General features: G+C 43.1%; 1 protein-coding gene and 1 pseudogene across 1 annotated transcript; one reads left to right on the forward strand and one right to left on the reverse strand.

Annotated features, from left to right (window-relative positions):
- Positions 1-26990: 26990 nt before the first annotated feature.
- On the forward strand, positions 26991-29059 carry LOC133885640 (cytochrome P450 94C1-like). The gene has a single exon (XM_062325374.1). It carries the CDS (start codon positions 27104-27106, stop codon positions 28676-28678), a length of 1575 nt encoding a protein of 524 aa, XP_062181358.1. The 5' UTR covers positions 26991-27103; the 3' UTR covers positions 28679-29059.
- Positions 29060-61117: 32058 nt separating this feature from the next.
- On the reverse strand, positions 61118-61242 carry LOC133885965 (small nucleolar RNA Z247; annotated as a pseudogene).
- Positions 61243-72089: the final 10847 nt, after the last annotated feature.

Consider the following 72089-nt stretch of genomic DNA (forward strand, 5'->3'; position numbering starts at 1 on the left):
CCTCGGATTTTGCTCGAGGTTCAGTGTTACCTGAACGCTAACTCTTCTATCCTCCAGTTGGACTTGTCCATCTGCCTGGACATGAACCTGTACATGGCGCAGCACAAGGTCTTGCAATTCTCAAAACCATGCTTGGCAGTTCCTCTTTCTGCACTCACGTCTCCGTTGATTCTCATTGAGAGCATATGGGGCAGGGTATCCTGTAGGTGAAGCGGGATGACGTGCTGATCGAGTAGGAGCCACATGCCTAGGGACCTCATGACTGGAAGGAGCCGTCTCGTAGTGGGGCCTCTGATCACGCCCAAAAGACCTTCTTGTATACTCCTAATGCCGTGATTCTGGGTCCCATCTAATAGGTAGCCACATTTGGCATGGCCGGTAGGATGAAGATGGAGGGCCTCTTGGCTGAGGAGTCTCAGTGTGCCTGTCTTGCTGTTCATGATGATTTGTAGGGTGGGGATTGCCCCTAGTTTGCGAAGTTTTGTTGCAGTAGCCCAGTGAAGCTGTCTCTCGAGACCATTCATTTGGTCTTTAAGCTATTGCAGCTCATTTGAGCGAGGCGTCGGCACTTCACTTGGAAGCACGACAAACTGGTTTGTGTCCTTCATAGAAGACGGGTCGGACGTCACACTGACGTGAAAGTAAGGCACCCAGTGCTAAGAACCAGCAAGACTAGGGGTTAGATCCTATGCCTCCTTCCAAGGCGTTGAGATAGAAACTCTTCCACTATAGCTTCCCAAGCAGGGATCCTAGCTTGAGATGCATGGTAAGTCCATGCACGGGGAATGGCCTCACTTGAAGCCACTTCTTCTTCTGTGTTGCAAACTGGAGTGAAACGGGAGGTGATCCGCTGTCAGAGCCTCTGGACTTTGACTATCTTTCGCCGGTAGTTCTAGCGTGCATGTACTCTTCCATCTGAATGGGCAAGGGCGATGCTGTGACGCAAGTTTTCACAAACTATGTCCAAGGCCACGACTAGCTCAGCCTCTATCTTCTCACTGAGGGAGAACCCTTCAACAAAGCATTGGCCTCGGCAATGACGTCGTGGCACTCCTCCTTGACCTGTGAGAAGGCTCTTTTCTGAGGCTTGTTCATTGTAGGAGATTGAGGTGGCTCATTCGTCATCTTGGAATAAATCTCACCCTCGTGCCGGAAGACGACCACGAGCGGGAGTGTCCCGAACTGCAGGATCGTGGGAATCGAGTCGCGGGCAGGGATGAATCTACCTGCACCCACAACGTCTTTTGGTCAGTATGTTCCCAACAATTTCTTTTGCAAGCAGCACTTGTAGACTCGGAAGACCATCTTGACGACTAGTGCAGCACAGCAAAGATGAGAGGAGAATCATGTCCCATTGGGCGTGCCAATCTGGTTCAAGCATCCAAAACGTGTAGTTGTGTTCGAATTGTTGTATGTAACGTTGAATGTATTTAATCGCGGGCGTGCCAGTATACAAGGGAAACAGGAGACAACATGTAATTGAAATACGTAACTTTGTTCATTCATTATCGAAGTCATAGAGTACAGTTTCATAGATTACATTTTGCTCTCACACACATATGCACACGCTATCTGACCGAGTCTTCGAGCGATCGTCTGTCCTGGTTCCTGTGGCCTCGTGAAGCATTCTATTAATTACACTCGTCTCCCAGGCTACCTCCGATTAAGCTGCACTGATAGTCATCATATGGATGTCATCTCCGAGTCTGCAAGGCTATAGTCACACACATCAAAACAGAGCAAAGTAAGCGTTAGCAATAAAGCAAAAACAGGATAACAGTCTAGCATAAGCTTTATAGACTATTTATGTATCCCGGGTCATCATCGGCTAAATATCCTCAACATAGTGTGTACAATCGCTCATCATCAGCCACGACCTCAAGCGATATAAAATGGGAGTGAATTGTTGGGGGGCATGATGTCTCGTATAGCTACAACTGGCTTTACTCGGGAGCCTAGCGATCGGCTTAGCCACGCCAACCCTCCCTCGACCTCAGCCCTAGCATCATAGGTCTCGGTAACATCTCATAAGTGACATATCCGAGGCAACATATCTGAGACAACATATATTTGTCATCAACCCACAGGGGATAATAGGCTCACAGCCATCAACATAAGCAACATGATCTCAGGGCCTCAACATTGTCATCAGCCACAATGAGTTACTGTTAGGTAACCGACAAAACCTTTATTCTCTCATTTGGGCATTAAGCCATCAACCTAACACTCAACTCATCAGAAGGGGTGTTCATCAGTATGATCATCATCTCAATAGGCATTCCAATCTCCATAAATCACAAGAAACAAAACACACCCATGACAGAAGGGGCGCAGCCTCATTCAAAAGCCAGACTCCAGCCACCATCGACAAATATCACAGGGCCATTAGCTTGAATAAAATGACATCGGCATCAGGCAAGGAGATTGATGCCAAGTCATCTGTACCATCATTAACAGATGCACCATCTGGTCTCAAGAACCCTTTCCACCATCAGCAGGAATACCAATCTCAGGATGGCCAAACAAGTAACAAAAGGCATCGGCCTTAGGGCTGTATTAGACGATAGCAGAACAACCAAGCCAGGACCAACAACAGGGAATAGTAGCAGTACTCAGAACCCAGGGCAGCACCCAGATGAGTACATACACTGGCCAGCCATCAAACGACCATGGTAACACATGCATAACCAAATCAATGGCAACAGATACTGAACAACAGCGAGACAACACAATGTCAGCCCCAACATGATGGCAGCACACACACCGACTAGCTTGAGGGCGGCAGCGTGCATGCACACGCATACGGCCAAGTAATAGAGCTGCGGTAGAGCGCCATGGCTCACACACACGCACATGGCACTTGGTCGAAGCGCAAGCGCAGACTTCACGCGAGGGAGAAGCAAAAAAACATCAACACGGTGGTGGAGAAGCAATACACACCACGCCACACCGACTAACACGGCGGCGGCGACGCACGCTAGCACGACGGTAGTGCACGCACACCAACACGGTGGTGGGACACACCTTTAGGAAGAGAAAGCACACATGACGCCAGCAAACACATCAGTGGCGGACAGCTCGCACACACGTGCGGATAAAGATCAGATGAAGGCACCAAACTCAACAGCGAAAACGCTGGAATACCCATGCTTCTGCAGCGGTGACACAAGACACGCCGACCAGAACCTGTATGCTTCCACGGCATCAGCACAAAACATTCTGGCCAGAACCTATATGACATCGTCACAAAACACGCTGGCCGGAACCTGTACGGCATCGGCACAAAACACGCTAGCCGGGACCTATATGACATCAGCACAAAGCATGCTGGCTGGAACCTGTACGACATCGGCACAAAACATGCCGGCCAGAATCTATACAGCATCAACACCAAATACGCTGGTCGGAATACCTATCTCTCACATGGTCAAGGTGCAAGCGTCGGCCGGCATCCACCTGCGAACCTCATGGCCACGCCACGAAGGCCGGCCGGAGCAAACAAGAACTTGTGCACCTCGGTGGCCCACCTATCTCCACGGCCACGACACGAAGGCCGGCTAGAACCCTGTAGTAGATATGGAAGGGGGGGACTAGTGCCCACGGCATCCCTGGTGAGCCAGAAGGCCCGCAGCATCGCCGGCAGCCAACCTGTAGCAAAGAAGAAGGAGATGAAGAGGTGGTCACAACAAGAACCCACCACATCACGCATCACCGACGATGGCCATTGGCGGCGGGGAGAGAACTTATGCAGCGAGGATTTGTCTCTCGATGGATCTCTCTCCTCTCTCTTCTCTCCTCTCTCTCTAGCCTTTCTCCATTTCTCTCTTTCTCTCTAGCTCTCGGATCCAGCCTTCTCCACCGCAGGCACCCGTCCTCGACCTTTATAGTAGCAGCTAGGGCTCCCCCGTGGTGAAATCGAATCGGGTGGTTTGGATTTTGGAGGGGGAAAGGATAAGATCGATGGGAGATAAGGATGGACGTGCATGGCGGTGGCCCACAGGCCTGAGGAGAGGGGAAAGGGTGCGCGCGCGGCTCGGCATGGGCACGAGCGCGACCGAGCCAGCGCGCTCGATCGGCTCCAACCAAGGGAGCAGGGAGAGAGCGAGGGAGGAGCAGGCTGGCTCGGCTGGTGGCACGGCTCGGGAGCACGGGCGAGCGAGGCGCGAGAGAGGCAGCGGCGTGTGCGAGGGAGAGAGGTGGGCGGAGAAGAAGAATAGGTGTGGGGGCGCCCTAGGGCAGATGCGACCGGGTAGGGTGATAAGGAGGCCAGGGCTGGGTCGGGCCGACTTGGTGGAGAACGGAGGAGGGGGAAAGGCCGGAGCTGCCCCTCCTTCTTTTTTCTCTTTTTTTCTTCTTTTTTTTATATATACGGGAAATTACGCAACTATACGTCAAAATACCGTTGTACACCAAAATTATTTAGGTATTTGAATCTATCATTTTTTCCCCTAGCTTCAATAAAATTATCAAATTGAAGTTTAAATCTTATCAAACACATGCTTATATGTTTTTGGAATAAAAGTTGACAAGTCTAAGTACATTGAATGCATCACAACAAGTGGAGCAACTTGACTGCTAAGGACAAAATATTCCTGTCAGCAGCTGTGACTTAACTGTGATTCGGTCACTGCTCGAATAATTACAGCCTTATACAGCTCGTCGTGGGCCTGCTGTAGTGATTCTCAAGTTTCTCCATCGTCTAATATATATATGCATGGAATGTACATTGCGAGGAAAAGAAAAGAGTAGGAACTCAGAACTTGGCCAACAATAATGCACCAATGCTAAGAACAGAATGTATTCAGGCAACAACAACTCTTTATCTTTGCTTTTTTAGAGAGAATGGTATATACATAATCAGGAAAAATATGTCAATCAAGAATTTCACAAAAGGGTAAAACTCCAGGTTTCAACTCAATCTGTTGGTCCTTCGAAAGACCTTGATTTTCTTTGATGCTGTAATTCTGAGTGTTTGTCTTTATGGGCTCAAGAATAATAATTTGAGTATGTGCTAATTAATTAGTGTAAGAGATTCTGATAGTATATAAAAAGTTAACCACAGATCAACGGTGCGGAACCTATAATGAGTGTCGAGAAAACCAGAAGTTTAAGGACCAAAATTCACAATGCCAAATTAAGCATAAACCAACGATGTACTAACAGGAGTGAAGTCCTATGGCCAGCCGCCGCACGCCCGACCGCCACGTCGCCCATGCGTCCGCACCACTAGTCGACAGGGGCCAAAGGGGTGAAGCTGCCTGACCGTAGCGTGTGCATGCCCGCTGCCGCTCTTAGTGGACCAGCGCCCGCCACCACCGATCGACAGAGCCTAGAGGGTGAGAGGGACGAGGGTTACACTCGATTGTAATGGGCTGATTTGGACTTGGACTTGGTGAAAGTCTTATCGATTGTAATAGGGTTGGATGTGCTACATAGTTGTAGTTTTATGAGCTAAAATCCAAAGTAGTCTTAGTCCTATCTGAACTACCTTTGAATCTGATCATACCTTAGAGATACATATTAAACTGCATCAAGCAGTAACCTCTATGCTACCATAGTCATTTGTATTTGACAATTTCATTGAACTACTGAACCACATACGTAAGAAGGCCCTAATAGTTTTACCCATCTGGGGACAAGTTCAGGACCCACGCCATGTGGGAGAACATAGCAGTATGACACTGCCTCGCCATGTAAGTATGTCTTAAGCTGAAAAGGATCCAAACGTAGCTGAACAGAAGCTCCTCCTCAATTTCCTATAGTGTGCGACACAGTAGTCCGTGACAAATATTAGCCTGTCCAATGCACAAGAGACTGCTGATCTTCAGCATCTACCTTGACGTATCTGTGCTAGTCGAGTCGATCTTGACACTGCAATTTAGCCCGAAAACTGTTCTTTTTTACTAACTTCTTGCCAACCAACGCTACACCCGTTGCTACTGTACGTGTCCAACTGTCCATAGCCTCTTTTGCATTGAGTGGTATATCTACCATGACTAGGTGGCTAGAGCTCTTATATCTGATTGGCCGTTCTTGTGCTGTGGCAATAACGAACTGGTGGGTCGTTAGCCGTAGGGGCCAGGAAAAACCGCATCTTTTGTGTTCCCGCCAGCAGACAGGGACGGAGGAGCCAGCACATCACGGTGCACGATCCCATCCGTCGACGAGCCGGGTCGCGTCATGATGGCAATGTTTGATATCACAATGATGGATGACTTGTCGCGATTGACGAGTGCTGGAAGTTCATCCACCCACCTGATTGTTATCCGTCGTCTTTGCTTCTCTCCCGGGAGTGATTGAGAGCTGAGAAATGCAACACATCTACCATGATATTTCCTTCTGTTTTACATGTCCCTTTTTTTTTTTTTTTGCCCGGTCCATTGCGTGTATCTTGTGTCATGCTCACTGGTGCAATTAGATGTCGCAGCAGATAAGATGTTCCCTCATCGCTCAAACTCCTACCGAAGTGCGGCACTTATTTTAGTCTGGTTTCTGTAGATACGTGCATGGGGCGTACTGCAAACACAGACAGAAAGAAACGACACTAGATATTCTCCATTCAGAAGGTATTTCGATGGAGCATTCACCAGTCAACGTCTCCTAATTATCGGTCATACAGAAATCTTGGAACAGGTTTGGCTTTTGAAAAATTGAAAGGTCCTGACTCGAGACGTACTACTACTATCAGGATGGCTACATAATATGCCTACTAAGGAGACATAAATCCCAATCGGTACAGGGAAAGGCCCTGAAAGGCTGAAACTGATGAGCAGATATTTCACTCATGTTGAGAGGCTGCAATCATCTACCCATAGTTTTCAGTAGTACGAGTTTAGGGACAAGTGTCTGAGAAAATGCAGAATAAGAGAGAGCGATCTAGATCCTACGCCATATCAAACACACTGACGCACAATCATAGTGTCCGTAGGCCCCTGCTGGTGGAGCCCGGAAATGTTTGTGCTCATCGCCGGGAGTAATGATTGGATCGTATGATAATTCAGCAAAAAAAGAAATAAAGTTGCACAAAAACACGCCTAAACTCGTGATTTTGCAAGATGAAACTGATATGTTCTACGCAGAAGCTGGTCCGTTCACTGTTGCAACTCCTCACAACAAAAGACTAATCTGCAATCACCTCCAGTTAAAATGGGCAAAAATTCAAAATTAAACAATATATGTGATCGTATTTATCGAAATAGATAATATATCATCGTATTTACAATTTTAGCGTTCGTATTCGACACTTCATTTACCGAAAATTAATTTTCGGTACATCGTACCCTGAAAATGCTATATTCGGCATACGGTGTACCGAATATAGCACTATAGCACCGTATTCGACACACGGTGTACCGAAAATAGGCTATAGTGAAATATTCAGCCCACTATGTACCGAATATATATGAACAGTGTCGCATATAAACAGTAACATCAGCGTGTTTGAATTTCGTTTTCCCTTTTCTTCAAAACGGTAGTCTTCTGTTACTCTAAAAATTTTAAATTTTTTTTTACGTGTTCCATAATCCATGTGCAACCTATTTTAATTGGATTCACCAAAAAATTCTTTGTATATTTTAAACTAAAATTCTTAAAATAGGCTACTTTTATAACTTATAACCTCAAATAAATTTTCAAAAATCTAAAAAAAATTCACTAATATTCTTCTTATGTGATGGATTAATTTCTTGAATTATCTCGAGTCAAAATGGCATGGTGTTTGCGCACATATATACACAAACTTTCCGAACTTTACCGTGTGTATACACAAACTTTCTCTCTGCAACATTTACGTTTTTCTTTGGACTGGTCGCGACAAAACACCATGGGAGAAGAGCGGTGCCCAGGCTCCGTTCCCCGCTCGACACGTCGGCATCCCGCTCGATATCCCACACGTGCCGCGGATTTTCCCTTTCCGATCACACATCCTTATCCGCACAGTACCGCGACACTGTCCAACTGGCGCTCGCAGCACCGAGCCTAGCCAAATCCGCCTCCCCGCACAGCGCCGCGCACCGAATTAATGGCCCCGTCTGCCCCTATCCGCCCGTGAAGCCCCCCCCCCCCCTGCGAAAAGCCGATTCCGCACGTTGCGCGCCCCCTGGGCACCGGGCGGGTGGACGAACCCAGTCAGCATCCCACCCCCCGGGGGTTATTAGTGCGGCGGGCGATTGAAGCGTCGCCCGCCCGCGCGGCACGGGCACGGACACGGGCCGTGGGGCAGGCGCTGTCACGGGGGGGGGGGGGGGGGGGGACCGGCGCCGCGTCGTACCCCCGCGCGTCGGGCCTTTTTCGTGCGGGTGGTGTCGTGTCCGTGCTCGGCGCGTACGTGCTTGCCTGTCGAACGGTGAACTTCACTGGCGGTACTGCGCGCGGTCGGCTCAACAGGAAGCTTCCCGTCGCATAGGAGTCCGTTCAGAACACGTGATTTTTATATGTAGACTGGAAATTTCCTGTCGATATTAGGGGCGGAGTAGGATTTTTTCATGGGCCATGCACTCCCTCTGTTCATTCGACCACGGAATTAATATATAAGTAAAAAAATTCTAAAAGCACATTACAAATGTATTAAAAAATCTAGTAATATTATAAATTCAATAAATAAATTCAAATTGTGCAAAAAATATAATATAAATTGTTGAAATATGAAACAAAGTCTTATATAAATAGGAGATTAAAATACTACTCTAAATTCTTCAATTTGCATTTTCTTATGGCTATGAAAGTCTTAATTATATTATCATCATTTACTTTGGAGAAAATATCCAATTCAATAAACGTGATTAAGCCATATAACGGTTCATAGTTTGTCACAAATCACACAATCTAGTTTCTAAAATTTTGCTAATTAAGTATCGTATGAGTAATCTAAATAATAAAGAAAAACAATAACATCGATACATATAAATAAATATTGAAAAAACTAATAAGATCGATCAATCTCAACAATAACAACTGGTACGTTATTGTGCAATGCATATGCTCTAACTACTTAGCTAGTGTCGCAACAGCTTCGCTTCCCTCTCTTTCTTCTCTTTTCCTAGACTAGAATTTTTCTAGACACGGATCACAACTAAAGGTCCTCATGTGGCTAACGCTATCAGTAAAAATACTTATTAATCTCTCACCTAGACTACCATCTAAATCTGTCCGGGTCGATATTACGAGTTGTCTGTAGGGCGAATCATGTTCCATAAAAGTCTTTGCAGCCCCTATCACTTGAAGTTTGCTTAGTATTCCCTGTCCCTCCCTCTTATCATCTTTCTTAATCTACTTTACTAATTCATTATAACAGCTAGGCAGAATAGATCTAAACATTAAGAAATCTGAGATATGTATCATATTTGAAGAACGACGGTTGCCGTTCGACAACGGTTGGTCAAGCACAGTTAGAGTAGTCCTATTCTACCGGCTGACTTTGTAATCCCGCCACACACCTGCTAGCTTCTAGGCAGTTCGTTAGTGAGTTTTTTGCTCAGTTGAGCTCTTGTACTTTATAAATACCAGTCTATACAATGAATACAAGTGTTAGTTTTTTTAGATAAAAGAAACAAATTCCGGCTTTTTTCAAAATTATGGAACCAAAGGATAGTGATTAAGAAGCATTAAAAACATAGCCTATAATTATATGGCCATCCATTCTTGATGAAGACTTGCATTGCTACCACCTCCAAACAACGACAAACCTTTAGGATATCCTCCCTTTCTGATTTCTTTTATAGCAGCCTCCAGAAGTGCAACCAAAATATACCCCTAAAAATTCCCTGCATCATAGTCATAGTAGTTTGTTTTATTAAATATAATGTCATTACGGTATAGCCATATGGAACAAAATATGGTAGCCACGCCTACAAGGAGCGATATATTATTAGCTACCCTTGATGTGAGCCAATCTCTCGTAATGCAGCATATGCTTCTAGATTTCTTTATTCCCAAGGCAATAGTGATTATATGCTAAATGGACCTAGCAAAGTGACACTAAAAAACAGATATTGAATGCTTTCGTTTTGATTACAAAAGCAATATTTGAGGCTACCTTTCTAATTTCTTTTGACTAAGTTGTCCTTGATCAAAATAACATCTCTACATAAGTACCACAAGAAAACCTTGATCTTGAGTGGAAGCTTAAGCTTTCATAGACCCTTTGCTATGGCAGAAATGGGTAGAGGTATCATTTGATTGTACATAGAATGAACTAAAAATAATACATTCTCATGCAACCCTAATTTAAAGGTATCTCATCCGATGTATAGTTGGACATGTAACAATTTGGACACTATATTATACTAATCAATTAATTTATTCCCAGTAATAGGTCTATGTAAAGAGATGTTTAGTGGTAAGTAACACATGACTTCCGCCACTATGGTTTGCTTTCTTCTAACTATATTATACAATGACAGAAACTGTTCACTCAAAGGGATATCTCTTAACCAGATATCATTTCAGAATCTAGTCTGGCATACATTCTTACCTGAAAAGTCCCTCATCTAAGTAACTCATGTTTCACTTTCATTAGGTCAGACCAAAAGTGAGAATCTCCTGGTTTGCCTTCTCCCTGAGTGATAGATTTACTGCCTAGGTATTTATTTCTGAACATTTGTTGTCAAACCCCATCCTCATTAAACAGCCTAAAAAGCTACTTACTGAGGAGGCAAATATTCAAGACCAAGAGATTAGTAATACCTAATCCGCCCCGGTCTTTCAGTTGGCAGACGATGTCCCATCGAGCAAGGCTATATTTCTTATTAAGGTTATCTCCTTGCCAAAAAATCTAGACCGAAGATAATCCAGTCTTTTAAACACACCCGGGGGATTTGAAAGAAAGACATTATGAAAACGAGGAGACAACTTAATACTGAGTTTAGAAGTACTAATCGACCTCCAACAGATACAAGTTTCCCCTTCCAAATGCTCAGTTTCTTTTCAAACTTTTCTTTGACCCCTTTCCAATCATTATTCCTTAGCTTCTTGTGAATTATCGGAATGCCAAGATATCTGAAAGACAAAGAATCAATATCACATCCAAATAATTGCATGTACTGGTCTTCACATTGTGTTAGCAATCCTGTAGCAAGAGATTCCACTTTTATAAAAGTTAATCTTAAGCTCATATAGTTGTTCAAACACACATAGAAAGAGCTACATATTTCTTGCTTACTCGATATTATGATCCACGGAAATGATGGTATCATCTGCATATTACAGAATACTAGATAAGTCATCATCAATCAGGTGTGGAACCACTCTAGTGATTTACCTATTCTTTTTGCTCTTGAAATTAATACTGTAAGTATATCTACTACAATATTGAAAATAATAGGCGATAAGGGATCTCCTTGTCTCAAACCTTTTTGTGTTTGAAAATAAGGTCTAACTTCATCATTAACCTTAAATCCTATATAGTCCCTAGACACAAAGCTTTGGATCCAGCCACATAATTGTGCTGAAAAATCTTTCACTCTCAAAGCCTGTTAGAGAAAGGGCCATTTAACCTTGTCATAAGCTTTCATGTATGGTCTCATGGAGTATTATAACTTCTTCCATTATGTTTTAGACATGAATACAGTTTGAGAGGGACTAATGATTTTTTTAGCCACCATACTAATTTGATTAGTGGCAACTTTAGTGAAATTTTTAAAACTGATATTAAGGAGGTATATCGGGCGATATTCTTAAATCTTCATCGCATTACTCTTTTTAGGAATCAACATTGAAGTTCAGGCTGAAAATAGATAATTTCCCTTGGTGGAAGTCCTTGAATAAAGCCATGAGATCATCTTTGATTGTTTCCCAGAAAGCTTGGTAAAATTCTGCAGGGAAACCATCTGGGTCTGGAGATTTATTATACTTCATTTGGAAAATTGCTCTTTTAACCTCATCCACTCCAAACAGATTGGTAAGGATCTCATTTTTGCTTTCACTCACTTAAGGGGTATCGTTTATTATTGATTCATTCATAGCTCAATCTCTACATGATATCAATTACCATCGATCCTTGCCGATTTCGCTACATCCCCGATGGCGTCCTCACCTTCATCATCCTCTTCCCCTATTCCTTCTTCCAATAACCCAGTTCCTCCCCAACCTGCCATTCCCAATGTCATCTCCTCTGCATTCCTACAACTCATCAACATCAAAACCCATGTTCCTGTCACCCTCGACATGGCCGAATTCAACTTCTCCCAGTGGAACACTTTCTACTCCCTTGTCTTCGCAAGTTCATGATTTTTTACCATGTGCAAACGGGGAAGTAGCTCAATGGCAAAGCTCAGTGGTAGAGTCGAGCCCACCAGGGTTCGATCCCCCGACGTGGCATCCTTTGTTGGTCTCCAATAAAGATCCCAGGTAAAAGAGGGTCTGTGTATAAAAAAAGGATTTTTGACCATGTTGATGGCTCTGTCGATGCTTGTTTGAAAATTGACGATGTTGTATGGACTAAGATTGATTGTTGCATCGTGTCCTGGCTGTATTCCACGGGCGCTCTCCCGAGACCATGAATATGATCCTCCTCTCCAATCCAATGACTGCGCGTTCAATGAGTGGTCGGTGATCACCGGCATCTTCCTCGACAATTGTATGCAACGTGACTCAACAAGAATTCCATAGCTTGTACCAGGGCTCCATGACCAGCACTGACTATTGCGGCCAGCTCAAGCAGCTCGCTGACATCCTTCGGGGCGACAGCTCACCGGTTACAGATCAAGCACTCATCATCAACACTCTCCGTGGTCTCAACTCAAAATTAGCCCATGCCATCTTCACCATCTCTGCCCAGGTGTCTCCTGTGTCCTTCCTGCGCGCGCGTTCTTGTCTCCTGCAAGAAGAAATGCGCATTGCTCACATGGCCAAGATGGAGGCCTCAACTGCGCTTCTTGTCGCTTCTTCCTTCCTCCACGGCGTCCACAACGTCCGACAACAACACACGACAGAAGAAGAAACAGAAGAACGAGGTCCGTAACCGTCCCTCCACCAACTCCAGCGGCGCGCCCCAGCCACCTGCCACACCGGCCTCCTCATCATGACTAAAGGTCTTCCGTGCAAAGCTTTTGACAAAGTTCAAGACCAGTTTGTGCCTTCAGGATTCTGATGCACCGACTGCACGGGTGGGGAAGGGGGGATGAAGAACGACTGTTGCCGTAGAGTAGTCCTATTCTACCGGCTGACTTTTTAATCCCGCCGCACACCTATAGCTTTTAGGCAGTTGGTTAGTGAGTTTGTTGCTAGGTTGAGCTCATGTACTTGTATAAATACCAGTCCATACAATGAATACAAGTCTGAGTTGATCGCTTAATCTCTAAAATATTTCTAGGTGACTTAGCAGCAAGCAAAAGAAAATAATCATCATTGGGGTGGTTGTTATTTTTTAGATAATTTGGCTATGCCGTAATGGTCTTTGATAAGAAAACAACTTCTTTTATTCATGCATTTTTTAAGAGTATTTATTGGCTAAGATTTTAAAGATTGATGCAGTAGTACATCGAGAGAGAAAACATAAGCATGACGTGCTAAGCTTTAAAGATGTAACCATGAAGGTTTTTTTTAAGAATGGATGATGGTTTAGTACTGGAATATGTGATCGATGATTGAAATTTATATGGTTTTGTATGTTTTTATTTCTTTTCAACATTTAGCTATGAGTTGATATAGTGTAATAAGGAATAAGTGTTGCATGCATAACGCGGTGCAAAAGATCGGAACTTTTTCTATTGTCTAAATTTTTTTTCTTAATCTACATTTCTCGATGCATCTAATTAAACTTTTAGGACTTTGACTACTATAAAAAATAGGATCTCACATAGAACTAATGCTATTTAGATCTGCCATCAAAGTCACTCCCGTATTAGAGAAAAGATTTTTCTAACATGTAAGGGCCTGTTTAGAAAGGTGGTTTTGGATCTAAAATTACTAGAGCAATCCTGGTCTTCCGAACTTGCCCCTAATTAAGGAAAACATCGAATGTACAGTATCTCTTAAGGACCATAAAAAGCAGGTAAAGGATAATGAAACAATTTTCAACAAGTTTTTTTCCACAAATACAAACAAAGGCACCACCATTGTGCATATGGATGTCCGAATCATACATTATAGCAAAACATGATTAGGTGGCATATTGTGCGTAACTTTTCGAAAGATGATCGTTAAGAACCTGTCTCACGTGCTTACATTGACATCGACATGCATATATACATACATACTTACATACATACATATATACATATACATATGTATGTATGCATGCATACGTGTATATACATACATTTAGGGTGTAGAATATTATTATATATCTTTCTTCCATCCGACCGAACCCACCTCCCGGTCTTGTGCCCGACCGAACCTACCTCCCGCAACTCTGCCTAACCGCGCCTCCCACCCCCGCGCGACCCTGCTCTAGCCTCATGCCTGACTACGCATGCCTAGCCACGCCTGCCTCCTGTCTCCCCTCGTCCAGAACTCGCTCACTCCCTCCTACCGGCGACTGGCTGCACCGGCTCCGCGCACCATGGCTGACGAAGCTCCGACTGTGCTGGCTGCACCTAGGCCGCTGACGCGATGGGATGAGGCATGGAATCGAATGCCCAGGTGGAGGGCAACCCATTTTTGGGGTTGGGTGGCCCAAATATGGACGGAAGCCAAGCTACCGGCGGCGGAGCACAATAGCGTGGAGAAAAGGTTGGAGAGGATGCACCAACAGGAAGACGATGGGCATGGTGGCTTGACTCAGATCTACTGAACTCGGAAAGGAGTACTACCGAATGCTGAAGGGTGAACTACCGAAAACGAGTAAACTATTAAAGGCTAAAAAAAGATGAACTACAGGATTAAATGAGTGGATGTTTTTGCTATAACTCGGAAGCTACTGACATGTTTTTAATATGAATTATTGGAAGCTACAAAATCATACTAAGTGTTGAAATTTGCTACGTCTCTAAACTTGCTATAAGCTGGAGTTACTGAAACATAATACTTAGAATTACCGACAACCACTGGCATTATTTTATATGACTTGGATTGCTACTGGATCATGAAATCATAATTTTATATCATGAAGACATAGTTGTTTCGGCAGCTTTTTGTGCACTCTCTTAGGGAGTAGGGACCACCTTGTTGACCATTGTCTTGACTAGATGGTTAATGCAGAGATGGAATGATTTACTGAAATAACTATGTCTAAAAATTTGTTATCACTATATGTACTACTGAAAGGAGTAACCTAGGATTTACCGTGCCGCATCAGTAGTCCTCTGAGCTACTGACACTCCTTATTAATAGTTGACTCATCTTACATCATCATCATCAGTAGTTTCACCGAGCTACCGATGCATCCTCATCAGTAGTTGTGTCTCATCGCATCATCGTCATAGTTTCGCTGAGCTACTAAGGCATCCGCATCGGTAGTTGCCTCCTCCACCCATCGTCGTCAGTAGTTCACTGAGCTACTGATGCATTCTCATCGAGATACTGAACATCTACTAAACACATAGAAGATGGCTCAGTTGGGTAATGAACATCTACTGAACACGAAGAAGATAATTCAGTTGGCTATTAAACTCCTGACAGTTAGTGAACATCTCAGTTGGGTAATGAACCACTGAACAACTGTCAGTGACCATCTATCGATCAACTATTAGTCAACTGTTGAACTATCTATCGATCAACTGCTGAACACCTATTGAGCTCTTAAAGGATGAACTGTTGAACAACTACTGAGCTCCGAAAAGGATAAACTACTGAAAGAAAACGTAGACTGCTAAAGGAAAGAAGGAATACTGAAGCATGATTTAAATGATAACAAAGGAACACTGGTGAAATCCTAAAGGAATACTGAAGGAAAAAGAAATAGTGAAGTAGTACCAAAGGAAAGAAGGAATACAGAAGAAAAGAATAAATATTGAAGAAGAAAAAAAGAAATTTTAAAGGAAAGATACTGAAGGAAAGAAGAAAAGGTAGAGAAATCCAGTAGTTATAGGTTAGTCAGTAGTTAGATATCTAGTAGTTTCAGTAATTCTAAGTTAATAAATAGTCTGGTATATAGTAGTTTAATTCAGTAGTTCTAAGTTAGTCAATAGTTTTCAGTGTCCAGTAATTTCAGTAGTTCTTGTTTGATTAGTAATCCTCACGAATTCAGCAGTTTCGCTAATAGACCAACTGCACCACCAATTACAGCACGTGGCCAACGTCCAAGCTACAGTCTAGATCATCAACTCGCATGCATGCATGCAAGAGCTCAACTACTTGCTTGCTTCCATGCAAAAAAACAGCCATGCATCATGCCCACGTGCAGCCTGCCTGCAAGAGCTCAGCTTGCTGGCTTCTGCCATGCAAAAAGCAGCCATGCATGCGTGCACGTGGGATAGGCTCAGGCGGTTGGGTGGCCGGTGCGCGTCCATATGTGGCACGACGTGGCTGGGTGGGGGAGTGCGCACGGCTAGGCTGACCCGAGGTGTAAAATAGTATTTTACACTTTAAGTGTATATCAATAGTAGATATAGAATAGTATATATATATTCTGAAGATAACTCGAGAATAATCATGGCAGTAGAGGTAAGCGTTAATACAACTTAAGAGTCCCTGCGGTACATGATTTTAGACAGCTAGTACAAGTGTATAACTGCACTGATTAGTAGTGACTAATCATGTTATTGTTGGTTTGTGGAGACCAACTAAGCAGAAACATATAAGCACATGCAGTAGTTAGGAAAAAAAAATGAATCAAACGAACTAATAAGACCGCTACCTAGCAGCACAATAATCTATTATCTATTATCTTAGTATTTGGCCAATAAAATAAGCTTCCTTCTTTTATTCTCAAGATCTAAAAATTACCATGTTAATCAAAAAATGAAATAAAATGTCCCAATACATATTTACAAGTTATCCAGAAAAAAAAATATAAACATGTTTATCTATTATCCATCTCAGTCATTATTCTATCTACTATTATAGACAGTGTTCTAAACAAATACAACTCATTCCAAGTATTTAGAACTGGCGAGCATGCCAATGATACAACAAGGCTACGAGCAAGGCATCGCGTGTCGACCTCGCTGACGAGAATAAATTGTACGAGAGCTCAACCTTCACTGCTAGAAAAATAATTTATATAGATGATTTGAAAATCTCATCCGTGGAATTTTTTTTATATAAATCAGATTTATATAGACGGTTCGTGATTGGAGTTATATGTACTATGAAAATATCATAGATGGCTCGCAAGCAGATCTGTCTATGAACTTGGTACAATATAGATGGTTCTCATTTCGAGCCGTATGTACTATAAGAATATCATAAGCGATTATAGACCTAGAACTGTCTGTACATTCATTTATATAATACTGAATTTATATATTACTGAATGTATTAAAAAATCATATACAAATCATTCAACAAAATCATACATAGATCATACAAACTCCATTCACAACAGATCATACATAGACCATACACACAACGGATCAAACATCTTCATTCAATGTCACAAAGTCATACACATATCATGAAAGTCATTATGAAACTCACTAAGTCATAAATAGAAGTAAATGGCAATATTGTTGATTTCGATTACTAAGTCATAAACAAATGCTCACAACATTTGCAGCATTTATCGCCTCATATGGAAGCTTCATAGCGCACTTGACCTCCAGATTTGTCATTTTCATTCACAGCAAAGTAAAACATTCTTCATTCTCGAGTCAACCTCGTACCTGACAATATATAAACCAACAAATTAGTTTTAGCATACTGAATTAAAAGCATGGCCTCCACGACGTATTTTTCGACATACGACCTATGGGTCGAGGAATCTAATTCTCGGATTCTTTCTTCTAGCTTCTTAAATCATATATCTACACATAAGAGTAATGTAGATGAATGAACATATCAATGAGTTAGGTGGTTCATTAAGCATATACCACAATTAATAACACTTACAGTGTCCAGCATCTCATTAGGCTGACATCCCAGCATGTCACGACAGTAGAGGAGGAATAAATCCTCGAAGGTCACGAGGAAGGTTCCAGCTCGTTGTAGAAAATGTTGCCGCTGGTACTTGACGCTGAAACAAGGATAAAGATGTTTCTCTTCATAGGACCTCTTCATGTGTAGGTCATGCAGAATCATACTTGCCCAACCCAATTGCTCTAACACTTTCTTGCTCAGTAACGGCTAGCCTGCCACATAGGTGTTTGACAGAGGTTCTTCGACCTCCTTGCTCTTGTCCAAGTATTTGCTGGCTCTGCGAGCCGATCTGGCAAATTGTTGGCCAGATTTGCTAGACAATTTTTGTTACTCATGTAGTGTAGAAGGAATTTGACCTTTGATGGAGCATGATGAGAAGTCGCTACCATCACGTACTGGAGATGGCGACCGTCGAGACTATGGAGGCGGTGGAGGGACAACTAATGTTATGAACTTCTTCAGCCACTGGATGAAGGAGTGGACGACCTCTCCAATTTTCCAGCGCCATCCTCTAGGGGAATAGGAAATGGGAGGGACGCGCAATTCCCATATATCATGTCCATTGACACCCTAGTGTAACCAGGCTGTAGCAGGACTCCGTGAATCATCTATTCTCCACCACATGGGAACGTCAAGCCCATGCCAACCTCAATGATATTATCAGAGCCAATAGTGATGGATAGTAAGAGCTTGCACTTGGTGGTCGCCTCTATGTCATCGACGGGGTATCTCTCACTAAGGACCTCTTTTGGAATGTCATCAAAGAGGCGGTCACCTTCAAATTTGCCGATAGGGAAGTCATGTTGATCGAGCATATTATCTGGAGCGCTAAGTTGCGTAGATGCGTAGCTACTCCAGTGCCGAGCCAGTGGAGATTCAAGTGTAGTGGCTACATCCTACTGCCTGATAGCTCGTATTCGCTCTTTGACCCATTGTTCCATCCTTTCTTCAAGCATATCTATCTTTTCTTTCATCCTTTCTTTGACCTTAGCGACAATCTCCATTCTCATCCGTTCACGCTCAGCTAATTTGTGCTCATCTTTGTTTCTCCTTTGGCTCCTATATGAATCGGCGTCGTTAGGGAATCCCAACTTCCATAAAATGATAACACATGTGCCACGCATTCGACCTAGGTGCTCTTTGTTTCCCAGAGCCGAGGTTATTATGTCTTTTTCCCGAGATGGTTGGAACAATTTTTGAGTGGATTCTTCTGAAAATTGCAGGATCCTTTGAGCCACTTGCTCAGTTTCTAGTTTTCTGAAGGTGACAGAACCATTGACCGAGCATATGGTCCTTCCTCGAAACAAGTCCCAGGGCCGCCTCTCTGGGATCTAGGAAAATGGTGTGGAGCAGTTCTCCTGAGCTACCTTCTCATCCTTCTTGTCCCAGTCCAACTCTTTGCGCGCGTACCCACCGGTGTCGAGCCTGTGGGGGTGCGTGTTATATGCCCGGAGCCCCTTATTAGCTTGACTTTGCTGCTAAAATTTCTCAGAGTGGCACTTCACCATATAATCTTTCCATTGATCTGTCAAGTACCCATAAGCAATATTATTAGGATTAAGATCCTACTTCACATATGTATTATACAGCTCGCTCTTGAAGGTCTTCAATGCATTGCCTATCTTGGCTATTGTCTGTCTTTCCATGGCCTCCAAGAAGCATCCTTCAGGGAAGCCAAATTGGGCTTTAATTGTTTTCCACAAAAAGTTTTTGTCGCTCTGTGACATAGCCTTCCAGTTTGGGTAAGTTATCCTGACCCTTGTCCTTCCAAGTGAGGCACATGCTCTACGGAATGCTGCCTGAGCTTGCTGAGTCTTTTTTGGCACACCTTCCTCATTGACGTGAGTTATGGTGTAGTGACTCACGGATATTTGGTTTTTGCCTTAGCCACCTCGCTTTCGCTTCTGTGCCTGAGTTTATGAAAGTGCATCTAGGCCCCCTATATGAGTTTTGGATAATTGATGACAAATGATTAAGGGACTAATAAGTTTAATGAGGTTTTAGACATGTATTAGTCCATTTGAAGAAGTAAAATGACATTGACGTCCCTCAAAAAGAAAAGAGAAGCGGCATATAGTTCTCAATAGATTTAAATTTATTTTATTTTTTAATTTAAGTATAGGTGCACCGTACTATCAAGAGGGATGCGTTTAGATTGACTTGAAGTTGTCTTCGTGCTTAAATAACTCTTTTAGACCAAAGATGAGAGACACATATCACCCCACAAACATCAGATGTTTTAAAATGTTGTTGAGACCCGGAGTCTCCAGGTTGGCCCGGATACTCCGGGTGACCGGAGTCTCTGGACAATGCTCTGGCAAGGGGTTATCGGTCTATGGTTGGAGTTCAACCCGGAGTCTCCGGACCATGCTCCGGCACGGGGTTCTCGGTCTGTGGTTGGAATTCAACCTGGAGTCTCTGGGTTGGCCTGGATACTCCAGGTGACTGGAGTCTCCGGATGATACTCCGACAAAGAGTCTCGGTTAGAGCCTAAAAGTTTCACCCAGAGTCTCCGGGTTGACCCGGATACTCTGGGTTTTGTGTTCATCCGGACCCTCTAGGTTGGGTTACGGATAGACTCGTGGTTGTGCGATAAGTGCCAACCCGGAATCTCCGGGTTGACCCGGATACTCCGGGTCAGTACAAAATGCACTGTAATAGCTAGTTTTTGGAGGCTGAGTTTAAATACCCCCTCACCCATCATTCATTAGCTGCTGAACCAACTTGAGACAAAAGCATTCAAAGCTACTTTAAAGCCCTCCCACTCCTCTAGTGCATTAAATCTTGCAAGGATTTGAGAGTTGGGATTGAAAAGGTGAGATTGAGTGCTAGTGATCAAAATTCCATTGTTTGAGCACTTGAGGTCTTCATCAAGCCGTAAACTCATGTTCTTTACTCTTGGAGCTTGAAGCTCCTATACGGTTCACCCGGTGAGTACATAAGCTCGTGGAGTGCCTCAGGAAGTTTGTGAAGGTGATCGTCGCCTTCGCAAGGAAAGAGGAAAGTTGAGTAAGCCCCGAGCTCGATCTTCATGGTTGCTCAGTGAGGATAAGGGTTGAGAGAGACCAGGATTTTTGTGAGCACATCAACAGAGACATCAAATCGTTTGATCCGAACTTCGAGAAACAAATTGGTGTCTCATTTGATTTCCTTCTTGCTCTAATTGTTTTTTGGGCGATTTCCTCCAATCTATGTGTTTGTGTGTTTCTAGCTATAGGTGATCTTTTGAAAAGCCTTCGTACATCCTTAGAAACCTGTGGTAACACATGACATCAAATAGATTTACTTAGAATTTTATAGCCTTCGATTTCCTGTTTCATCCGGACTATCCGGGCAGAATCCAGAACCTCCGGACCCGGAGTATCCAGGTTGACTCGGATTATCCGAAAAGTTTAATCCGCTGCAAAGATTTAAATTTCAAGAAACGCCTATTAACCCCCCTCTAGGCGACATCTCGTACATTCAATTGGTATCAGAGCCTAACCTCCTTCAAGGCTTCACCGCTTGGAGGATTAGAAGATGTCGGTATCCGGGGAAAAGAGTCTAAAAGGTACGAGAAGTCTGAAGGATGACATTTCGACATCGGGCAACGGTAAAGGGAAGGGAGTAGCAATTGAGTTCAATTATTACAAATTAAATGCATCTAATTCTTATCTATCCGTGCCATCTGAGCGTGCATCGTATTTTGATGGTACACACTATACTGCTTGGAGACACAAAATAAAATTATATTTAATTTTTCTTCATCCAAGTTTTTGGAAGATTGTTTGCACAAGTTGTGATTTGCCGAATGAAGATAAGGAGCTCACTCCCGAACAAGAGCAAAGTATCTACCGCAATGCACAAGCTGCAAGTATATTGCTTGGCGTCTTGAGTCCTGAGGATTCAATAAGGTGGATGGGCTTGAATAGGCCAAAACAATATGGGACACACTCCAAGTCGCACATAAAGGTACCACAAGCGCGAGAGAGTCCAAGATAGAGTTGTTTGAGGGAAAATTGGGAAGATTTGTGATGGATGATGATGAAACCCCTCAAGCAATGTATGATCACATGATGGTGTTGGTGAACAAAATTAGAGGGCTTGGAAGTGAAGAGCTAGATAATCACAAGGTGGTGAGAAGATTGTTAAGAGCTTTTGCACCAAGAAACCGCACCTCGGTGACTTTTATCCGAGAAAGAAGATATTACAAGAGGCTCACACCAAGCGATGTGCTCGGAAGAATCCTTGCTGATGAGCTCATGGAGGAGGAAGCAAATGAAGTCAAGAATCTTGTCAAGCAAAGCTCCACCTTCAAGAAAAAAAAAGTAGCATTCAAGGCAAGCAAGAGCAAGCAAGTTGAAGAATCAAGCTTGAGTGAAGATGAGAGCTCGGAAGATGAAGAAATGACCTTCTTTGTGTGAAAGTTCAAGAAATTCATGATGAAGGGTGGCTATAGCAAGTACAAGAGAGATATACCCAAAAGAAGAACATCCATGAGAACTTGTTATGAGTGTGACGAAGTTGATCACTTCATCGCTGAGTGCCCTAACAAGAAGAAGAGAAAGGACAAGGAAGAAAAGAAGAACAAGTATTTCAAGAAGGACAAGTACAAGACTCACAAGAAAAAATACTCGGGTTAAGACCATATTGGCGAAGAGTGGGATTCTGACTCTGACTCCGACTCTGATGATGAAGGAGTCTCCACCATCACTATTCGCTCCTCTACACTGACAAAGTTATTTTTTTATGACATGAGCAACGGCAATACTCCCAAGTGTCTCATGGCTAAAGGATGCAAGGTAAAATCACAATTCAAGCTCCTAAATAGTGATAGTGGTTGTGAAAGCATACTTAAAGGTCTTAGTAAAAATACCATATCTAAAATGAAAGAACTAATGAAAACAATAGAGAGTCAAGAGGATATTCTTGAGAAGCAAGAGGACTTGCTCATCCTTGAAAAGGAGAGAAACCTTGACCTTGAGGAGCTCCTTGCTGAAGAGAGGGAGAAGGTTGAGGAGTTGACCAAGCAATTAAGCTTAGCCAATGAATCCACTGCTGATCTTGAGAGTAGGAATGTTACACTTCAAGAGAATTTTAAATATGTGAATGAATCTCATAAAAATTTTGAAGTGCAATTTGATGCTCTTAAGAAAAGCACTCTCACCTCTAATGATGCAACCTTACTCTCTAGTGGTTCCACTAGTAATGGTTGCTCTTGTTGTTACAATATTGATATAAATGCTTGTGCTACTAATGTTCAATCTTTGCAAGCATTAAAAAAATGAGAGGCTAAACGTCTTAGTTAAGTATGGGTGCATCAAGTCATATAAATCTATAGATACACTATACAACACCATTGAGGCCAAGGATAACAAGCAAAAGAGAGGTCTTAGTTTTGACATGCATACAAGCAAGTCAAATGAGCTTGTGATGATAAATGGCAATGAGTGTCTTAACTTTGTCAAGAAAAGTGGAAAATCACATGCTCACACAACACAAGTCAAGCAACCTAAAGGCCATGCACCTCAAGCAACCTTTTATGCATCTTATATTTTGAAGAGGAACCATCGTCATTTCCTTATATGTTGGTGCCCGCATAAAGGATCGAGTTGTCAAAAGGAGTGTGTGAGTGACCGAAAGTGCTTGTGACTAATGTGAAAGGACTAAAAAAATTTATGTACCTAAAACAAAAGCTTAACTTATTTTGTAGGTATATTCTTCTGGTGGATCAAGTTAGGTGCTCGATAATAGATGTACCAATCAAATGACCGGAGAGAAGAGCATGTTTTCCTCATTTGAAGAAAATGGAGGACAACATTAAAATATTGTCTTTGGAGATGATGGAAGATGAGAGTTAATCAATCTACGTAAAATTGCTATTTCTAATGATCATTCTATCTCAAATGTATTGTTAGTTAAATCTCTTAGCTATAATTTACTGTATGTATCACAACTTTATGAAATATGCTATAATTGTCTCTTTACTAATGATGGTGTGATCGTCTCTAGAAGGGAAGACTTCTCAATAGCTTTCACTGGTCAGTTGAAGAGTAAACTTTATTTCGTTGATTTTTCAACAGATGAAGTAAGGTCAAAGACTTGCTTGATTGCTAAGTCTAGCATGGGTTGGCTATGACACCACCGACTAGCCCATGTTGAAATGAGGAACTAGCACAGCTTGTTGTGGGAGCAAAAATCCTAAAGTTGGATGTTACATGGCTATTAGAATTGGGAAAACCTTTGGCCAAACCAAATATAGAATGAAATCTTACAACTCAAATGCGCTGATTACATTTGTGGTACTTGGAGCAGCTTAGGCAGGGTTTTGAGGCACTCCCCGTAAGATATAGAGATGAATATTTTCACAACAAAGACGATTACTTCTGGGTGAAATTTGAGTGCTTGTATTAAATGTACAAGAAAGATGCCCTCAATGTAGCCATAGTTAGAGCGTGGTCTCTGTAAATGACTTATGTATATAATTCATGTTATATGATTTTGTACCTTCAAATCGGTTGACTAACTTCTCTATTTCATAGAATGGAAATCCACGCATGCAAATAAGAATTAGATAATAAAGTAGAATTCATCAACTCTAGGCTTACCAACGAGGAACTTGTAAGGGAGAGTCCCGAATTCACCGAGAACTACTTATTGAAGTGTCTGCTTCATTACCACCACAAGACATGCGTACTCTTACCCTACAACTTTGAGTACATATTTATGTGTAAGAGTATTCTCCTTTTATGGGTAACTCAATTCTAGTACTAATTTGGTATAGTGGTATATTCCTACAATTTTCATTATATTCTCCTTTTATCCACCCAAACTTGAGCAAGATCATTGTTTTGGACTCACAAAAGAGAGATAAGAAGACTTACCAAGATCCCATTAACATGATAAATAGGTAAACTCAATCATTTAATCTTTTCATCGGTTGCATCTAAGTTTAATTGTATTCATATTCACGTACGGGACGTACACAAGATACTACGAAAAGAGTATTGTCTACCGTCTATACAGGAAGCAGTATGATGTAAAAACCGACTTTCTCGTACATGAAGAATATTCGTGTCTTGCATTTCCTACTAATTAAAAAGGTTCCATTTATTCCACAAACAAATCCTTTTCTCTTGAAGTGTATGAGGCAGCCACCACCTGACAACAGTCTCTACGAGTTTTATATTCTTACTTTCATGCACGCATTAAGCAGAGACGGATACACTGTCATGTTTAATGATGCTAAGGTATGAAATTACATATCGATGTCTTCTTTTTAATTTCTATACATGCTCAAGGACTAATTCTTTCGATTATTCAAACGCAGTACTTCAAACAACGCACAAGTGTGATACTCTCTGGAAAAATACATGCCATTCAAAAATAGATCTAGGTTCTTCATTGAACATGTTATCAACCTAAACGGCGAGTTTCATGAACTGATTGTGCCATCGACGCGTAATAGACTTTCAGATGACACCATACCTTCTAGTACAGAGTATGCGATAAGGAGGAAGTCTACCAAATGGCTTGACAATGTATATAACGTTGAGCCAGATTAAGTAGATTTATTTACATATTAATGAAAGACACGAATTACTCTGTATTAATGAATAACATGAATTACTATGAGTTTATCAAGGTGTCATTATTATTAATTTACATTAAATATGTCTCATCGTATGCATGTATTGAGAGGGAGAGAGAGAGACGGAGAGAGGAGAGGACAAAGGCGAGAGAGAAGAGAGGATAGAGAGGAGAGAGAGACGGAGGAGAGAGAGGAAAGGCGTAACATTGTTGGCTTAAGGATTCAGCCATCAGTGATTTCACAGCTATCACTGCAGGCTGAAACCACTAGCCGATAGTGGTACCAGGGCATCACTACCGGCTCAAATTTTGAGTCGGTAGTGATAACTCTTTTCACTGCCGGTTCTTTAGACCGACACCTGATTATCATTGTTTCTTACTTATTGTTAGTTCTAAAGTTGATAGTGGATGGGATTTTTATGGCAGTGTTTGTCTAAGAGAATATTGAAGTAACCGTATCTGTCTATAGCACACGGGACCCATTGAAAAATATTAGTGCGCCTAAACTGTGGCTGTGAAATGCAGGATTCCTAACTTGGTCCAGCTTGTCTAAGAAAACGCCGGCAAAGTCTGGCTTCCCAGCAAAGATACTACATCCGAATAGGCCCTAAAGCCTTAAGCTCTAGGTTTAACTTGAAAATCTGCATACCATTCTTGCCTTAGAGTTTGCAAAATCCAATTTATATAAACTTTACTTGTAAGGATGAGTCATTATATAGTGAAACCGTGACCTGATTCAAGGAAAAAATAATCTATTTCTTAGGTGCCTACAGTTTTGAATCTTCACAGTCGACAACGTGGATCCTTGTTTCTTCCTCCTCCCTCCCCAAGGTATTCTTCTTCTCTGAATGGATAGTCGCAGTCGATCCGTTTGCTCCCTCGCCTCACCTACCTCCTCCCTCTCTGGCTCGTCACCAGATATGCACCCACAGCCCTCTACCGTACTAACTCGACGGTACCGGACCATCCATATGCCTCCTAAACAACCGTCCAACCATTAATCCATCGCTTTCTATCGTTGTCTCCCCCCTCCCCCACACACCATTGGTGGTGTCTTCGCTGCCTCATCGCCCCGCCCACCATCACCCTTAGCTAGTATGCTGTCAGGGCATCTGTCTAAGCCCGAGGAGCACATGTTGTGATCCAAAGCTCTTTGTTGGCCGAAGACTAGGTGAAAGAGGTGGCATCGACCGCATAACGCAAAAATAAATACACGCTTTGCTTAATCCCCTTCTCTACCGTCATGGCAACAAATTCGTTTGCAAGAACGTCATTTAGCAAACGGAGAACCAGAACATGCGTAAGGGCGAAAGTAAGAGGGAATGTGCATAAAGCTTAGCAGGCAAGGGTCAAAACCAACCATAAAATAGCGGTACAAATCCTGGCACGTACTGTTGTCTGTTGTACTGCACACATCTCTTCGTACAAATTTTAATAGTTTTAAAATGTTCGATATTCAGTATAAAACGGCGCGCTCTGAGAGTGCCACAGCACAAGGCGCGCACATACTCACACCACACCCACGTCAAGCGAAGTTCAGACGCAGGCGAGGCGAAGAAGAACACGGCTGTTCTTCGTCATGGGCGCGGATGCAACAACGTTACACGTCGCGGTCCACGCCCTTGCGAGCTCCCTGCAGCCGCAGGTGGCCGCCGTGCTCTTCGCCTCGGCCGCGTGCACAGTGGCCCTGGCGTTCCTCCTGACCATGCTGCGGCTGCGGCCGCCGTGGTGGTGCGCATGCGCGGTGTGCGAGGCGTACGTGACGGCGTCGTGGGCGGGCGAGTTCGACAACCTCTGCGACTGGTATGCGCACCTCCTGCGCCGCGCGCCCGGGCGGACCGTGCACGTGCACGTGCTCGGCAACGTGCTCACCGCCAACCCGCCCACCGTCGACCACATGCTGCGCGGCCGCTTCGACAACTACCCCAAGGGCGCCCCCTTCTCCGCCATCCTCGCCGACTTCCTCGGCCGCGGGATATTCAACGTTGACGGCGACGCCTGGATGTTCCAGCGCAAGCTCGCCGCGGCTGAGCTCGCGTCCCCGGCGCTGCGCTGCTTCGCGGCCAGCGTCGTGGCCTCCGAGCTGCGGTGCCGCCTCCTTCCTCTGCTTCACTCTGCATCCAGCGGCGGCAACAGCGAGAAGCTGCTTGACCTTCAGAACGTGTTTCGCCGCTTTGCTTTCGACTGCATATGCAGGATCTCGTTCGGCCTCGACCCCGGCTGCCTCGAGCTCTCGATGCCGATGTCAACGTTCGCGGACGCGTTCGACACGGCCTCGATGCTCTCCGCACGCCGCGCGACGGCGCCTATGCATCTGTTCTGGAAGCTGAAGCGGTTACTCAACGTCAGGGAGGAGCGGGAGCTCCGCGACGCGATCCGCCTCGTCGACAAGCTTGCCGCGGAGGTCATCCGGCAGCGCCGAAAGCTCGGCAGCGCCGCCTCGGGCGATGACCTTCTATCACGCTTCATGGGCTCCATCGACGACGACAAGTACCTCCGCGACATCGTCGTGAGCTTCGTGCTAGCTGGCCGTGACACCGTCGCCTCAGCTCTCACCGCCTTCTTCCTGCTGCTGTCGGACCACCCCGAGGTGGTCAGCGCAATCCGAGACGAAGTCTCCCGTGTCATCGGAGACAGAGACGACCACCACACGGCTGCCAACTCCGAAAAGCTCAATCACATGCACTACGTGCACGCGGCGCTGTACGAGTGCATGCGGCTGTTCCCGCCGGTGCAGTTCGATTCCAAGTTCGCCGCCGGCGACGACACGCTCCCGGACGGCACGTTTGTCGCCAGGGGCACCCGTGTGACCTACCACGCGTACGCCATGGGCCGCATGGAGTCCGTCTGGGGCCCCGACTGCGCCGAGTTCCTGCCGGAGCGCTGGCTCCGCGACGGCCGGTTCGTGCCGGAGTGCCCGTACCGGTACCCAGTCTTCCAAGGCGGCGTGCGCGTCTGCGTCGGCAAGGAGCTCGCCATCATGGAGATGAAGGCGGCCATCGTCGCCGTCGTGCAGAGCTTCGACATCGAGGCGGTCGGCCGGAGCTCGCGCCGGCCCAAGTTCGCGCCAGGCCTTACCGCCACGTTCGCTGGAGGCGTGCCCGTCAGAGTGCGCCGGCGAGCGCGTGTCAGCGCGCACCGCCCACCAAGTTAACTCAATCGATTGCCGCTTCACCACGGCACGCGCGATTTATTCGTTCTCCTCTGCTTTGAAACAGAACATACACATGCAAGTCGCCGTGATCTACTCATGGTTATGGCCACTCCGTTTGGCGAGTGCGCTGGGTACTTCGCGTCCACTGGAGATTCCACTGATGGTTCATTGCTGGGCGGATTAGTCTAATGCCTGATGGCATTTCTCTTCTGCTCAAACATGGATAAAGGGGGCAGCCACCACAAAAGTCGACTCTGCATGTCAGCATGTGTGTTATTTCCAACTTCAAAGCAGAATGCGAACCTCCGATGCTATTCCTGAAAAGAAAAATTGCAGATTCGGAGTTCAGAATACAAAGCTAGATGTTCTTCCTTGTGACTCTTTTTCATGTGGGCTGTATCAATTACTGCAAGGTGGTCGGGCATTTAACTCCAAAATATTTAGGGCTCCTTATAAACGCAGGGTTGTCAAAATAGGTGAAAAGTAAAAACATATGATTAGAATGCCTTACATTCTTGAATCTTATGGAACTGAAAAACATAGTAAAACCATAGCAATGATTGTTTGGATGGAGCTCACGAAAAACATAGAACTCAGAAGAGATAGACACAAATAATCAATGCTATGGTTTCATAGGAATTTTTATGGAACAAGCCATTCCATATAAATTTGATAAGTTCATCCTTTTGTTCCAAAAGACTCTTATAGGAAAATCCCTAAGGATTAGAATCCTCCAAAATTCCTATAAAAACCCTACAGTCCAAAGGAGCCCTTGGCCTCTTCCATTCCATTGAAATCTAACTATAGTACACCCTCCATCCAAAAATACAAGACATTTTATTTTGAAAAGATCGAACTTTGTATGTTTTAACCAATAATTTGTTAAATTATAAGTATGTTTGGTATATAAAAATTACACAACCAGATTCTTATTTCAAAATGGTTTCACACTATAATAGTTTTGTAGCTACAAATGATATATTTTGTGAGAAAATAATGATCAAAGTCTAATTTTGAAGACCGGATCCAAATAAAGCATGCCTTGTATTCTTGGATGGAGGGTGTATACAATACTTGTGTGCGTGATTGACTAATCTTTAGCATGGCATTGCACGCATGTCAACAAAATATGAGTGGAGAAGGAAGTCTCTCTTAAGACATGTACATTGCAAGTTCTCAAAAAGAAAATGTGGAAGTATCACGTATCCTTTTGTCAAAGAAATGGATCAGGACTTGAACCCAAGATCGCAACTAAAACAACATTACACGTATGCATAATAACCCTTTCCAAATGGGAGAATGCAACCTCGAGAGATAGCATCGAGTATTAACATGGAAATGAGTTGCATTCTTTAGATTGACTTGTAAGTTTTATAGGCGCACTAGAATAGCAATGATGAAGCATAAGACGTCTTCCATGTTGATCCTAAAAATGGACTTCTAACTTACAGTTAGCACTGGCATAGTTCGCTGGCTCCAACCCCTGGCCCCCATCTCTTGGTCACATTACCAAGCTTGTTTGCTCCTACCGCATGACATTTCAACTTATGAAAAATCAATCTTTTGATTGACCCATCTCAACTTCCATTGGCTCGGTATTTCAATCTCTTTATTGAAAAAGTGAAAACATTTGACCAAAATCGGGAACTTTATTTTTCTTTTTTTATTTGAAAAAAAAACTTTTCAATTTAAAATGTGAATTTCGTCTTATGTAAGGAAGAGATGTAATCATGGGTCGGAGAAGGGTTGCAGATCCAGGGATTACAACGAGGATGAGGAGGGAGGAGATGGGGGAGTGGGGCATGTGGTGATTTGAATATGAAAAGAAGATGATGGGAATCGAAGAAAGGAGTGGAAAGACGAAGAGAGATGCTCAAAAGATCCCTCCAGGAGAATGACAATGGATTATGCACCTATTGCTACTGTCTGCAATAAGCACTTGCAGACTAAGAATATGTGACCCCAGAGGCATAATTGATGGTCAATATAAGATGAATGATCGATTAATTAAGTAAAAGGAGCAAGACGCATGAACCGGTCTTTTCCCTGAAAAAAAAGATGCATGATTCAGATCCAAACAATGCACATGTGCTCGGGCTTCGTGGGGGCTGCCACTGTTGGACCATACCTTTCAAGCACCACGTACCAGAGCAGTATTCTTATTCAGAAACTCTATGCCAACTAATAGATGCATGCTACGTGTGGCCACCATGTGATCCAATTGTTGGTGAATCGTTCATCCCTCACAGTTCGTTTTCATATGGGTGCGGTGGGGAGCACGTTTTCTTTGGCAGGGATAGCCACGAAGAGATAAATATCTATCTATCTATTATTTAAGATAAAAAAGAAGCCACCATATTCGTTCTTAAGATCACAAAATTACCACGTTAATTTAAAAAAAAAATCTAGACCACTCATTATTATAAACATCTACCGGTCAATATTAAACCAAAACGTTCATATCAAATACGATTAATAAATAGCTAAATTCGGAATTAACAATTGTAAAAATTTAGCAGTTTGATTTTCATATGGTTTGGGAAGCAAAATATCTAAATAAAAAGTCTAAATAAAATAAAATCAACAATAATTATAATTAGCGTTAGAATAGAAAAAAGAATGATCCATATCAAATATAGTCTTAGAAAAAATATCTAAATAAATAGTCTATGTAAAAAACAATTAATCAAATGTTATCATGATAAAATATTATAGCGAGGCTAGTCACTCTATTAGTGTGGGCCACCTTGCTATTAGTGTTAAAATGAGCCTTAATGTTCACTCTCAAAGTCACAAAATTAACGTATTAATTGGTGGAAGAAGAGAAAGATCTATGTCGTTGATTGTCGTGGGCCCTTATTATAGCGGTAGAGATTAGATGTAACGTATTTGGAATTCATGTATATTACGGAACATTGATTTGATATAGATAGATACATATAATAATAATAATATAATACAACTCTAAAATAGGACAGTTTGCGTCTAAAAATAGAAGAAGAAGAAATCAACATCATTGACCATTTTGTGTCGATATGATCTCCATGGAAGGTTGCATATTCAAGAGGCCATGACGAGTAGACAATGGACGCTAACCTGGCATTGGTCGTGACAAAGTGGACGTGATAAGCTATCATCTAGGCCTTTGGCAAGAAGGACCACATCATCACTGAGAGCAAAGTTTGTGATATGGTGACGCGACAACAGCATGGTAATAGGGCTTCACGGTGAAAGCCATAGGAGGCTCTTGTTCCTCAATCTTCAGAGAATATGGTGCCCACTCTTCTTTGATCTGTCTGAGGGCCGAGTGGCAGCCTCAACCTGAGCGGAAGTGCGATGTGTCTGGAAACTCAGGATCGGGCCATCGGTCGCCATGTACTTGCCAACACAAAGCTCCAAACACGAGTTGCACGTCTCCTCTCGCCATGTGCTGCATCCATCGGGCTCGTGCCAATGGTTGCTGAGCAAGCCCAATCTGCCCACCCACAGCTTTATGCGTACTCATCTGACCAAAATACAACAATCCCCACTACGCATGGGTGCTGACACGTCTGCGACACCGGCGAGGATGTGAGTGGGCCATGAAGGGAGATGATGTGAGGAGAGGGAGCGAGAGACGGAGACAGCCAAAGTCACCTGCGAGCTCAGCCCATGGCGGCACTACGTACGGATCAGCGTTGGTGATATGCTATTGTACCACACCGAGATAGGGGGAGACATAGAGGGAGACATCGTGGTGTCCCTCACTGGCCTCCAAGAACTTAGATGAACCAACCCTGATGACGAAAGAACACTAGAACCACGGAGTATGATGTGTCATGATGCCATGTTGGAACTGATCGATTTGTAAGAGAGGTAAATGGTTGGGCGCACTCAGAGATGGCAACACTCTCTTGGTATGTATGATATCAGCATCCTCGAGGTGGTGGTTCTTGAGGCGGCTTGATGTGGTATGCTCGCAACTACGTGCGCATAGGTAGTGGCATGCTCTGATGCAATGCTTGCTGATGGCTTGTGTCGAAGATTCATTCCCAACAATGTGCCCATAAAGAACATGGTTAGGGATTACTTTTGTTGATCATGGATCGAGTAAGAAATAAGAGACACGATGTAGACAGGTTTGGGGCCCCGGTTGGAGTAATACCCTACGTCTTATATGGACACTGATGCAGATGTATTGTCTTGAGTACAAACAATGGAGCTAGACCTATTACAAGAAGTAGATCGGATCTAAACTAAACAAGAGATGAAGTTGTCGAGTATCTCCTTTGATCTTGGTGCTTGAGCTAAGATGTGTATGTCTTGAGTTATTATCCTCTTCCGTTGGGGGTCTAGTCTCTGCCTTATATAGGGCTGATGTATCGCCTCCTATCTAGCCATAATAGATAAGAAATTCTTCATCTTGTTCGCAAAACAAAGCAGATAGATCCGGCCAAGATACTAGTCGTGCTCGACTTGGGTAACCAATCGACCTTCCTAGTATACACCTTCTAGATTTCTAGGTGTATTAGGTACCGTAGATTCGGTTCCACAATATCTGGAGTTGTTAAGTATGCGCGTGGTGTACCCTGTTTGTATATGGTGTATTCCTTATGAGTATATACCCCATAGTTAGATATTTGACAGTAGCTCTCTAACTCTGCTCAAGAGGAAAGGTTTCCACAAGTGCCCACTCGAGTACTGCCGTGTCTAAGCCTGGTCGAGTAAGGTGGATCGGGCTTACAGTCGAAAGAATCAAGCAAAAACAGATCTTGTTCGGGGTATCAAGTGGAAACGCAATTGGGTCGAGCGTCCTATTGTTAACCGCACTCAAGACTTGAAAAAAGGACTAAACTCAACTAATCGATACCAGATTTTGAGTAGAGTTAAAAAAAAAACCTTCAAAATTTGAACCGTTGTGTATAGGAGCATTTAATGCACGCAGACGGGTGTGCAGAGATTCGCCCAACACCATCATCCCACCTTTCATGTTGATCGAGGAGCCACAAAGACTGGAGTGGTTACAAAAGAGACATTTAGCTCGAACTATTTACCCGTACAATCATGAACTATAGCAATCTTTCCTCACTCTCGGCATCAGCATTCTCGCACAAGCCTCCATCTTTCTCCGCCTAAGCCCGCACCACTACAAAGAAAACTTAGATCCATGGATCCCAACTCCCTTGTAAAGACCACTGCTCCTACATTGTCGGAGAAAAACTCAAACGCAAAGACCGCAAACACCTCACCCGAGCAGCTGGACAAGATGACGCTCTTGACTAAAGCCTGGACGATTTGTCAATGCAAGAATCAAGGCTAAAGGAGCTAGAAGCTGAAGGAATAGTTCCTCCTCAAGCAAAGTGGTTTAACCGGGTGGCACGTGGCCAAAGACTTCATTAGTCGGAGATAGAGTCCTTTGAAAGTGCAGGATCACTTTGCTTGGGAGTATTCGGGAGACAAGGATAGCTATAAGGAATGACTTCTATTATCGCAGTTAAGCTCTTTCGAATGACTTTTTCTATCTTTTATAGCTCCGTCTCCTCCAGATATTGCTTATCAATTGGGCAAACTCTTCTCTGAAGAAGCACAAGAATGCTTTGTACAACCCTACTCCCTCGCGAACCCTCGACCAGAGGTGGGGATTCCATCAAGTAAGAAATTAGCACTGATAATTGCTTACCCATCCTGATTTGACTTTTTGATTCTAGGTCCTAGTCTTTCATCAAGAGCACATCCTTACGAATGAGGTCCTCGATCTTGATGGAACTTCCTCTTCTAACGTCGGTGACAAGGGGAAAACACTAGATGATCAAGGGGCTGAAGAGTCTCTTCGATCCAAGAGACTGTTCCCACTATATGATCTGGTGCCTCTCAAGCGCACATAGAGAAGAAGCCAACTGGTACTGACATCGAGTTGTTAGGTGATTATTTAGTCACTACTCTGGCTATCGAGCACTTGCACACTAACACTTGATCTGTATGGGTGTAATTTCTACAAGAGACAGTCGCAGCCACTCCTCGATCACCTCCTCGAGTAACCGACATGTATGATGACTCGATAAGAAAGGTAACCTTTATCGAGTTGCCCCCCTCACATTGGTCATTCTACTGAGCATTGGCTCGGTGAGTCCAGAATGATGATGAATTGTTATGGGTTGATTTTCTGCAAGTGATGACAGCTTTGGCTTCATCAAACCCCCAAACCATACCTTCAGCACAACCAATCGAAACTGCCGTATGATGCATAGGAAAGTAATAATTAAGAGGAAAAAGTTGAGTGTTTTTGCTCACATCCAAGTTGCCACAAGGATAGATTTGGTTATTTATCTTGGTTTGTGATCTTCCTTCCTGTTTCTTAGCCAGTCAATGGCAGGTTGCCATGCCCAAAGAAGTCAAAGGAGAAGGAAACAAGTGACCCAGCCAACTAGCCAGTTCTGGCTTCTTCTAACGCACCACTTCTATAGACGCGCCCAACGGAAGCTTGGAGCCTATTATGACCACTACCCATGGACCAACCGTTGATCCTTGGGTTGTGATAGAGGCTCACATAGTAGCTGGCAAGGCTCAATATCTGGTGATCAATTATGCTATTCATCAAAGATCTGTCAAGGAGAAGGATAAGGAGCTAGTCGTTCACCATGAGGGGATTAAAGGTCGGTTTACCCACAGATCACTAGTATATGATTCGAGCATCAGACAACTAATGATAATTGCCTTTATTTACTTTCTCAAAACTCAAAGCTAACCTGAAGATCCAACTCCAAGCTGTTGCTAAGTCAATAAAGGTCCACATGAAGGATGTTGATTAGAGAGAAGAACTCATGGGTGCCTTGAAGAAAGCAGAAGCTGAGCGGAATGCAAAGGCCGATGCTCTGAAGAAGGCATAAAGTGATTAGGATGCCATGCCTGCCAATCGGGACACTACGGTTACAACGATTCAAAAGCCGAGAGAACAGACCCTCGACGAGACAATGCTTGGTCTCCTCAAGAGTTACAATCCCGACCTCAATACATCAGTAGTGACAGAGGGGTTTAGGTGCTCAGTAGAGAAAGTAACAAACATTATTTAGAGTATTGAGTATCAAATCCTTGCCTTCGTCGAGTCTTTAGCACTTAACCTGCCTAACAACGAGAGTGAGGGTAGCCCATCTAATTGATTTGACTCAAAATATTTGAATCTTGATTAATTGTTTTGGGATGTCTGTAAACATTATTGTTCTTTTGCTTCTCCAATTTGCTCTACCACAATTCCCTTGTCGACAAAATAATGTTAGAATAAGTAGACACAAAACTGATTAGTACATGCTATGACCATCCTCTAAACTTGCTGACTGAAAATCTGTTGATGCCTGAAAAACTCAACTAGACATATAATTAGATGTGTTGGCACTCGAGTAATCACTCGAAGCAACCATAATAATAAGGAAAGAACTAGTACAAAAGTAGAAAAAGAAGCAACAGGATGATCTTTACAAACTTTTACCGACTTGCGTATTTAACCAGCGTATGATCATGGACTTGATAGAGAGCACATATGGGATCGACTAGAACTTCAGAACCTTGTGGGCCATTAGGCGTGAGATGTCTGACAATTTCTTGTGTCATTATGCCTTATGAGGTTTAGTTGTCCATCATCGAGCCAATATATGCCTCTATTGGTCTTATCCAATGTGGTTGAAGAATAGCCAGATAAATTTTTACAAAAAATGGATATGTATGAAATATGGTATTATTATGTAGCCCTCGACTCTTTGGTCGAGTAGAAGATTTCTCGATTGGAGAGTAAGAAAAAGCATAAATGTTCCATTGAAAATGCGTAATGTAGCCCTCGGACTTTCTGCTCGATGACTGAACCAGATGGAGAATAAAGTCGTAGCATCGAAAGTATACGATGTAGCCCCCGACTCTCAGTTTGATGTGATAATCAAGATAGAGAGTTGAGCTATAGAATCAGAGATATACTCAGCATGTCCCTTGACCCATTGCTCAGTGACTGAATCGAGTGGAAAGTGAAGCATAAGCGCTCATATTATGAAATGTAGCCTCTATCTCTCGGATTAGCATGATAATCAAAACAGAGAGTGAAGCTGAAGCATCGAAAATATATGATGTAGCCCCCGATTCTCTGTTTGATGCGATGATCGAGATAGAGAGTAGAGTGTAAGCATCAACACATTACTTTTGACCATATGCTTGAAGGAGAAAGCCCCCGGTTACATAGCTGTAATTATGTCATAGTCATCGAGTGAATTCGAACTACCAGGTAGGTGAACATTGAAAATCCACTCCCGTTCATGCTCGTTTTCGCCGCAACTCCTAATTTGACATTTCATAATGATGCAACATCCCTCTGCGCTGGGATTGGACACGCCATAATGTATCAACGATGACTCAACTTCTGCTCGTCTCGTCAGCCTGTGAACGACAAGTGACTGAGGCATCCTCAAAAATGATATCGGAACTTGACGATCCCGTTTCTATAGTATGACCCGTTCACACAACTATAAACAGGGGGGATGCGAGGCCATTTGTTCTTCACACCGCTTCGTTCCATTTGTTTATGCTCATTGCTTGGTAGAGCTCGTAGATCCTAAAACCATGGCCTTCATTCCACCACTGGCTTTCAAACAAAGCTAAGAAATCGAAGAAGAAATACCTTCCTCCCCAAAGCCTCTGATATCTCTGCTCATTCCACCATTTGTTTATGATGGACTTTTTGCCTGGAAGCTCGATCACGATACTCCTCGAGTAAATTGATATCTCTTCTCGTAATTGCTATTGCCCTTCTTCCGAGTAACTTTCCACTAGAGACGATCCATACTTTAACTCAGTCAGGAGCATTGCTTCTACTCCGTAGATTAAAAACAAAGGACATTCACCGGTGTTCTTGTTAGTTGAGGTGCGAATGGCCCATAGTACCGAGGGATGTTCTTTCGCCCAGTGTTTCGAGTAGACTTTCAACCTGTCAAAGACCCAAGTCTTAATACCCTGCAAGACTATACCATTTGCGCGTTCCACCTGACCGTTGCTCTGAGGGTGAGCTACTGAAGTGAAACATCTTTTAATACCGAATTCTTCGCAGAACACAATAAAGGTCCCACTTTTGAATTGGCTACCATTATCTATAATTACATGATGTGGAATGTTGTACCGAGTAATTATGCTCCATATGAACATCTTGGCCGCTTCTGCAGTAATTTTTCCTATGGGTTCAGCCTTGACCTACTTAGTGAACGTATCAATAACCACAAATAGGAACTTATAACCGCCTTGGACCCTTGGAATGGTCCTAAGATATCCAAGCCCCAGACAGAGAAAGGTCAAGAAAGAGGAATTGTTTGCAGAGCTTGGACTGGTTGAGTAGTCTGCTTTTTGAAAAATTATCTGCTTTCACACTTTTTGACCAGCTCGGAAGTATCCTAGAGGGTAGTCGGCCAATAAAATATTTGGCGGAAAACTTTTCCGACTAAGGTGCGGTGATGAGCCCATGGCTCCTTTTGATACGATCAATACCATCAATAATCCTCAAATCATACAAGATCCAATTATAAGAGCACGTGCAAGATAATTAGACCACCAGGTGAACTCATTTCTCGCTGTTCATGCTTCTTTGGATGGAATCCTACTAAATTATTGTAATATTTTATTGCTTAGGAACGTGGAATAAGCACCACAACCTTACCTGGACGTCCCCCCTCAATGGCCAATCTACTAGGACTCGAGACTGAGCTCTAGTCGTGGTCGTGGTCAAAGTCATGGCCGTGGTCGAGTCGCAGGACAACACGTCAATAAAACGGACATAACTCTCTCATACGAAGTCCGTTTTAAGCAATCTTGTACATTCTGAAAAGCTTACGATGAGTCCTTTCCAATGGGTATAAGCTCGACTAAATATTTCTTATAGTTTAATCAGAGTAAAAAAAAGGTGTTGCGCCACCGTTTTAGACCTAGTTGGGTCTTATAATCGTGTCGATGTCGGAGTCCAGGTTGTTTATGCCTCTTTCCATGGCTGCACAACCCTAGGTCAACCTCCTCACGTCTCCCCTATATATACACAGTAACCGTCATAGTTTAGGCTTTGGTTTTGCTTAGATTATTCTATTTTATACATTTTTGCTGCTTGTTCGGTTTGTGGAACCCCAACTCGATCACTTCATTGGTAATTAGCAATATTCAAATTGCATCTACCTGTTCTTGTTTGTGTTATCGATTCGCTTGCAGGAAAAGTCTTCTCACCGAGGTCAACCGTGTTTTGGCATGGTTGATAACCACGGAGTAGTAGTGTAGTGGTTGTGAGGGTTCTCGATCCATTCTGTTAACACCCTTTGGATCATCAACATCGAAACTCCACCAATTGACTTATCATATTACATTTCGAAAGATCAGGCAAACGCGCATCAAGCGGTATCAGAGCCTCGGTTGCCCGATAGGTAATCTCAGTTATCCCCTTTTGTTTTGTCGTTTTCCATTACCTAGAGTCCAGAAGATTACCCCACAAAAATATTTAGATCTTAGTTTTTTCGCTATCCAAAACACTTTGAGCCTTCGCAATTTGTTTTCAGTATTCACGTTGTTGAGTTTGAGTTCATCATCGGTGTGTTGCTGGTCAATTTATCGTGATCTAGTTTCTAGTGTTGAGTCTTCGCTGTTATAGTCGCCGGGTATCCCGGCCTAGCCTTGTTTGCTATAGCCGAGTTTGTGTCTCTAGTCGAGTCGACCATCAACTCGTATTCGAGCACTAGTCGCTTTAACCATCTACTCGATTTCGACCACAGGTCGAGTCGACCATCAAGTTGGTGTTCGACCACTAGTCGCTTCAACAATCTACTCGAGTTCGACCACCCACTCGGGGTCCGACCAGGCACTCCGACCACCCACTCAGTGTCCTGACTAGTCATTTCGACCACCCACTTAGGGTCCCGACCAGTCACTTCGACCACCTAGTCGGATTCAACTATCCACTCATTTTTGGCTCCACAACTTAATTAGAGTCTATCTGTTTCTGGCTGCTCTCGGACACCCTACATACTCATCATATCGAGCATTGTCCGACAAAGTTTGAGTATCACTCGATAGGCCAAACAGAGGTAGCCAAAATTCAGAAAGAAAGAGTATCTTTTTATTACCTTTATACCCTTACTCTCTGAAAAAAGTTTGTGACCCACGTATCTCACTAGTCTTAGAAAAGGCAGTAGAAGAGTTTTTGAGTTCGTGTCACATTCACAAAAAAAAGAAGAAACATGAAGCAAAGAGTGCAAAGAAGAAGCAAAGAGTGCAAAGAGAGAGAGAGAGAGAGAGAGAGAGAGAGAGAGAGAGAGAGAGAATTCAAAAAAAAAAAGAGAATCAGTTTGCACTGTGAATTTTGTTCTATTGTGCTTGTGTCTGTTATAGTTTTCAGCTTGCTTAAGCTTGTTGTAGGAACGTGTTCGGGCCAGCATGTGTGATGAGTACTGTGGACTTTTATTCAACTTTGCTAATCTGATTTCAATTATTGTTATTCTTTGCTACTAAATACTGCCTGCCCAAGCTACACCTTCTCTCGATTAGAACAGTTTCTCCCTTTGCAACTACCTCACTCGCACCCGATAAGGTATCACGAACTAGCCACTGGTTGTACCAATTGCGATGATTAGTAAGAACACTTGCAAGAGCGTGGTAAAATGCTTGAGAGTGTGTGACTCCACCTCCACCACCAAGTAGTCGATAAGGATAATTTATCTTTTGTTATTTTCTATATTCGACTAACCATGGCAGGAGAAGCATTGGATGCACAGGAGTGTATTTTGAGGGAAGAACTCACAATGGTGTTGAATGATCATCTACAAGCTATTACTGACGACTTCGATAAGAAGCTTTCGGAGACAAACACTACATTGCAATGACTTAATGATAGTATTACCATGCTCAATACATATTTTGATCAAGTGGTTAATCAACCACCAAACCACGGGCGTGTGGATCCTCATGGCGTAGCCCATGAGCAAGAGGAGTCCATCGCAGATGGTGAAATTTTGAGGCAAGAATAAGACGCTTTTGATGCACGAGAACGGAACCGATTAAACTTCAACCGTCAATGTATGAGAGGTAATAATTTTAAGCAACCTAACCTACGTATTAATGATGATCTATTTGCTAAGGTTAAGTTTATCATACCATCTTTTGCGGGTGCTTATGATGCTGAAAAATATTTAGATTGGGAGATGACGGTTGAACAGAAGTTTAATGCTCATTTAGTTCCTGAAGTGCATAGAGTTAGGCAAGCCACTAGTGAATTTAAAGAATTTATAATTATCTGATGGAATAGGGCAAGCATCGATGGATTAGCGCCTACCATATGGAATGCTTTAAAGGTCGCTATGCGTAACAGATTTGTTTCACCCTCTTTTAAATGTGATTTGCGTAAGAAATTGCAGCACTTAAACCAAGGTGATAGATCCATAGAAGAGTATTATCAGGAGCTAAAAATTAGTATGTTATGTTGTGATATTATTGAGGATGAAGAGGTTACAATGACACATTTTTATGGATGGTTAAAGTGTGAAATTCAGGAGATAGTTGATTATAAAGAATACAATAGTATTCCTAGATTATTCCAACTTGTATATCTGGTAGAAAAAGAATTGCAGGGACAACAATAGAGGCCAAGGAACAATTTTGGAAGCTCGATTATTTCAAAATCAACACCGAAACAAGTCAAAATAGTCCCACGTTCAGCTACATGGTATGCTGCCCCCTTCTCGAGTAAGGTGCGTTCAGCAATACCTTCGACACCACCACACGCTCCCGAAGTAAGCAAATCTGTAAGTGTGCAGGGTCTAGCAAAGAGCCCTTCTTGGGCTGTTTCTACAGGCCGATCGATCGGGATTGTATGCCACCGATGTAAGGGAATGGACCATGTCATGCAAGATTGCCCAAGTCAGCGAGTGTATATTGCAATAGAAGATGGTGGGTATGTAAGTGCTAGTGATGTTGAGGATAAATATGGACTTGTAGCTAACCATGCACGTGAAGGACGAACATGAGACACATATCGACAATGAGGAAGAATTGAGTGCAATTGCTATGAAGAATTATAGGACACTCATTGTGCAGCAAGTGTTAAGCACTCAAATAGAGCAAGCGGAACAGCTATAACGCTACAATTTGTTTTAGATATTTCTCATAGTCAAGGATTATCATGTTCAAGTCATTATTAATGAAGGAAGCTGCAACAACTTGGTAAGTTCAGATATGATCGAGAATCTTACCTTGCCAACAAGAAACCATTCTCATCCTTATCATATTCAATGGTTCAACAACAGTGGTAAGGTGAAGGTAATGCAAACAGCTATGGTGTATTTTTCTATTGGTTATACCATGATTGTGCTGATTTCAATGTAGTACCCATGTAAGCATGTTCACTTTTGTTAGGACGACCATGGAAGTTTGATATTGATGCAACACATCATGATAGAAGTAATAAATACACCCTTATGCATAAAAGAAAGGAAATAACTTTTGTACCTTCAACCCCTGCTGAAATTGTGAAATATGAACAAGAGATAGCTGAAAATAAGAGAAAAGAGTTTGAGAATAAATATAAAAATCAGGAAATAGAGGAAAAAGTTTTTCCACCCAAAAAGGAGAAAGCAACAACAACTTCTAAGTCCGATAGAATTAGATTGAAAGGGTGTGTTATGCTTGCTACTAAATCTGATCTTGTTGAAATTTGTGATAATGAGTTGTCATGCTATGCTTTGATATGCAAAGATGATTTAGTTTCACTCGAGAATATATCTAACTCTTTGTCTCATGCTGTTGCCAACCTTTTGCAGGAGTTTGTGGATGTATTTCCAGCTAAGGTACCTCCGGGATTACCACCTATTCAAGGGATTGAGCATCAAATTGATTTGATTCCGGGAGCAATTTTACCAAACTATGCTGTATATAGAACCAACCTAAAAGAGACTAAGGAAATTCAGTGACAAGTTCAAGGCCTTTTGGACTGCGGGTATGTACGAGAAAGTCTTAGCCCTTGTGATGTTACCGTTCTTTTGGTTCCTAAGAAAGATGGTAGTTGACGTATGTGTGTTGATTGTAGAGTCATCAATAATATTACTATAAGATATCATCGCCCTATCCCTAGGTTAGATGATATACTTGATGAGTTGAGTGGTTTTATAATTTTCACTAAAATTGACTTGCAAAGTGGATACCACCAGATTAGAATGAAGCTTGGAGATGAATGGAAGATTGCATTTAAAACTAAGTTTGGTTTGTATGAGTGGTTAGTAATGCCTTTTGGGTTAATTAATGCCCCTATTACTTTCATGCGATTGATGAAAGAAGTTTTACATGCTTTCATTGGGAGATTTGTGGTGGTTTACTTTGATGACATCTTGATTTACAACAAGTCATATGAATTACACTTTGATCACTTATATGCTGGTTTTAATGCTTTGAGAGATGCATGTTTGTTTGGTAACATCAAAAAGTGCACATTTTGTATGGATCGAGTCTATTTTCTTGGCTATGTTGTTACTCCACAGGGAATAGAGGTGGATGAAACAAAAACCGAAGCCATAAAGACTTGGCCAACTCCTGAGACTATTATACAAGTGAGAAGCTTTCATGGTCTTGCAGGTTTCTATCAACGATTTGTGTGGGATTTCAGCACCATTACTGCTCCATTAAACAAGTTGACAAATAAATGAGTAGTTTTCAAATGGGGACCTGCACAAGAACAACCATTCAAGTTGTCGAAAGAGAAGCTCACCCATACTCCATTGCTCCAAATCCCTGATTTTGGTAAGACCTTTGAACTGGAATGTGATACTAGTGGGATTGGAATTGGAGGTGTGCTAATTCAAGAAGGTAAACATGTTGCTTATTTCAGCGAGAAATTAAATGGACCAAGTTTGAATTATTCCACTTATGATAAAGAATTGTATGCTTTAGTTCATGTGCTTTAAACTTGGCAAAATTATCTATGGCCCAAATAATTTGTTATGTATTCTAATCATAAATCGCTGAAATATATTAGAAGTCAAGCTAAACTGAATAAACGACATGCTAAATGGGTAGAATTTATTGAGTCTTTTCCATATGTCATAAAACATAAGAAAGGAAAGGACAATATAATTGCTGATGTGCTTTCTAGGTATTATACCATGTTATCTCAATTTGATCATAAGATCTTTGGTTTAGAGACTATTAAGGATATTTCCATGGATTTGGTTTTAGGGTTGCCTAGGACAAAGAGGGGGTGGGATAGCATATTTGTAATTGTAGATCATTTTTTTTAAATGGCACATTTTATACTTGTCACAAGAGCAATGATACTACAAACAAAGCTGATTTGTTTTTCAAAGAAATCGTTCGACTACATGGAGTGCCTAATACTATCGTCTCGGATCGTGACACAAAATTTTTGAGTCACTTTTTGAGATCACTTTGGTATAAATTGGGGACGGAGCTACGGTTTTCTACTACGTGTCATCCCAAAACTGATGGTTAAATAGAGGTTGTCAACCGTACATTATCGATCATGTTACGGGCAGTTCTAAAGAAGAATTTGATGATGTAGGAAGAGTGTTTACCACATATTGAATTTGCTTGCTATAGATCGGTACACTCCATCACCAAGGTAAGTACATTCCAGGTAGTGTATAGATTTAATCCCCGTGCTCCTATTGATTTACTACATTTGCATACTTTTGAAATACTTAATTTAGATGCTAAGAAACGTGCTGAATTTATTCTTAAGTTGCATGAAACTACTAAAAAGAATATAGAGAGCATGACTGAAAAGTATAGGATTGTTGAAAGTAAAGATAGGAAGGAAATAAAATTTGAACCGGGTAATTTAGTTTAGTTGCATTTGAGGAAGGATAGGTTTCCAGAACTAAGGAAGTTAAAAATGATGTCTAGAGCTGATGGACCATTTAAGATAATTGAGAAAATCAATGAAATGTATACAAATTAGACCTAGTTGTAGATTTTAGGGTTAGTCCCACATTTAACATTTCAGATCTGAAGCCCTACTTGGGAGAAGAAAAAGAGCTTGAGTTGAGGATGACTCCAATTCAAGAGGGGATGATGATGAGCCCATGGCTCCTTCGGCTATGATCAATATCGCTAATAATCCTCAAATCATACAAGGTCCAATTACAAGAGCACGTGCACGACAATTAGAGCACTAGGACCACCAAGTGAACTCATTTCTCGCTATTCATGCTTCCTTAGATGAATTCCTACTAAATTCTTGTGATATTTTATTGCTTTGGAACATGGGAGAAGCACCACAACCTTACCCGGACGTCACCCCTCGAAGGCAAAGTCTACTCTAACTCAAGGCTGAGCTCTAGTCGTGGTCGTGGTCAATTCGCAGGATAACACGTTAGTAAAACGGGTATAACTCTCTCATCCGAAGTCTGTTTTAGACTATTTTGGATATTCTGGAAAGCTTATGATGAGCCCTTTTCAATTGATATGAGCTTGACCAAATATTCCTTATAGTTTAGTCATAGTCATAAGGTGATGCACCACTGTTTTGGACCTAGTTAGGTCTAGTAATTGTGTCGGGATCGGAATCCAGGTTGTATACGCCTCTTTCTATGGATGCACAATCCTAGGTCGACCTCCTCATGTCCCCCTATACATACACAGTAGTGATCATAGTTTAGGCTCGAGTTTTGCTTAGATTATTCTGTTTTATACAGTTTCACCACTTGTTCGATTTGTGGAACTCCAACTCGAGCACTTCATTAGTAATTAACAATATTCAGATTGCATCTACCTATAATTGCTTGTGTTCTCGATTCACTTGTAGGAAAAGCCTTCTTGGCGAGGTCAACCGCGTCTTGGCACAATTGATAACCAAAGAGTAGTGGTGTATTGGTTATGAGGGTTCTCGATCTATTCTGTTTAGAGCTTTTGGATCATCAACATTGAAACTCCACCAATCGACTTATCATATTACCTTTCAGAAGATTGCCCAAACACGCATCACGCGGTATGACACATGATTACCACACATGCCTTCATGGATATCAAGCAATATTTTATTACCCTCTTCCTGAGTGATGCACTTCATCAAGATTTTGTTACTCCCCTTTTGGAAGAGCTTGTCATCTACTAGCGCGTATAGCTTGGATTTATGAGTAATTTTCTCTGCAGACGCATCATCGTCAAGGATATCTCGACCTTAAAATAGGCTCAAAATGTAGTCATCCAAGTCGGCTCGTGTTCGAGTAGTGCAACATCTGTGTCTGCAGTTTCTGCATCGCTAACCTGACAGGTTGCTGGTTGAGTTGGGAAGCATCCATACATTGAACTATCGAGATAGATGGTTTGTGGAGTTTCTCAACGAAGACTCCTACGGAGACTGGTGCTCAGGAAGAATGGAGTCTAGCAAGTTCACCTGCATCAGAGTTGTCACTCCTTTTAATGTGCATTACTTCTAGCCCTTCGAACTTTTCTTCGAGCTATTGCACCTCGTTCAGATAGGCCACCATGTTGTTATCCAAGCATTGGTACTCCTTTTGCACTTGGTTTACAACTAGTTGTGAGTCCCCTTTCACGAGTAGTAGCCTAATTCCAAGTGACACAGTATGTAGAGCCCGTTTACCAGTCCTTTGTATTATACAACATTGTTGGAAGATTCAAAATCTAATTGAACAACGTACTGAGTTGTTGCTCGTTGGAGATTTGAGTACAATGCTAGCCCCTGAGCCCTAAAGCTTGAGCAATCCATTAAAGAAGAGCGTCCAGTGGTTCTCGACCACACTTGTCCTTGATTCTTAGAAGCTTGTCCATTCGGCAATGAATTCCGCTAGTACTCCCGACTTAACACTTGTTCGTGGTGCATAGTGTACGTTGAACTCATTGAGATCAATGGCCTATTGTGCAATTCGTTCAATAGCCTTCTTGTTGTGTATGACATCGTTTAACAGATACTCATCACAACAGTGACCTTGTGCGCCTGAAAATATTGTCGTAGCTTATGGGAAGACACCAATATTGCATATAGTAACTTCTGCACTTGTGAGTACTGTAGCTTAGCGTCATGTAGGACTTTGCTCACGTAATAAACAGGTTTCTGGACCTTGGCTTTTTTCTCGGGGCATTCTTGCTCGACCACTAGGACCGTGCTTACAACTTGTATGGTTGCTTCAATGTACAAAAATAACTCCTTTTTTCGTTAGGCGGTGTTAGAATTAATGGAGACGATAAATAACTTTTTAAATCTTGGAAGGCATTCTCCGCTTCTTCTGTCCACTCAAACCGATCGAGTTTCCTCAGCAGCTTGAACAAATGCATCCCTCGCTCGCCCATCTTGTAGATGAATCAACTAAAGGCTGCTATGCATCCTGTTATTTTTTTTAACTTCTTTAAATGTTCGAGGTGAACACATTTGGTCAAGATCCTAGATTTTGCATGGATTGGCCTCAATGCCTTGACTTGACACAAGGAAGTTGAGAAGCTTGCCGAACGAAATGCCAAACGCGCACTTCTCAGGGTTAATCATCATACGATACTTCCTGAGGTTATCGAATGTTACCTTGAGTTTGTTAATCAATGCATCTTCGGTTCTAAAGTTAACTACAATATCATCAATATAAGCTTAAACATTGCATCCAATCTAAATCTATAAGCAGTTTTGAATACACTGATGAGAAGTAGCACCAGCATTATTTAAATCGAAAGGCATCTTTACATAACAAAATACACCAAAGGAAGTAACGAATGTAGTTTTCTTCTTATCCTCTACCCCTATTTTAATTTGTTGATACCTCGAATAGGCATCTAGAAAACACAGCAAGGCACAACCCGCCGTAGAGTCGATGATCTGGTCGAAGAGGAAAAGGATCTTTGAGGCAGGCTTTGTTGAGGTCGGTAAAGTTGACACACATTCTCCACCTGTCATTGGCCTTCTTGAACAGGATAGGATTTGCGAACTATATAGGATGGTGAACATCTCAAATAAATCCCGCCTTTAGGAGTTTGTCAACCTCCTCCTGGATAGCTTGCATCCTATCCTCTGTCAATCTTTGTTGTTTCTGCACCACTAGTTTGGCGTCAGGTTTCACAGCTAGTTGATGCTCAATCACCTCCCTAGGGACTCCGACCATATCAGACGGTTGTCATGCAAACATATCTTGGATCGCCTAGAGGAAAGTGATGAACTCGAGTTCCTATTTGCTATTAAAGTCAACCCCTATCTTGACCGTCTTGGCTGGTTCAAATGGGTCAAGGGTAGGGATGGCAATCGGGTACAGTGGGTACAAGTAGTGCTCTCCCATACCCGTACCTGCTGGCTTTTTACCCACCCACGAGTATGTCCACGAACGCCAGCGGGTGAAGAGCTGGCCCTAAACCCATTACCCACGGGTATACCCGTTTACCCGAGGGCGGTGTGACGACTTGGCGTGATAAGGCGGCGCGGCTGCGGCGACAGAAAGACAGGGTGGTGAGGTGGGCCAGGGCGGGGTGGGACGACGCGGTAGGGTGGAGCGGGGAGGAACGAGGCGACAGCGGCGAGACGGGGCGGGCCAGGGTGGTGCGGTGCAGGGCGGCGGCGGCAAGATGAGGCCGCAGCAGCACGGCAGGGTGGGCCAGGATGGGGTATTTATATGATGTACAATGTTAGAGTTTGGAGATGCGATATTTATATAGTGGGTATACGGATTTCACAGGTATAGGTATGCCTTACCCATATCCGTACCCGTTTACCCATCAGGTAGTATTTTTTACCCACGAACATACTCACGGGTATCATTTGCTACCCATACCCTACCCTATTCGGGTATTTACCCACGGGTAAACAGGTAATCAGGATAAATTGACATCCCTAGTCGAGGGGTATTGCCTTGACACCACCATCAATCTTCTTGTCCTTGGCACCGTCATTAGAATCTCCCTTGGCAGCCTCGTAGGACTTAGAAGTGTCAGCAAGACTTACAAGCTTGGAGTCCTTGACCTCAACGACAGCTTGATGTTGCTGACACTAGGAATCCGTACCTTTAGAAGTGATTGTCACTTGGCAGAAGTGTTCGACCATATTCAGGCTATGCTTGTGACATCTGACTACTGCACGTTGATTCCTTTTGATCGTTATGACCCCTTTAGTACTGGGGATTTTGAGTGTCCGGTATGCATAATGCACCAAAACCATTAACTTTCCCAACATTGGTTGGCATAGGCTTACATTATGCACTGCCTTGAAGTCCGCAATATCAAAAGTTAGCTTCTCTGTGCAGAAGTTGTTAGGCACACCGAATGTGACTGGCAACTCAATCTGACCAAGGGGCATGGCTGATGAGTTGAGAGTTATGTTGTGGAAGGGTTCAACTCCTTTCTTAAGATCTGACATTTAGGTCCCATCTTGTCTAAGGTCTTGGCAAAGATGAGGTCAAACGAACTACCCCCATCGACCAAGGTTCAAGGAACATTGATGTTGTGGATAGTCAGCCGGACCACAACCAGATACCGACCGGGATGTAGAACCGCGGCTGGGTGGTTGACTTGATTAAAGGTGATTGGAACTTCTGACCATTTGAGGTATCAAGTAGGCCCAGCTAGAGCCAAGTTGACCTCTTATTCGACCGCCTTGTACCGCCTCTTGGACTCATACGCAGCGGATCCTCCAAAGATGTGCACCAAACTTTGATCGGCCTTGTGGAATTCAAGCTCGTCACCTTTAGCATCTACCTTGGCCTGCTTGTTGTGATATTCAGTAATGATGGCCTTGATCTTATCATCGGCCTTCTTTTTCATGATGTGGCATTTATCAAATGCATGTTAGTTGGTCCACTGGATGGGACACCACTTCCCACCACCTCGGCTCGAGCCTTTGTCATCTCTGGTGTTGTGCGACTTGCTCCTATCGACCACAGCTATCATCGTGTCTAAACCTTTGTCATCAGGTTTATTCTTCTTACTCTCATTCTTCGAAGACTCAGGCTTGTCCTTGCCAGATTGAGGATTCTTAGCATGTACCTGGGCATTGGCACACTTTGCGTACTTGTCAGCCAACTCAAAAAGCTCTTTAACCGTATGAATCTTCCGGGTAGCCAGCTTCCCAACTAGATCTATGCCCTTAACACCTCGCTTGAAGGCGATGATGACTGACTGATCAGAAATGGCCAGGATCGTACTACGCCTATGACTGAACATGCAAAAGAAGTCTCGAAGGGATTCATCCCTATACTGAATCAGTTGATGAAGATCGTCTTTCATCCTTGGGTGCTCGAACGTACCCTAGAAGTTTACAATGAATTGAGCCTTCAACTCGGCCCACGAACGAATCGAGTTTGGTGGTAGGTTAAGCAACCAGGACCTTGCAAGTCCATCGAGGGAGGTTAATAGATAATTAGCCATCACCCAGTTTTCACCGTCGGCTGCTCGAATAACAATGGTATAGATCTTAACCACTCATTAAGGTTGAACATTCTATCGTACTTCTGGATCGGTCCCGCTTTGAACTTCTCAGGCCACCGTATTAATTGAACTTCTCAAGCCCGCTTTGAACTTCTTGATCGAGCTTCATGTCGACTATTCCATTCTGGAGATATGTGTTTGTTGTAACGACCCCTCCACTCTAGAGCATCTGGGTCTGTGGCTCCTTGAACCAGCATCTTGCTGGCTAGGGTGCCTAGAGTCCCTAGGATTATTTACTCGAGCAATTTGGATCTAAGTCATATCGAGTAAAGTCTTGGCCTAGTTAACCATAGGGGTTAAGGGATTCATTAGATTGAACTTAGGAAGGGATTTACAATCAGACGAGCTCATTTGACATTAGCCTCTAGAGTACTAAAAGCATCATTGTGGAGGCCTGGCTGCGATCAAGCCGATGAAGCCCCGTGATGGCTATCCTGAGGGAGTTTGTTCTTCAATTTTGGGACTGCTGGTAGTGGGGATGCACACACCGAGAGTCATTTTTGAAGGCCAGAAGGCACCTGACCTCCTGTAATCTGTTGAGTCAGGGCCATGCAAGGCCCCAACCACAGACGTCTCTAGTGGTATATTTCTGGCAATGCCGATACTGTGGTCATCTATTGCTGTTGTTGGATCATCGAGAATTCTGGCACCATCGTTTACCACATCGATCTTCCGTGGTTGGGTCTGGGGGTGTGCCAGTGACTCCTCCAGACATGAACATGAATCGATCTATTCGGCTGCTCTAGTTGTCGATGGAGTCATTGTTGCCACTCTCGTGACTTTCACCACCGTTGTTGGTGTCCATGAATTGTAGAACGTTGGCTCCACAGTATGCGTCTAATTGGCTAGACTCGAGAATACCAGTGTTCCACATTGTTCGTTCCAGCGGAAAACTATAGTTCCGAATGTGATCTCTGATCTGGCTAGAGGCGATGCGTAGATGACCTTCGTCGACTTGAAGTGGTCGTAGAAGCTGGCATCGCAGAATTCGGTGTAGACGTGCACTCGAGACATAATTGATCCAGAAGAGTAGAAGAAGTCCCCTACCTAGTGTGCTAACTGTCAAATATTCATTCCCGATAATATGTCCATAAAGAATGGGGTTACCTTTGTTGATCAAGGATCGAGTAAGAAACGAGAGACACAATGTAGACATGTTCTGGCACCCGGTTGGGGTAATACCCTACATCATGTATGAATATTGATGCAGATGTATTCTCTCGAGTCTCGAGTACAAGAAATGGAGCTAGACCTATTACAAGGAGTAGATCGAATCTAAACTAATCTAGAGATGAAGTCGCCGAGTATCTCTTATGATCTTGATGCTCGAGCCGAGATGTGTATGCCTTGAGTTGTTGTCCTCTTCCGCTAGGGGTCTACTCCCCGCCTTATATAGGACTGATGTACTGCCTCCTATCCAGCTATAATTGATAGTGAATCATTCATCTTGTCCGCCAAGACAAAGTAGATAAATCCAACCGAGATACTAGTCATACTCGAGTTGAGTAACCAATCAAAACCTTTCTAATATACACATGCTAGATTTCTGGGTGTATTAGGTTTTGCATATTTGGTTTCACAATATCCAGAGTTATTAAGTATGCGCGCGGTGTACCCCGTTCGTATACGATGTATTTCTTATACGTATATACCTCATATTTAGATATTCGACAGCTTGACATGAAAGTTCTCGGGAACAGCAAGCTATAGGTTGGATAGCACAAACTGAGCGGACAAGAAGCACACTCTCTCTAATCTGAAGCAAAGCAGATCGTCTTCAATTCTTCATTGTATAGGGAAGCCACATAATATAATAGGCATGTTGTCCGGAACGCTGGCCTTACATCAAAATTCAATAGCTCCATCCTTTATGAACTTGCTGGGTTCACTAATTGTTGGGATGAGAGAGAGAGGTGGAAGAAGATGGATACTGTGATATTGAGCTAAGTGCTTCTCACATGAATTGTAAATGTATTTTTTTGATTCACTATTTTCTTTCTTTCAATTCATTAAAAAACATCGAAAGGGTTTTTTCACAATCTATCATGATGTGACTTAAACTTACATCAACGTCCAATAACATATTTGGCTGCTCTTCGTATAAATCCAATAGCCAAAAAAAGTGATTCAGATTTTGGACGCATCAAAATAGTAGCTCCTTTTCTCTAAGTGTTTCCTCAACTAACAAGTAAGATCAAGTTTGTTCATTCATCTAGAAAGAACAATTTTTCACAATTACAAATATTATGAATTAGGTAACCTAACAAATTTAGGATAAAAAATAAATTTAATATTATATATTTCATGTAATAAATATGAAGAGAGATGGCTCACAATCATCTAAAACTATACATACAGCTAAATAGAAGGAGCATAAACCGTTAGCTAAGGTCAATAGGCTTTTCCAGATATCATGCTTTTATACCCATTTTTAGTAAATGGTGATACTCTCATGAATAATCCAATAAGTACATAATTGGCATTGGAATTTGTTCATAAAATTCCTCATTTTCTCATTAGTATAGTACGGAGTGGTTTAATCAAATTTGATGAATATGATTAGTCTAGCTGCGCAAATGTGTAGGCCAACTTTTGCACAAGCATGGCATATATCTGTTAGCAAGGTGAGCATGTCACTTTTGATGGTTATGAACCAATTATTTCAACAGCATCTACAACAACTGAAGCAGCACAACGGTCGAAAGAAATAGAGGACAAAGTAACAGATCCAATTTTAAAATACCTGTTGCGGCGTGGCAATATCTTAGTAAATGACATTATGGATTATTCATGTATTTTCACATTCACTACCCATGCCACCATAAAAATCTAAAATATCTTAAACTAAAGCAAATTATCCTAATCATTCAAGATCATCACTAAATCCTTTTGAGACAAAGTGTGACTCCATAACGTGATGTTTACAAATTAAAAACGTTGAAGAAATATAATGTAGCATAGGGGCGAAGCTGAGCTCTGAAGATCCGAGTGCACACTTCAACATATGTAGATCTTGATGATGAACATGTTTAGAATTATGTGGTGTACAGTAGGTAAAATCGAATTGCTGATAATTGAGATTTAATTTTTTTTCATGGCAGTGTACTCGGGTAAGGTATTGTAGCTTCACACCTGATGACATGGAGCACTTATAGTTATTCGTATTCACATATCTGTCTGTCCCGTTGAGAGGGTATAATTGAGTTGGTCACAAGTTCGATCGTTCTATGAGTCGATGCTCAAAATCGGGTGAATTGGGCGAGCTTTCTGGGACAAATTTAATGCGAATCATCACGTGAGTGACCAATGTGTTCAGATTACACATAGGTAGCGTTGTTAGAAGATGGTGTTCATATCCAAAACGACAAGTAAAACAAAATCGATCGGAATAATTGTAGGGATCTGTAACGGAGTGCTTTGCACGCTGGTACCATCCAGATATAATTCTCTTGTTTAAACTTTCGTGCGGCTGACCTGAAGGCCAAACAAATCAATCCCACGGAGAACGGTCGAGAGAAACACTGGAACGATGCAGAAACTAGACTATTCTTTTTGCCGCTTCTAGGAAACCAGGGCGGCGAACTCCATCCGGTAGCCGCCTGGTCGACACGACGACACCACGGCTCATCCTATTGCTGATCTCGCAGTGTTTATAAAAACTCTATGATTAGCTTTCAGAAAGAGAGAATCTTTCTTAGATCTGCCCGAGAATTCTTTTATGTTCTGAAAGCGAAGTTTTAAATCAGCAACCATCACTCTGCAACACTGTTGTGATTATATTATGACGGACAAATACAGTAGAATATGGCCTCACTATTGGTTTCAAATTAGCTTTCACTATCAATTTTGAAACCAGCAGTGATAGCAAGGTCTTTATTACTGTCGGGCTTTTCTGACCAGTAGTGATGATATTTTCAAGAAACAAAAAAAGAAGAAAAAGATAATCACCCAGGCGTCACTGTGACTCATCCACCATACATGCCCTGCATAGAAAAATGTGGCAGCACAAAGGCCGTCGCCACAACACACCATACCGATGGAAGCCTCACTAGATCCGTCGTGCCCCACCCCGTTGCTCCACCGCAAACGCACACCCAAGCGCCGCCACAACTCGTCCAGCGCGTGCCCTACCTAGGAAAATGTGACGGTATGAAGGTTACCGCTACAACACACCTTACCGATGGAAGCTTTACGGGATCCTCGAGCTCCACATCGCGCCACGCTCCTCGACCTCCACATGTTGCCGCCACAGAGAGATAGAAAGCGGTGAGGGCGACATCCGTGAGCTCAGGAGGAGGGATTGAATCTCGGTGATGGTGGCCATGAGCGAGAGAGAGAGGAGGGATGGGAGGTGGACGATGGCGGCAGAGATAGAGAGAGGAGGGACGGGAGGTGAGTGGTGATGGCGCTTGGGAGGAAGGGAATTGACGAGATTGAGGTGGGCGGCGGTGACCGTGAGCGAGATAGGAGGGGTAGGAGGTGGGCGGTGGTGGCAGAGATAGAGAGAGGAGGGACAGGAGGTGGGCAGCGATGGCGCTTGGGAGGAAGGGGATCGAGGTGGGCGGCGGTGGCGCTTGGGAGAATGGGGACCGACGAGATCGAGGTGGGCAGTGGCAAAAACAAGAGAGAGTGCAAGGAGTACTGCCAGGTTTGGACTTAGAGATTTTTTTATGCCGAGGATAGGATGCAGGTGTGAATACGAGATGACTAAAATGGATTCAATTTAATATTTAGGTCCAGCTCTCAGGTTCACTGCCGTTTTATAACAAAGACCAACAGTGACACTATCACTATCGATTTTTGTTAGCAATTAGCAATGATAACAACTTATCATTATTAGTTCTTTTCTAAATTGACACTATTTTTCTTATAAACTGATAGTAAAATAGTATTATCACCGGTTTTAATTGATGTGACAATGATGAGGCAATAATTAATAACATTTCTAGATAATAGGTGCAAGATACCAATCATGCCATCTCACTCATACATTATATAATCGCATTGCACGCTGTGCAAGATTCGCACTGAACTTTGTAATTTAACATGAGTACCAAACAATTTTTGCTGTTGCCGTCGCCAGAACATTGCAGCACTGCCTTGATTGACACTCGATTCTGCTGCGTGCTCCAGTCCACTGGAACGGGAGATCGACCGTGAGCGGTTCCGAATAAAACCAGTGCAGCTTTCCCAGCACATGCTCCAAACATTTCGTGATACGTGAGGTGTCAGGGTTCTGCACTGGCTTAGAAAATTCAAGCATGCGTTATACCTGTAAAAGAAATCCGTTAAGTACAGGCCAACAAGTGCTTAGTGGGCCGGAGATGCTCTCATTGTTCGCAGTCATCACGCACAGGTGTTAAAATAGTGGTACAATTTTGACCGGTGTGGATGGCAATGAAGATGAAGATCTTTGTTTGGTCGCTGCACCATCACACGATATAGTGACTGGCTACTGTAAATGATTGACGTGCTTAACATTGTTGTGCACTAAACATGTACTGAGTAATGATGTAAACCATTGAGTTGTTTATTGCTCAGTTCTGTCCTTTGTTCTAAAAGATTTAGAGGATGTTTTTTTAGATGCCTGATTTTTTTTTATTTTTTAGACAACGGCTGTGAACTCTTAGATAGATATTTAATGATTTATAGTCGTTTTCAATCTCATGCCGCTAGCGCTCGATGATGGTTCGCTCCCCCGCCAGCCGTTTTCAATGGCGACCCTGCCGCCAAATCCGTGGCTATCACTCCTCGCTAACCTCTCGTCTCTGCTCGTCCTCTCCCCGGTCTTACCCTCACTCACCGGTCATCCTCTGCCGCTCGCGATTGACGGCGGGACTCGCCGTCCTGCTCCCACGTCCACCTTTTCTGTTCAGCTGACCTACTTCCTCAACCTCCTGTAAGTCTAGCGGCCATGAAACAATGATGCAGGAAAAGTTAAGAAGTGTGAAGATTTATAGATGCAGGAAAAGTTACTCGATGCTCTAGACGTGTAGTGCACTAAGCTTGTTCTTCCAGTTGTCCAGTAGAGTTCCATCTTTTAATTTTCTTCTGTTTTCTTTTTAAAAGATTTTCTCTCTCTCTTTCACTTGTACACACATCGTGAAGTCTACACAGTCCTCGTCACTGCTTGGTTTCGATCTCGATTCCTTCCACATGCGCAACACCCTTTCCACAGTGCTGGTGAGTGGTGACACGTGAGACCCAGCGCACCAGCCGGGCCGTGGCGATGTGGCGTATACGCATGGCCGGAACCCACCCATACGTGATACGTCCGCCGTCCGCCATCTCCGGAGTGGTTGGCCGCCGACCGTCGCCCGAACCCGTGCGTGCGCTGCACCCACGCAACCGTAGCGCATGCGCGCTGACCGCTAGCATGGCCTGCCCTAGCCCTAATGGGGCGCGGGCGCAAGAGCGATCGCGGCGAAAAGCAGCCAATCGCAGCGCCCGGCCGGCCGGAGCGCGCGGTGGAAGGAAGCGGCGCGACGCGGTGGAAGTGGCCTACTGGCCTACTCACAAGTCACAACGCTTGGTGCTGGTTCTGTCGGAAAAGCGCTGAACCCTCTCGCTAGACTTCCGATCAGGCTCGGGATCAGATCACCAGATATCGCGTGGACGGTCGACGGGACCGAGAGCCGAGCCTAAACAGAGCCAAGGGAACGGACGGGGCGCGTTTCAAAAAAACTCGAGGCTTGAGAGCTGCTCTAGCTCGAGATCCAAACGAACCAAGCTCGAGACTGCAGGTAAGCTTGTTGGGCCAAACGAGTCGAGCTCAAATAGCTAAAGCTTAACTGTTGTGCGACACCTAAAGATACAAAAGAAAAACTCGCAGCCTCCTCATCCACTAAAGTTGAACTCAAGACTCATGAGCTACTTAAGTTCGATTCAACAAAAACTCGATTTGAGCTCAGTTTGACTAAAAAACAAGCAGAGTTCGAACCTAGAGGTGAACAAACCGAGTTCGAACCTAGAGGTGAGCTCCATGTGAAAAGATTAGGGAAAATGTGGTTACCAAACTCGGTTCACCACGGGTACATGTTATATAGCGGCAAAGGGCCAATAGGATTACATCAAGGTTGTTGTGTTCGGTTGATTTGCTGTACAGCTTGGTTGAGAAGAAATCCAACTCTAACTCTATCTCTAAAACTCTCAAACCGAATCACCAACAGCATTATCGCATGATACAAGGAGAATTTCAACTATTTCTAACAGCTCCTCTCAATCTAAACTTTTCTTGTCTTGAAGATTTAGATTGCCTCGAAAGTTTTCAAACTTGCGGACTGGTAATGCCTTTGTAAATCCGTCAGCTAGCTGATCTCCAGAAGGTATCAACCGTATCTGTAATTGCTTGTTTGCGACTCTCTCACGAACAAAGTGGAAATCAATTTCTATATGCTTTGCTCTAGCATGAAACACTGGGTTGGCAGATAAATAAGTTGCTCCTAAATTATCACACCATAAACAAGGAGGCTGCTGCAAATGTATTCCAAGTTCCTTCAACAAGGATTCTAGCCAAATTACCTCAGCTGTTGCATTTGCCATAGATTTATATTCTACTTCAGTACTTGACCGAGACACCGTTGCTTGTTTCCTAGCACTCCAAGAGATAAGATTAGCACCAAAGAAAATAGCAAAGCCTCCAGTGGATCTTCTATCATCAATACTTCCAGCCCAGTCACCGTCAGAAAAAGCATTAATCAGCATTGAACTAGATTTCTGTAGCTTTAAGCCTATACCAATCGTGTGCTTCACATACCTCAATATTCTCTTAACAGCAGTCCAATGAACCGTGGTAGTAGAGTGTAAGAATTGACACACCTTGTTTACTGAATATGCCAGATCGGGTCTTGTAAGAGTAAGGTATTGAAGTGCACCAACTATACTCCTGTATCTCGTGTTGTCTTCAGAATTGAGCGCTGTTCCTACATGACACGACAGCTTTTCTGTAGATGACAAAGGTGTGGGAGATGGCTTACAGTTCTTCATGCCAACACGAGAAAGAATTTCCCTTGCATATTTTTCTTGTGACAGCAATATGCCATCCTTTTCTTTGCGCACTTCAATACCTAGAAAGTAGTGTAACTCTCCAAGATCCTTCAAGGCAAAGTCCTTCTTGAGATCTCTAAGTAAAGCTGCAATTGCATCTTGAGAGGAGCTAGTAACAATTATATCATCAACATATATCAACATAAATATTGTCACATGTCCCTTTTGATATATAAAGAGTGATGTATCTAACTTTGAAGTCTTAAAACCAAGATCGATAAGTTTAGAGCTTAACCTAGAATACCAGGCCCTTGGCGCTTGCTTCAATCCATATATGGCCTTGTCAAGCTTGCACACAAGAAGTGGTGCGTCTGCACTCTTAAAGCCTGGAGGTTGTCTCATATATACCTCTTCTTCCATAACACCATGAAGAAACGCGTTCTGTACATCTAATTGTCTAAGGCACCATCCTTTAGATACTGCAATAGATAAAACAAGCCTGACAGTAGCAATTTTCACTACAGGACTAAAGGTGTCCTCATAATCAATGCCATATCGTTGTTTAAAACCTTTTGCTACTAGCCGGGCTTTGTACCTATCAATAGTGCCATCTGCCTTTCTTTTAATTTTAAATACCCATTTGCAATCAATGAGATTTTTACCTTCTTTCTCAGGAACAAGATGCCAAGTATGATTCTTTAACAAAGCTTGATATTCATCTTCCATAGCTTTCTTCCACTTTGGATCACCAAAAGCTTCTTGTATATTCTCCGGTTCTCCTGTTGCACAAAAGTTTCCATACCTAATTGTCCCATCATGAAAGTTTTTGGGCTTCACAATGCCACTCTGCAATCGTGTCCTTGGTCTCTGAATATCAATTGAAACCTGGACCTCAGCATCTGGATTGCTTGAACCAAACGCTGAAGGAGACAGAGGAACGGGCGGAGTAGTCTGCGTGGCCGCACCCGATCCAGAACTCGGTGTAGAGGATCCGCCTTTCGCAGAAGACAGTCGCCTGGTTGCTGCGCTGTGATTCGTCGAAGCAGAACCAGGAGTCCCGGTCGGAGGCGCAGGTCCATCCCCCCCACGCGCCGAGTCGGGGCTGATTCCCGTACGCCCGACAGACGCCGAGTCCATGCAGTCGCCATCAGGAGCCGTATTCTTGTGGGATCGCGCACCTGACACGGCAGGAGAATTAGCAGGTCGATCTCCATCGGATCCACCACCGGGATTTGCTGCGGCAGGAGGGAAGATCATGTCACTAGAGGTTTGTGAACCAGTTGAGGCCGAAGTTTCTTGTAAATTTTCCTGCACATCATCAATCTCAACAGCAGGATTAGTAAATATTGGATTAGTACTATCTACACCCCCTGTAGCGAGGAGATTTTGTGGAAGAAGAAGGATCTCTTTGCGAAGAAGAGCTCCTGCATTAGAACGGAGTTGAGCGAAAGGAAAAATTGTTTCATCGAAAATAACATCACGAGAGATGTAGACTCGGCCTGTAGATGGTTCAAGACATTTGAAACCTTTGTGCATGGCGCTGTAGCCAAGAAAAACACATCGCGTGGACCTAAAAGCGAGCTTCCTGTTGTTGTAGGGTCTCAAATTTGGCCACACCGCACATCCAAACACTCTCAAGGAGTTATAATCTGGTTTCTTTTTTAGAAGAAGTTCAGCAGGAGTTTGATATTTGATCACACGGCTAGGGAGGAGATTAATGAGGTATGTTGCTGTGAGAAACACCTCGTCCCAAAATTTTAGAGGCATGGAGGCATTTGCAAGGAGAGCCAAACCAACCTCTACTATATGGCGGTGTTTGCGCTCGGCTGCTCCGTTTTGTTGGTGAGCATGAGGACAAGAGACTCTCTGTGAGATGCCTATCTTTTGAAAGAAGGAATTTAACCCTTGGTACTCACCCCCCAATCCGTTTGCATAGAGAGAATTTTTCTATTGAACTTCCTTTCAACAAGGTTTTGAAAGTTATGAAAAACTTGGAAGACCTCTGATTTCTTTTTCAGAAGATATATCCAGGTGTATTTACTGTAGTCATCAATAAAACTAACATAGTAAGAGTGACGACCTACAGATAAAGGAGCCGGACCCCAAACATCCGAAAAGATTAAATCAAGAGGACTTGTAGATATGCTGGTTGATATAGAATAAGGTAGCTGATGGCTCTTGGCCATTTGACAGGAATCACAAATAGAATCTTTATTCTCACTACTAATGAAAGAAAGTTTATTCTCTCTAAGAACACGATCTACGATAGGAGAGGCAGGGTGACCTAGACGGCTATGCCATCTTGAGGACGATGGTTTATTGACTCCATGGGCCTGCTTCCTTGAGTCCTCTTCTAGCTGGGACGTTAAGGGGTACAGGCCACCTTTGCATCTACCCTGATGGAGGATTCTTCTCGTTTCCTGATCCTTGATAAGAAAGAAATTAGGATGGAATTCAAGAAACACGTTATTGTCAGAGGTTACACGATGAACGGAAGCAAGACTTTTTGTTGCACTAGGAACATGAAGGACGTTGTCAAGGTGCAGATCTCTAATGGGGATATGTAAAATAGTACTACCAATATTACTAATTTTCATACCTGCACCGCTTGCAGTGTGCACTTGATCACGTCCATTGTAGCGGTCACGAACAGATAGCTTCTCTAGATCTCCAGTGATATTATCCGAAGCACCACTATCCATGTACCAATTGGTGTCTACTCCATAGCCCACGGTTGCTGCTCTTGCTGTCTTGTCATTTGGTTGCTCCTCATCTTCATCATATCTATACCAGCAGATTGACGCCTCATGACCGATCTTCTTGCAGATCTGACAAGTGGGCTTGGAATTGGATTTTTGGCCTCCTTGCTTGGAAGATCCTCCTCCACCAGAGTTGTTACGTTGTGGTCCATCTCTACCACGACCGCGCCCTCGACGACTGCCGCGAGCGCGAGAGCCACCACGCCCACGATTTACAGCATTAGCCGAAGAGACATACTGTCCTCCTCCTCCTTGATTATCCTGGTACAACTCCAAGCGCGCGTCATATGCCAATAATTGAGCATAGAGTTCATCCAAAGAAGTCGGATCAGCTCGCCCAAGAACAGAAGACACAAAAGGGTTGTACTCGTAATCAAGGCCATTCAAGATTTGATTTACAACTTCCTCATCATCTATAATCTTACCAACTGCAGCAAGCTCGTCCTTGATCCCAATCATCTTGGTGAAGTAAGCCGATGTAGACATGGTTCCCTTCTTGAGATTGGCGAGTTGCATGCGCAGATTGGACACCCGCGCCCTGGAGTGCGCAGAGAACATGTTCTCAAGCGCCTTCCAGAGCTCGGCCGACGACTCCAGTGTTGCAACTTGCGCTAGGACGTCTTTGGCGACCGAGTTGATCAGGTAGCCTAGAAGCTGCTGATCTTTCGCCAGCCATCTGTCATACTCCGGATTGGGTACGACGATTTTCTTCTTCACAGCATCTTCCTCTTCGATGGTCTTGGGAGGTGCCGGAGATTTTCCTTCAAGGATACCCATGAGTTGGGCTCCACGGATGGCTGGGAGCACTTGCGCCTTCCAGAGGCGAAAGTTGTCCCTGGTCAGTTTTTCCGAGACGGAGGGACCGAGAGTAGGCGGGGTGTAGCAGGATGGTGATGCCATTGACGACTAGGGATAGAAGGTAGATGTATTAGGAAGAAGATGCTCTGATTACCATGAAAAAATTAGGGAAAACGTGGTTACCAAACTCGGTTCACCACGGGTACATGTTATATAGCGGCAAAGGGCCAATAGGATTACATCAAGGTTGTTGTGTTCGGTTGATTTGCTGTACAGCTTGGTTGAGAAGAAATCCAACTCTAACTCTATCTCTAAAACTCTCAAACCGAATCACCAACAGCATTATCGCATGATACAAGGAGAATTTCAACTATTTCTAACACCATGAACCTCACTAGCCGAGCTTGAGTAGCTCGTTAAGGCTTGGCTGTGAGCTATCCAAGAACTCAGCCAATACAGTCTCTTCCCTCCAAGCAGATTCAATTTATTAGTCCCCATCCCGAGTCAAAGCACCCACCCTGTCCATTTCTTACCTTGTCCCACAACATCTCCCCAAGCTGCAATGCCCTCTAGGCCTCCGCGCATTTTCCCATCCTCTCCTCTCCCTACAGTTTCTTCGTCAAAGCTGCAAGTCATCACTGTGCCACCAAGGGCTAGCTACGGCTTTGGTCTCTCCAATTTCCAAGCACAAGCACAGCAAGGACCAAACGGGTGGCCACCTTTTTACTTCTTTCACTACCTTGTGCTTGTTTTTGTTGCCAGTGTATGCATGCTGGCAAGTAGGCCTGTCAACGGCGAGTCCGTCATCTCAAGTTTGAATTTGATAGAAACTCAAGTCAAGTTTAATCTGAGTTAAAGATTTAGTCGAGACTATATGGTTGTTGTTAGGGTCTTGAGCCGAGCTCGAATTGAGATTAGAACGAGTCGAATTTGAGTAGCTCATGAATCTGAAGTTTTTTTATAGCTTTATTTATGAGCCACATATGTATATAGTCACGTGACTTTTAAGGTTGGGTAATTGGACTTTGAATTAGATGATGAGATTAAAAAATGACTTGGCTAGAGTCAATGAATACCGTATTTACCTCAAGTGACAACAGTTGGAGTTAGCTGAGCTATTCGAGCTCGAGCTCAACAAGCTCGTAAGCTTGTGACTAGCTTTGAGCTTGGCTTGTTAAGTCTCTAGACAAGGTCGAATCGAGATTATAGAGTCAAGTTTGAATATCTCGCAAGCTTTGAGCTTTTTTGACAGCCTTACTATCGAGCTAGTGACTACATGCCGTCTTGAGGCACAAGCACAGCAACAAAACATGGAGAGGAATCCATTTCGTCCGTTGCCTCGATTGGAGCAGATCGCCATCACTTGCCAGCGCCACGGCTGTTCTCTCCCTGCTAAGCGTCAACACCTTTTCCCTCCACAATCACCTGTGATGCTCTATGTAAACTAGCCTACTCAAGCCTTTGAGCTTAAATCGAGCCGAGCTCGAGCCCATTTGCAAGCTTGGCTTAATCTTAGGCTCGAAATTGAACTCAGACTCGAGTGTCTGTCAAGCTCGAGCTTGAAGTGCCAGCTCACTTGAGCTTGGCTCGATGATAGCCCTGTATCCAACTGACTTCAATAGACTCTAACAGACTATCGAGCTTGAGCTTAACATAGTAGACTTGCTTGAGCTCGGCTCATCTACAGCTGCGCGGGCACTATCATCGTTGCCGGTTCGTGCGTGGGGACGGGGAAATCCGGCGAATTTTGGGTTGGGCACCACGGCGGCGCATGATTACATCGAAATGATGGCGGTTTTGAGTGAGCACTTGCTAAGTATTTTGCTCGTCAGACAGTGATTAATCTGGATTTGGGCACGTGCTCTCTGTAGGTGCTGTGCCGTGGAACCTTTCCGTCCCCGTCATGCGATCGCCGTTGTTCCTTCGGTCTCGGGCGCGTGCTTTTCGTCCATCGGATTAAGGCTGTCGAACAGCGAGCCCCTACTCCTGGAAGCAAAGCTACATTCTATGTTCAGGTGTAATGTAATCGATTACCTTATCTTCTCCATGGCATGGGAACACGGGTCACGGGATTTGTGCTTCTGTGCTGATTGCTTTGTTTGGCCCAGAAAAGGGGTTGGGCTTGATGAATGGAACGCAACGAGACACAGCAAAAGGGAGGAGAGTTTTTTTTATATATTTTCTAGCATTAATATTTAAGTAAATAGATCTTTGTTGGAATAATTTATAAAAATAGACGTCTACCGTCCTCTGAAAATCCTTTCAAATGGTGGTTAGCATACCACGGTGACACATATATCTATTTCACTTTCTTATGGGTGGTTAGACCTCTCTCCCAGCACAGAATCTGTACCGTCACTACTCACCCACTCAAAGGGCGGGTAGGTCCCCACCGCGTGCTCCTCTCCTACCCAACACACTATAAATAGACTAAAAATCAACTAAAATAGGCATTTAAATCTAAAAAAAGAAATTGATGGGGACGAGATGAGAGGGAGGCAGCGCGGTGAAGCCTTACTGTTTTTGATCCATGGATTTAGGATCTCAGTTTCCAATAATTTTTCTAAATTTATATTTTTATTAGTAATTAAAATATTAATAGATCTAGGATTTAGCGACATAATAATAGTTATATTATATAAGACATAGGGTTTAGCAAGGTTATCAGAAAATGAGATTTTCTATCTTTTGTAATATATTATAAAGATATATTTTAACATGGTAGAATAGCCATTAGATATATAGTTATATTTAGAGTACAATAGTTTTGATTATATAGATTTTACAAAATAGTGATGTAGGTAATAATTATAGATAATTAGAAACTATATTAAGTAGATGAGGGTTTAATTAATTTAAATTGGTTAGTTTGCTTAGGATCAATATTGATTGTAACGAACTGAACGTATTGTTAGGTGATCATCAGTTTCAATAATTAGAAGTATAGTTTTTGGTATTAACGTTTGACATATTTTTGGATATTTCCAGGGATGTCTGATAAACTATATTTTCAGATATATTATGGTGAATGTCATATTGATTATGGTCCTAGCGGTGTAGATCTCTCTGGATTTTAACATGTCGTCAAGGGACTTAATAGAACCGATAAGAGGACCATAGTGGGCATCTGCAAGTGGTTGATGCACTATTTCAACTTGATTCCCAGCAACATGACCTTAAGCTAAGAGCGGTGCTAAGTCATGCTACTTAGGGGTACTTTCAGGAGCTTGTCCCGATTAATACGACATCTACTTAGAGACAGTACATAGATATAGCTTATGAATGTGGTCTCCCTCTTGTGCTGCTAGCTAAGGCGTACCAAAAGGATCCAACAAAGAAAAACGTTGGAAAGTAGTAGCAGAAACAAGTTAGGCGGTGGTGGATAAAGCACACCAGACAACTGTGGGGGACGAACAAGACATTATGGATGTGCATGAGATGCAACCAAGGGGTGTAGCCGATGAGGGGGAGCACATCTCTAGCATAATTGAAGAGATGGATAGGGAGGATCAGGAGCTCGAGGAAGCCATTGCCTATAAGGATTCATCCGATGAGGAGAAAAATACTCCTGTTTCTGCAGAGTGGAGGAATCAGGAATTTTCAAATCTAGTGGTCGGTGAGGGTCATCGGACACCGTGGGAATATCATGATAACGAGGTGTCCCAGGGTGCTACTAAGGGGATTGTTATTGACGCAGTGAAATTCTAGTCATTGTCCCTTCGGAGGCAGTTCAAGGTTGTGAAGTCAAGCAAAAGAGAGTACAATGCCAAGTGTTTGATGTCTGATTATTAGTACCGGGTGTACGCATTCAGGGGGAAATGGGTTGACAACTGGGAGTGCTCAATACTTAAGGAGCATAACTGTCATATTGAGGAAATAGAGTTGTCCCACGGGAACATGTCATCTGCTTTTGTTGTCAATGTTATGTACGAAGAGATTGTGAACAACCTAAATTATAAGCCACGTTCAATAATTCGTGCTATTGAGGAAATGTTCGAGTACACAATAAACTACATTAAGCATGGAGGGTGAAATAGAATGCTATTGAGATAAGGTTTGTGACATACGAAAATTTATATGACCGTTTGCACCTTTTGTAGGTTACTACGGTGATGAAGTCGGGATGTCTTCATTTGCACCTCCACCGTTCGCACCCTACTTCGGCACTTAGGCATGACCGTCTACAACTGCCCTTACATACCATATAGGTACAACATTGTATTTTTACTAATACATTTATTTCCACATTTATCGTATATAATACATTTATCCATTCACAGGCCCCTCTAGTGATTATGTGATGGCAACGGCACCATCACGGTCGTCTTACGCGAGTCAGGAGAATGAACTTGGGTCGGAGGAGAATGAACTTGGGTCGGACCCCCCCCCCTCCCGCTCGACCGCGTGAGGGACTTCTTTGGGAGCACACCGGACTATGACGTCGTCATGCGGTCCCAACTGCCCACTACTCCACTACTGATGCAACAGACCCACGCTACTACAGAATCCATTTAGTGGGACGCCCCCCAGATCTATGGAGTCGCCTATACAAATGGTACCACAAACAGTTCCAAACTAGAACCGTCTGAAAAAATGGCAACGAACAGTTACAACAACGCGAATGCTACAGTACAAACAGTTCCAAATTAAAACCGTATGTACTATTGACAGAAATAGAACCATCTATAAAGAAAGAACAATACAAATTAGACGGTTCCAAATTAGAACCGTATGTACAAAAAGGATCAGTACAAACAGTTCTAAACTAGAACCGTCTGTACTAATAGTACAGACGGTTCTAAATTTAGAATCATCTGTACTAATAGTGTCTCACTCACTTTGAGCATATATCTTATACAGATTATTTTCATACAATGGTCAGTAGTGAATGACAGGTGAGATAATAAGCAAGGTTCGTGCGAGATTAGAGGTTGCTGGTTCGACTCCTAGAAAACGCATTCGTGGTATTTTGCGTGAAAAATTGTGTGACTTGCAATCGCGCCTACATAATAATATAGGGGGCTGGTGTGGGTAGGAAAAATATTTTTTTTTAGATTTTTTAGCTCCAAAAAACTTAGTACAGACGGTTTCAATAACAAGCCGTCTGTACAAATCATTTTGTACAAACGTGTGAGGAACCGTCCAAATAATATTCTAATTAATCACCAGTAAGATCATTATTTATAATCACAACCTCGATGATTAACTAAAATATTATCCCGATAGTCCCGGCACGTGTTTTGTGTCCAAGATCGGAACACATGCCTTCCAACATTTAGCATCACAACATAGCTTAAGAGAGAGTAAGTAATTAACATTTATATTGCAAGTATTTAACATGCAACCATTTCCAACAGTTTACAACAAAAGGCAACAATAACTACGCAGCGAAAACATAAACCTATATAACAAAAGAGAATGAAGCCACATGCCCTTAGGCTCCACCCCAAAAGCACGACCTCCGAGAGTAGGATGCACTACTCTTGCCGCCACCCTGAACGGCAAGCACGAAGTAGCCAAACACCGGTCTCACCAGCAGCACCTGAAAACGCAGGCATGAGTAAGAAGGTACTCGCAAGACTTAAATCATATAGAGCATATATATATAGCTCGACTTCAAGGATTATGCATTAAGCCATTAGCAAGGAAAAGCCACATGATTAAGTTAAACATAAGTGGTTAGCAACCTGGACACATATGTGTGAGCAACTAACTTAACCAACAACAATATAACTCTACTCTGCTGTAACTAACTGAACATAAATAACTAGAACCATTATGAACATACATGTAACAAAGATCAACTCAACCATCTCCCACATATCCAACCATCAACCACAAACGAAAACTCTACGACCGATGCAGATGAACAGAAGCATGCTCATGGCCGAGAGCGTGGCATTTCAAAATATTTTTACATCCTGTAGGGGATACTCCTGGACCCACACGACTTGATGACCATACGACTTGCACGACCACACAGATCCATACAAGGGGTACTCATGTCAACCTTTCCCAATAAGTCCCGATCATTTGAAACATGCATCATTCGGCGCGGCAATACTAGAACTACTCCTGGAGCAAATTAGTACCACTACAAGCCCGCCCGCTCACACCGTCGATGTTCAGGCCCCAAATGACCACAGCTACAAAGATATTCAGCTCGCCTTACCATTAGATCGGCATGTGGTGAGTAAGGTAAGTGTTCGGTTTCCTCTTCCGACCTACCCAAGGGAACTACACATCTGGGATAAACACCTCCTAGCACCGCCCACATCTCGTCTCATACTCATTACTCATACAACCATTATCATCTCATATCCAATATTGTGATCATTATGATAGTAAATAATGGCTATGCTCACGAACGATGAAACAATTCACCGCTTGATTTCTACCAAATGACCTATGCATTGCTAAGCATTTCGATTTAACTTGTAATCTAGACACCAACAACATATTCAAGGTGACAAGGAAAGGATGAACAACAATTCAAGGTGGAAGTAATGCATTCAACATCGGATCTACCCACTTGTACCCGATCTCGACTCGACACATGCAAACATACATAAGCATATTTTATCAATTTTAGACTTTATTCAATTGAACAAAGGTGCAATATGCTTAGTTGCTTGCCTTGCTGCTCAGGTGGCTGCCTATAATTACCCCACGCAACACTCGCAGAAATCTGGAAGATTGGAGTCATCTTCAACCACGGTCGCCTCCTGATCCGGCTCCTTGTTCACTAAAGAAGAGCGCATGCAATGATAAGTATGAGTGAATGCAACGAGGTATGCCACAATTCTTAACAACATGCTAGAAGTACAAGACATGCAAAACAATGCCATACTAAATGATCTAAATGATATCTGGAAGATAACAGCCACCTGGAGTATCCGGGTTGATCCGGAGTATCTGGTTCCGGACCCTCCGGGTGAACCTTCGGAAGAGGCGCTCGGTTACTGCCTTTTGCTTATCTGACCCGAAGTATCCTGGTGAATCCAGAATATCCGAGTTCCAAAGCCTCCGAGCCATCCTCCGGTGAAGGTGCACGGTTAGCCACTATTCTAACTTAACCCGGAACCTCCAGACTGGTCCGGACTATCCGAGCTGTGCCGGACACACCAGGTGAGGCTCCGGGAGAGGCTCTCAGCTAATCATTAATGCAACTACCCGAAGTCTCCGGGTTTACATGGATTATCCGGGTGAGGAAGACTTAGATTATTCCAAAAATTTTCCCTTGATCGATTCGACTCACTTTACAAATCTATGCTAAACAAACGTGTATATGCCATATCCAAAAGATTCTAAACCCATCTTGCACCCTAAACCCTAACAAATTTTGAACACAATTCGATGGATGATTTTTGCTGAACCCGGAGTATCCGGGTAAGGCCGAAGTATCCGGGTCAGCCCAGAAAAGCTGCTCTCGAGTGGATTTTTAGTCGATTCGAGTTACGATCTTTTCCAAGCCTAAAGGAAACATGTTAGGGATAGTCTAAGGGTCCTAGAACTCACTCATCAATTAGCAACACGACTCTATAGCTCAAATTTGTCCAAAACTCCATTTTTGCTCCAAAAAGCTTAAGAACTTCAAGAACTACTCGATTCTTCCATGAAAACGAAAATGAATTAGATAGATGAGTAGCTCATGAACTAGAGAATGCAATGGTACCACATGCATACCTCAAATCCTTCTCTTGAGGTCGGATTTTGGGAGAAAGGGAGAGAGAGCTTGAGAGGGGAGTGAGAGGGAGCTGTTGCACTTGCTAGCTTGGTTGAGCACGTGAGAGAGGGAGTGGGAGCAGGTGGGCACGGTGGGGCTGCTGATGGGGGCAACCAAGTGAGAGGGAGAGAGAGGTAAGGTGTGGGACCGGCCGGTGGGTCCCACGTATAAGAGAAAAAGGTTCTTTTTAACTGCAAATTCTATTCTTTTCTCTCTCAAATTTGTTTCTCTTATCCAAATAATTTTAAACGAATTGATTTATAGTTAAAAAAAACACACAAAATTAAACATAATGCTTAATAATCATATTTATGCTTAATTATGTAATTACAGATTTTGGGACGTGACAAAACGGTTCAAAAACCATCTATACAAATCTGATTTGTACAAAATCTTTTCCACAAACGGTTCAAAAGAGTGTCCTACAAGGGGTTTTTGAACTGTCTGTACAAATCATTTTTCTACTAGTGCCTGGAGGAGACCTTGACTCCCTTGATCGCTACGAGGCCTACCAGGCAGGTTGTTCCACTGGACAACCTGACCTACTCTAGGGGCCACCTGAGGGTGAACCAGCAGCAACGAAGACGGGACCATGATGATGGGAACAGTCGATAACAGCGTGGGAGGCAGTAGTAGGATTTTACCTTTGCTTTCGTAACTTACATGTTTGTTTCATGATACATGTTCAATTCGCAAACTAATCTTATATATTTGGACGTGTCTACTTTCTATGTACTATATGTGACCGCACGCTAGTGCCTTTTTAGATTAACGAAACCGCCTTTTTATGAGCGATGTGATCACATGCTGCTACCTTTTATGAGCATTGTGACCACACATTCTGCTTTCTATGTATTACAAGTTCAGACATTACTACTTACCATGTCGTTAATTTATTTATTAATCCCATGTGACATCACTCTACCAGCTTCTCAGAGTGAAGTCACCTCTCATTGCCACCTTTTTAGGGAGACGCGACCCCTTGCTATCAACTTTTCAAACTAACGAAATTGCTCGTAGCCACCTTTTTAGACCGATGTGACCGCATGCTGCTGACTACTCATAGTCCAGTGACCGCTCACTGTAAGAAGGTATCTAATGCATGCACTATCTCTAAATTACATACCTACACTTGGTACATACATCATCGATCCCTACTTATAAAAAACGAGACCGAGGCAACGAGAAGATTATGACATCGCAATTTTCTAAAACACCACTACCATCTGATACCTAATACTAAACCATAGCTACCTCCTCAAGCAGACATTTCTCGTGGATATCCAAATTCTCAATGGTAGCCCTACAGACTATGAGGCAGACCTAGGCAAAAGGTGACGATTTGTTTAAGAAAGAGAACCTGAACAAAGTGCTGTCGAAAATGGCAAACCATGACCCATTGTCCCTATTTCACCACGGAGGAATGGCGGTGAACGGTAAGCTCTATGACCTCCATGGACCTAAATACACACTTGTTAGAGTGTTGTCATAGATATATCAGGATGTGCAAACTAGCCGATATAATAAAGTGTTCTAGCAAGCAAGCACACACGATATTTATGCACCCTCAACAGTACAAGGAGCACATTAAGGTACGTTTATCGTTATTACATGTCCCGGTTAATTGTTATGTTGCACTTCTAAGACACGTTTATATTTCCATATGCTCTTTTTGTATACTAGGTATTCCCTCGCAATGAAGAGTTGCTGAACAAACCCATCGAGAACTTTTTTGGTAGCATCTGCTCTTCGGTGATGACTGCTTACCCGGACATAACTGGAGACGTAGAGGTGGTCATTCAAGACCTTCACGCAGTTGTGAAAGAGGCAGTGATTTGAGCCACCGTGAAAGAGTTGGTCGTTCAACAACAACCACAAGAGGACACGCTTCTACCACTTCTGTCACAATTGAAGGGGTTGGTTTCAACGATGATGACTTCATGCTTACTCCTCAGAGAACTCCACACCGTTCTGAATTCTCTATCGACGGGGCAGATAACTAGGATACTAATTTTGATTATTTTTTTGTATATACCAGCATCACGTAGACCAAAATCCCCAGAATACGATTACCATTGGATGGAACGGGAGATAAGGCATAAACAGCTTCAAGGGCCATTTTGTCCGTAATGTTTATGCTACTAAATGTTGTACTTGTTAAATTCAAGGTGGTTATATCATTTTTAATCTATTACCTAAGTTGTGTATGTATCTTACATGTAGCTTACATGCTATTAGTAATGTTCAAATTCCATATACTCATCTCATGTACATATTCTATCTAACATTCAGTGTGGATTTTTCATTTCACTTTTATGTATTTATTCTATCTTTACTTTAATATTTTCTAAGTTTTTTGTTATTTTCCTTAGATAACTTCTGAGATTTGTTATTTTTATAATAAAACTGGGCTAACGGTCCCCTAAGAGGATGGTAGGGGTGCTAACCGTCCTCTCAGAATGCGGTAAGGGGAGTGCGGGGCCTAACCGTCCTCTCAGAGAACGGCAAGAAGTACCTGTGTCACCGTGGCACGTTAATCGCCCTGTAGCCCTTTCAGAAGACGAAAGACGTATATTTGTGTAAATCTTTCCATTAAAAGCTTATTTATTTAAATATTAATGTTAGAAAAGTAAAAATAAAAAAAACTCAAGGGAGGAGATTTCTTTTTTGAAAGGATGGGAGGAGGTTTTTTAAGGACATACGGCCCAGGTGTAATTTCGAGGGAAAGAAGCAGAAGAGGCCT

Source organism: Phragmites australis, chromosome 11 (genome assembly GCF_958298935.1).
Source record: "Phragmites australis chromosome 11, lpPhrAust1.1, whole genome shotgun sequence".
NCBI classification, from domain to species: Eukaryota; Viridiplantae; Streptophyta; class Magnoliopsida; order Poales; family Poaceae; genus Phragmites; species Phragmites australis.

What these genes read in the sequence shown, in the direction of transcription:
- LOC133885640 (XM_062325374.1), top strand. Translation starts at nt 27,104, where the DNA reads ATGGGCGCGGATGCAACAACGTTACACGTCGCGGTCCACGCCCTTGCG.